The sequence below is a fragment of the Podarcis vaucheri genome, assembly GCF_965113315.1.
Source record: "Podarcis vaucheri genome assembly, chromosome: 9".
In the NCBI taxonomy this organism is placed as follows: domain Eukaryota; kingdom Metazoa; phylum Chordata; class Lepidosauria; order Squamata; family Lacertidae; genus Podarcis; species Podarcis vaucheri.
In genome coordinates this window covers 29,410,042-29,481,675 of record NC_138767.1, presented here as the reverse complement: position 1 = coordinate 29,481,675, position 71,634 = coordinate 29,410,042, and the positions used below count along the sequence as shown (strand labels likewise).

Genomic DNA, 71,634 nt, shown 5'->3' with positions numbered 1-71,634 from the left:
GGATCTCTAACACTCTCACTCTCTCTGATACACTGACTGACTGACTCTCTCTCACACACAGATATGTTGCTGGGCAGAATAAGTAAATAGGCAGGACACGCCTCCTCTTCTCTGTGGAGAGTCAGCAGAAATCATCAGGAGATGGTCAGGAGATTCTTGGGTATGGGAGGGGTGAAATCTCCTCAATTTTAAGCTGTCAGATTCAAGAGCAGATGCAGCCCAGTCTCTGAGTTGTGGCTTGGCCTAGCAGCACTGAAAGATGCTCCACATTGCAGTGGTGTAGGTAGGGGGGGAAGCAGCCCAGGAGCATGGGGCAATGGCCCACCGCCCATGACTCCCAAGCCTCCCCTGAGCTGTGAAAACATCAGGAAAAGCTTTCTAGCAGGCAGAGCTGTTCGACAGTGGAAAGAACTCCCTCAGGAGGTGGTGGCTTCTCCTTCATTGGAGGTCTTAAACAGAGGCTGGATGGCCATTGGTCAGGGATGGTCTAGTTGAGATTCCTGCATTGCCCCAGAGGGTTGGCTAGATGACACTCAGGGGTCCCTTCTAACTCTACAATTCTCTGGTGCAGGTTTGTGCAGATTTTTAGGTGAAAGTTGGTTACAAGGGGTGCATAGGATTGCAGCCAGTCTTATGTACCATCAACTCAGGAATAAGTCCAACTCATCATTATGAGACTCTCGGGCAAGCAGATTGCTGCTATGCAGTCCTGCTTTTTAAATAAATGTTTTCTTTTTCAGATAATACAGAGCATGGTGAAATCACAATAAATAAAACCTTCCCTTCAGTAGTTTCAAACACTATTACAGGTTTCACATAATGTCTGTACTGCATTGTTTAGTGTGGCAGCACCTGCACTTGGGAACTCCCCGCCTAGTGCAGCAAAGCACATGCCTTTGCTATACTCTTTTCAGACACCTGCTAAAAGCATTGTTTACGCAAGCATATCCAGATGCTTAGGAAGTTGAAGTAATATTAATCTGTTTTAATATTTTAGCTTTTGTACAAAGTAGAGTTGTTAATTTTTCTTGATTTTTCTGCTATGGTGTTCCTTTGTTTTTGTAAACCACTTTGCAGGTTGGTTTTTTTAAAAATAAATTTTATTAAATAAATAAACAATCAATATAAATAAAATAACAAGCCAAAACACAATCCATCCTGTAGATTTAAGTATGTGTCCAGTCGCCCACTTGTTATCAGAGGCCCAGAATCCACGTTCCTTTGTAAGAGAATATGAAATAAAGTCAAACCATTTTTGCAGGCAAATAAAATAAAATTTCAATGGGAGGTGTGACAAGGAATTTTCTGCACCCGGTACCACCTGACCTTGCTACACCACTGGCTGAAACGCTGAGCCAGGGAGGCAGATAGAGCCATGTTGAGTTGGCTCAGTGGCGTCACCCAGGCCTTGTCTCATTTCCCAAGAGATCTTCAATATGGGGTTTTTTAAAAAGAGGGTTCCCAGTAATGAAGGGCAGCTCCTTGGTTAGGGAACTGCAGTAGTATGAACAGGTCCAAGTTGCAATCTACAATTCCCCTACCTCTTGAGCTGCTCCTTCTCTTTTGAATAGGGTTACTCGTGAGAAAGCAGCTCCTGTCTCTGGAGTGCAAGAGGGCATGCTCAGGGCTTTAGAATTGGGTCCTTAGCTGTTTGCCTTTGGGAGTAAATTCAACCCAAAAGGAATGGGCTGCGCGGTTCCCAGTCTCTGCGTTAACTTCACACTTCTTTCCTAAGCTCATTTAGGGAGAAGTTATTTGAGTGAAATTCTTAGTAAATTTTAGAAGGGTGGAGTGGGGCAGAACCAGGGTGACAGTCTGCTATCTAAACCTAAAGACTATTTTTTGTTGCGGATTTTTAATAATGCTGCAGTATATATATGAGCGCTGACCATTCATATTTTTTTCAAACTATAGTCCGGCCCCCAACAGTGTCTGAGGGACAGTGAACCGGCCCCCTGTTTAAAAAGTTTGAGGACCCCTGGTTTAGGCATTTCATATTATTTATTTTGTTTACTTTCTCTCCTATTCTTGCTTATCTGTTCAAAATATTATATTGCATTGGATCGTTTGCTGGGTTTGATTATGGAAAAATGCAGCAGCTTGGAGCCCATAAATGGTAAGTAGGAAAAAAAGCAATCTCTGGTTATAAAGGTGCTGCTTTGGCCTGCCTTGACAAGGTTCTTTCTGGTGGCGGATTGCTAGAAATCAAGTCACACTTGCAAAACTGAGCAGAGTTCAAGGGGGGTTAGTGGTAGAGATGCACCCACAAGGGAAACTGTAATGGGTATGAGTTACTCGTGCGTAAACTGCCGCCTCTCTAGGCTTAATTGCCTTGGTTAAACCGTTCTGACTGCACAGCCCATCTCCATCTGGCTGTCTCAGTCGCTGGCAGAATCTGTCTGTGGGCGTTTCTTAAACCTTTTCCAGCATAAAAGCTGTCTGACTCCCAGTCGCCACCTTCTCTCACTGCACGGGAGTCTTCTGCGCAGGGAGGGCGTGGGTAGTGGAGGGCCTGTGCTCTCCTCACTAATCTTCAGAGAAGAATCCCGGAGCTCTCCCTCCGCTTCCCCCATTTGCCCCCCTTTATCCCTGGTGTTGCGCTGATTTCCTTCCTCCTCTACCGAGCTGCTTCTCCCCCTGCTGCTGGGTCCTTCGCCCGCAGAATCTGGGAGCCTCCCCTTCGCCTCCCGCTCTGATGTCAGTTCCCTGACAGAAACTAATCAGGTATGGGGTACTGGAGGTGTGGATGTGACCAAGTCACCCTCATCAGCAGAAGCTGTGGTGCCACCCCTTCATTCAGTAACATTCACCAGCTATGGGGAGACAGGAAGGGGAGCAGGCGAGTCCACATTATCAGTGCTGCCCCACACTGATCCATTGGGTGCAATTTAGAGGGATGCCATCCCATTTTCAGAGCCATCAGCCCCACTGGGTTTTCATCTCCCAGCTACGAAGGAGAGGATTTGGAAAGGAGAATATGCTTATGTGTTTTCAACGAGAAAATCCTTCAGAGGACCAAAACGTGGCAAATATCTGGAACTCAAAGCTAAGGTTCTTTCCTACGTGCAAGATACGAGAAAAGTCGGGATGTCTATTTCATGAGATGTAATCCATCTGAAGGCCTTGGAAATTGCAAGGACTGTAAACATACAGCAGAGGGTATTCCAGGTAAGTATTAGTTGGTGCTGTCGGTTTATGCGGAGAAATGGTCTCGCTCTTTGACAAAGCACTGCATTAGCACAGAGACTGCCAGCACATTTTGAGGAGATACGGACTAATTTCCAGCGGTACGTCATCAAAATGCGGCAGCATCACTCATACCCATTACACCAATCAGTAATGCTGAAAAGATGCCCGTATTTTTCGACATGCCAAGCAATACAACAGTAGGCTTTGGTTACCAGACATCCCCGTTTCCTGGGGACAGTCCCCGGATTTGCAAATCTGTCCCCGGACAAATTCAATCCCTGGAATGTCCCCGTATTTCATTAAATGCCCCGGGAAACATGGGAGCAGCAGCGGCAGTCTCAGCAGCCCAGAGCCAGCCTGGTAGTGCACTTGACTCTGGAGTCTGGCTGGCTTCAGGAGCTGCTTGCGGCGCCCACCATTTTTCCTCGCCGGAAGTCCCCACATCATGTGTCTTGTGCACAACACATCATATGGGGACTTCCAGCGAGGAAAAATGGTGGGCGCCGCAAGCGGCTCCTGAAGCCAGCCAGACTCCAGAGCCAAGTGCACTACCAGGCTGGCTACGGGCTGCTGAGATTGCCGCTGCTGCTGCCACGTTTCCCAGGCACATTTAATGAAATCCAGGGACATTCTGGGGATGGAATTTGTCCGAGGACAGATTTGCAAATTCGGGGGCTGTCCCCGGGAAACAGGGACGTCTGGTATCCCTATTTCTAATCTAAAATGTATATAGATTAAAGCACATCAAAACTTTGAGGAGAGAAGAGATGAATTGTAAATGAACTTCTAGATTAAGGATAAGAAACCTCCAGTTTGATTACTCTCAGTTGAGATGCTCCCCTTCTTAAATCTGCACACTTACGGGATATTCCCCACATCACTTTTGCACATGTCAGCTTTGGGGGGCTTGGCCCCCCCTGCACCTATTTACCAGGTTAGACAGTTGCCTTACTCTCTTCCTGTGGCATTGGCAACCTTTCTGTATGTTATTTTAGTTTGGAATTAAGACGGTGCTTGAAACGGAAGAGGGGACCCTGCTTTTGACAAGAGCAGTTGACCCAAGTCCCATCCATGATGATTGATGCTATCACGCTACTGTTTGCCCTCTGTATTCTGCCACAGCCTGTGGATATGTAAGTGACTACAGGTGATTTATCTTTTGGTTTAGTTGTATTTCATAGGTGGGCAGTCTAGCACTTGGGATGCTTTTAAAAATACATTAAAATACATTAAAAACATCTAAATTGCAAGCTTTAATGTGCATGTAATCTGCACAATGGCCTGAAGCCTAAGAAGCACAAGCTGAACAAAGCTTGTGTAAGGTTTGGGGTCATCCCTGCTTTGAAGCACCACATCTTACTCCATATTGCTTAGGAGGGTTTTTGGTCCCCTGGATCCAAGGCAACATTGGTTCTTAACAGTTTTTAGAAATTTTAATAGATGTACAATTGATCAAACTCTTACATAGTTTCCTGTTGCGAGCGTATGAAAGTCAGACTGCCATCTTTAAGGCACCTGGGAGTGCATCTCATTGAACTCATTGGGACTAGCAAGTAGACATGGCTAGCACTGCACTGTCAGATAATCTGTTACTGATTTGTTTTCCTTACTCTCACATAGGCATGAGCAGGTTCTGGCAGCATTGACACAACTAGCAGAAATGGATGAAATGGAATGATTCAAACCCATCTTGGATGGCCTGAAGAGTGACACTCAGTGCCATTAAAGGTAACAAGTAGGGCCTGCAGCAAAAAAAGGTTTTTCTGTACTTCTGCAGACCTCAAGGTTCTGCTGATACCACTTTATTATTTCTCAGTCCGCATTTTGTCCATATAGCCACCGGTACTTATGTCTTGAATTTGCTACTTATTATACCAGCTTCTTGAACTTTTTTGTACAGCTTTGGTATGAGTTAAGGAGTGAGTGTGTTTGTTTGTTTGTGTAAACACACACACACACACACCGCAGACAGTCTTAATTGGCAAACTTCTTTGTCAGGTTTACTGCAAGGGCTTAGCCTGGTATTTCTGAGAATGCTTGGCTAGATCTGACATGGAATCTCTCGTCAGTATTTCTTAGGTTGCCCACCTACAGTTGATCAATGCCCTAATCATTCCATGAGATGAACTTGACTTCAGAGTTCGCATCCGCAGTGAACTCATGCATTCTGGACTCCAGCAGATCCTCAAGGTGGGGCACATCTTTCTTTTCTGCTGCCAGGTGTTGCTGTTTTTAGGGACATCTGATGTCTCAGTGCTTTGTTTGAAGTGTGAAAGAAGTGAGAGCAGCTGTGGGTTGTCTTGAATATGCTGAAGATGTGCACAGGACCAGCAGTTTTCCCAAATGGCCAGGATTTGCAAGAATTTTTAACACCACCTTGTTTACAGTCCCCCAATTGAGTTTGCTTCAGCAGTTGCAGAGCCTTTTATTTCTTAAGGGATAATGGACCCCTTAATAGTAAACTGGTACGGCGTGGGTGGCAGATTAGCTCCACATGGGGACTGACTTCCAGCAAGCAGCCACGGCTTCCTATTAGGAATAGGAAGCCAATAGGAAGCTGCAAACGCCGCCTCCCCACCCATGGCTCTGAAAGCCAGCATATAGAGCGGTGTGTGTGCGCGCATACTCCTGCCTGCTGGCAGAAAAGTTGTCGATCCCTGCTTTATAGGCTTGGTCTCAGGATGACTTAAGCAAACCTGCACTCTTGCACATCAGCACTAACACTCTTTTCAGTTTCCTTTCTCCTGCCTTATGCCTCAGTATTTTAAACTGATTGATGAATGTATTTCTCAGATAGTCCTGCACAAGAATGGTGCTGTCAGGGAACTGACATCAGAGGGAAAGGAGGTGATAGGGCTCCCAGAGACTGGGAGAGACTCAACAGCCAAAGCAGGGACCAGCAGGGGGAGCGCGGGGTCTCTGGAGGAGGATCTCAGGGATACTGAGAGAGATGCAGCAGCGCAGGCAGGAAGCAGGGGGGAGAAAGGGGTGAGAGACACGTCCAGTGAAAATAGTGGGGAGGTGTCAGAAGCAATTGCAGGGAGACCCATGCTTCGTCGGAAGCTGTCACGTCGTGAGTCCAGGAGACGTGTTTCCGTTAAGGAACTTCTTTGTTGGAGGCGTTTCCGCAAACAGCCACTGTCGGACTCTAACAGTGACTAGAGCAGACATGTCTGAGGAGCTCTGTCACACACAGAGGTTTGTGGGGCCGCACAAACTCTGAAGGGGCACCATTTTAAGCACAAGCAGCTAATCATCCCCTGAAAGCAGTCCGACAGTCTCTGTACGTTGCCTGTGCAGGAGAAAGCATCATGAGCGACCCAGCCGGAGCCGGAGGAGCAGGGGGAGGAGCTGATCCAAGCTTGGAAGAAAGATGCCGAGCATTGGAGGTCCAACTGGCGCTGCAGACGGCGAGGCTCGAGGAGAGGAGGGCTCAAGATGCAGACAAGAAGGGGAGAACCACTCAGTTCCCCAGAAAGGTACCAGGATTGGTGCAGAAGTTTGGGGGGGACCCCAAGGATTACCATGCCTTTAGGACTGAAATGCAATATGCCCTGAATGTCCAGTTTGATGAGTTCCCTGATGAGGAATCTCGAGTTGCTTTTGTAATTGGGCATCTTGAGAAGGGCGCGCGAGACTGGGTTCGACCCCTGATGGCAACGCACAACGATATCCTAAAGGACACTATGAAATTTTTTCGTGCAATGGATATCATGTTTTCCAGCGACATTGAGGAAGGGTTGGTGCGCAGACAGTTAATGGCTTGCAAGCAGGGAAGCAGATCTGTCCGTGAGTACTGGACTGAATTTACCATGCTGATTCACAGATTGGGGTGGGATTTATCGGCAGCACCCATTCAGATGCTATTTGAAGAAGGTCTTTCTTCAGCTGTGAAAGACGAGCTGGCCAGGAGCCCCAGGGCGGTGTCTATGGATCAGCTGACCAAATCTGCGCTGACCATTGGAGCGCGCCAGGAGGCAAGAGCCTTGGAGAGGCGGGAAGGGAGAGGGGAACGTTGGAAGGAGTTACGCATTCCAGACATTCCTGAGCCAGCTTTCCCGCCGGCAGAGCCGATGGAAATCGGAACAGCCCGCGCGCGCGCAGTTTCAAAGCCCAGTGAGGGGGCGAAGAAGGAGGGAAAGGGAGTCCGGAAATGCTATCTCTGCCAACAGCCAGGCCACTTTGCCAGAGTCTGCCCCCAGAGGAAGGAATGGCAAGGAATGGTGGGGGCTGTTGAGGGGGAAGAGCAGGGAGAAACGGAGCAGGTAAAAGCCAACGCCTGGTTGCCATCAGGGCACTGCAGCCAGGCCAAAGAGCAGTGAAAGTGCCCCTTCCCCAAGTGCCAGTGCCAGAAGCTCCTCGACCGGCTCTAGTGATTGAAGTGTCGCTAGAGCTGCAAAATGGACACCCCCTAAAAATAAAGGCACTGTTGGACTCAGGCAGCTCCTGCAATTTTATGAGCAAGGAGTTTGCTGCTGAACACCAGATACAGACTATCCCTTTAAGCAACCCCCTGCAGGTGACCACGATCGATGGCAGGGAACTGTTGGGAGGAGGAGTCAGCTTGCAGACCATCCCAATGATAATGAGGGTGGCAAGGCACACAGAACTGATAGTGTTTAATGTGGCCACCTTGGGAGGTGCTCCCATTATTTTGGGAATGAGCTGGCTAGCCCTACATGATCCGCTGGTGGGCTGGCATCAAAGAGTGGTTTCCTTCGGTTCCGCACATTGCTTAGAACACTGCAGGGGGGAAAAGGGGTCAGCAGGGGCCCAAGCCACCCTGGCAGGGACTGAAGTAGTGGAGAAGGGGAAGGTGCCACCACAGTATGCTGATCTCAGCGACGTGTTCAGCGAGAAGGAAGCTGACCAACTACCTCCGCATAGACCCTTTGATTGCCAGATCAATTTACTCCCTGGAGCACAGCTTCCTGTAGGCAAGTTGTATGCCATGTCAGACAGGGAAATGCAGGAGTTGCGAGCGTTCATTGACAAGAACCTGAAGAGGGGCTTCATCAGAGAGTCCAAGGCAGCGGGGGGTAGCCCAGTGTTTTTTGTGGACAAAAAAAACACGGACAAGCCGAGGCTGGTATGTGACTTTCGGGCCCTAAATGCAGTGACAGAGCCGGCGGCTTTTCCTATGCCCAGGATTGATGATATTTTGACCAGGGTGCGGAAGGGAAAGATTTTTACAAAGCTGGACCTAAGGGGGGCGTACAACCTGATACGTATAAGGAAAGGGGATGAATGGAAGACCACCATGTTCACCCCTTTGGGGGCATTTGAATACTTAGTTATGCCTTTTGGATTACAAACAGGCTCCGCGTGTTTTCAAGCTTTCATGAACCACGTACTGGGGCCTTTGCTCTACAAGAATTGCGTGGCCTTCTTAGATGACGTGTTGGTGTATTCGGAGAATGAGGAGCAACATGTAAGAGACGTCAGAGAAGTGTTGAGCAGGCTGCAAGCCAACAGACTGTGGGTGAAACTGGAGAAGTGTCAGTTTCATACCAAGGAGGTGGAATTCCTGGGGTACCGCTTGTCAGATAAGGGGTTGGCCATGGACCCCGGCAAGGTTCAAGCGGTGCTGGAATGGAAAACACCCAAGACCAAGAAGGATGTGCAGAGGTTCCTAGGGTTTGGAAACTTTTATCGTAAGTTCATCCGCAACTTCGCCCACCTGACGGCGCCCATCACGGACTGTCTCAGCAGCAAAAAGAAGTTTGTTTGGACGGGGGAGGCGGAGCGAGCGTTTGAGGAACTGAAAAGGGCCTTCGCCTCTGACGAACAACTTCTACATGTGGATTTACAAAAAAAGCTGAGGGTCGAAACAGACGCGTCGGACAGAGCCATAGGGGCGGTGCTTCTTCTGCAGCCGGGGAAGGAGGGGTCTGAGTGGCGACCGTGTGCCTTCTTTTCGCGGAAGTTGAACAAGTCTGAGAGGAACTACACGGTGTACGACCGGGAACTTCTTGCAATTTATGAGGCCTTCCGGAGATGGAGGCACCTACTAATTGGTGCACAACAGAAGGTGCAAGTGTGCACGGACCATAAGAATCTAGAGTATTGGAGAACTGCGCGAGTGCTCAACCAACGGCAGTTGAGATGGGCCCAGGAGTTCTCCAAATTTAACTTTGAGATTTGTTACGTACCAGGCCCGGAGAACGTTAGGGCGGACGCTCTCTCACGCAAACCTGAATATTTGGAGGGAGAGGGTGTACCCGAAGAGACCCATGTCATTCCCGAGGACCGCTGGGTGTGTGGGGCGGCATTGGTGGGGCAAAGGGAACTGGTAGAGGGAACGGGGCAGGATGAATACGCCCAGGACAAACTCAGGAGTCTTAGGAGGGAGGGAGACAAACCCGGGGGTTTTGAGGAGAGAAATGGGGCGTTGTACTACAAGGGAGCGTTATACATACCTGAAGGGGAATTGAGGGAAAAGGTACTCAAGCAACTGCACGATAACCCCACAGCAGGGCATTTTGGGCAACACAAAACCATGTGGCTGGTTACCAGGGAATTCTGGTGGCCCAAGGTCAGGGAAGATGTGCGTGAATATGTGAGAGGGTGTGACCGATGCCAACGAGCCAAGGGGGAGAGGCGGGCACCGGCAGGTTTATTAGAACCACTACCCACGCCGGAAAGACCGTGGGAGGCAGTGGCAATAGATTTTATGACTGATCTGCCCAGGTCCAAAGGGAAAACAGCCATTATGGTGGTGGTAGATCTGTTAACCAAGATGGCCCACTTTATAGCCTGCTCACATGCGGTCACAGCAGAAGAAACCGCCAAATTGTTTGTGGAAAATGTGTTTAGGTTGCATGGCGCCCCCTTGAGGGTGGTTTCGGACCGAGGGAAACAATTTACTTCCAGGTTCTGGAGGAAGCTCATGAGCTTACTGCATGTAGAGGTTAATTTCTCTACTGCCCGTCATCCAGAAACCAACGGGCAGGCGGAAAGAGCTAATGGTGTCCTCCAGCAATATTTGAGGTGTTATGTTAATGACAGAGAGAATGATTGGGTGGAGAAGCTGGCGTTGGCAGAATTTGCTTACAACAATGCAGAGAACGTGTCCACGGGGATGAGCCCTTTTTTGGCCAATCACGGGTGTCATCCCCGAGCCTTCCCAGGGGGGGAGGGGGAGAACTGGAGCGTTCCAGCAGCAGAACAGTTCGTTGAAGAAATGGAAGCGATCCATCGCCAACTCCAACTTAATTTAAACCGGGCGAAGGAGGAATATAAGAGGCAGGCAGACAAAACCAGAAGGGAAGGGGAAAGCATTAGGGTGGGAGACCAGGTGTGGCTGTCCACCCAAGGGTTACCATTTAAAGGAGGTTGTAAGAAGTTAAGACCCAAAAGACTGGGCCCATTTGAAGTCACGCAACAGGTCAACCCAGTGGCTTTCAGACTCCGGTTACCGAACCACATGAAGTTGCACCCAGTGTTCCACAGATCGTTGCTGTCACCGTATATAGGGGACAGAGAGGGGAGGGTCAATAGGGGACCAGCGATGGAGGAAAAAGAACACAGCTACCATGCAGCGGAGATCCTAGATTCCAGGTGGAAAGGAGAGCAAGTAGAGTATTTGGTAATGTGGGAAGGGGAACCGGAGTCGGAAAACACCTGGGTCAGGGCAGAGGATGTAGATGACGAGGTTCTAATTGAAACTTTTCATCAGAGATTCCCTCGAAAACCCCAGCCAGTGGCGAGGTTCCGGAGGGAATACTTCGCCACCACAGACGAAGAAGAGGAGTTGGAGGGGTTCTCTGATTCCGAGGTGGAGGAGGATTCAGCGAGTCGGAACAAAGACCGATGGAGGGAGATGTTCGAGACGTCGGAAGATGAAGAGGATTCGTTTCGGGGTTTCAGCTCCTCACCGCCCAGAGGAGAGGGAGGGGGCGGGGGGGAAGGGGGCCCTGGAGGGGAGGTGGATGTCAGGGAACTGACATCAGAGGGAAAGGAGGTGATAGGGCTCCCAGAGACTGGGAGAGACTCAACAGCCAAAGCAGGGACCAGCAGGGGGAGCGCGGGGTCTCTGGAGGAGGATCTCAGGGATACTGAGAGAGATGCAGCAGCGCAGGCAGGAAGCAGGGGGGAGAAAGGGGTGAGAGACACGTCCAGTGAAAATAGTGGGGAGGTGTCAGAAGCAATTGCAGGGAGACCCATGCTTCGTCGGAAGCTGTCACGTCGTGAGTCCAGGAGACGTGTTTCCGTTAAGGAACTTCTTTGTTGGAGGCGTTTCCGCAAACAGCCACTGTCGGACTCTAACAGTGACTAGAGCAGACATGTCTGAGGAGCTCTGTCACACACAGAGGTTTGTGGGGCCGCACAAACTCTGAAGGGGCACCATTTTAAGCACAAGCAGCTAATCATCCCCTGAAAGGTGCTGATCCAGATTTCAAGTGCAAGCACCTTGACCTTAATATTGAAGGTCTGGTAGGTGGACCAGGGGCCAGCAAACTTTTTCAGCAGGGGGCCAGTCCACTGTCCCTCAGACCTTGTGGGGGGGCAGACTATATATTGGGGGGGGGGACGAATGCCTATGCCACACAAATAACCCAGAGATGCATTTTAAATAAAAAGACACATTCTACTCATGTAAAAAACACACTGATTCCCAGACCGTCCGCAGGCTGGATTTAGAAGGCGATTGGGCAAACTAAGGCCCGGGAGCCAGATCTGGTCCAATCACCTTCTAAATCTGCCCTGCAGACAGTCCGGGAATCAGCGTGTTTTTACATGAGTAGAATGTGGGGCAGATGGCATTGTACAAAGTAACACTGCATGTAAGTTAAATCTTCTTAAATTAGGCAGACCAGTCCCAGACCAGACACACATCGGAATTATGGGAATGGAAGGAGCCTTCAAACCCAAACCCCAGTGCTTTGGGATAAATCACACATTCACATACATAAACGTGATCTCTCATCACTTGGTAATTCACAGCTATCCGTGCAAACTGGATGCATTTGAAAGTATTGCATTTGAGTTAATGTCAGGTGATATGAAAGTCTGTATTGTAATGTTTGATCTGGGATGGTTATCTTAAACTTACAGGTCATTACTTGATGATGCATTGCAGTCATCAAATGATGAATGTGCATGCATGAAAATGTCTACACACAGGATTTAAAATATCCTTCACAGATCTCTTAAAGACCCTCTTGTGATGTATTTTTAAACTATCTCATCCTGGCAAATCCTTCTGCCAACAACGTCTGGAATTCAACTCTCTCTAGGAAAGCTAGGAAAGTTTATTAGAGGTGTCTTTGCAACAGTTATATTTGAAACATTTTCTGTTTCATGTAAAGAACGCAATCTCCTTTTTCAGAGAGAGACTTTCAAGATACAGCAGCCTGTCTGTGGCAAATCACTCCTCAAATGCCTGGAGAGTGTATTTGATAACTCAGAGTCCCAACTGTCTATAGAAATGGAGAAAAATGAAAGGCAACTAACAACTAGGGAAGACCTGATGATTTGAGAAGTCTGCTAAATATCAAATTAAGTTTAGGAAGATATTCCAGCATTGTTGTGACTGAGAACTTTTGCATGTATATCCTTTGCATCTTTTGTAGACAGGATAAAGGAAACAAACTAATCCTGATGTAAATAGTTAAAACTTCATGTGTTGTGGTGAAATCATTCAATTCATTGAGGTTTGAAATAACATTTTTTGGAGTTAATAGATTTGAGAAATTTTAAAATGCTGCTCCCTGTTCTAAGTTTCTAATATGAGGCACTAACTAGAGCAAAGCTTTCTAAACTGTGGGTCATGACACTTTAGTGTGTTAGTTACAGTGTGTAGGTGTGTCGCGCAAATGCTCCCGGGGCAGGGAAAGGGTTAGTTTAACTTCTGGTTTGCTAGTAAAACTGAATTACCATGTCATGAAATGATGCATGTCTATAAACTGTGTCACTAATACGAAAAGTTTGGAAAGCTCTGCACTAGAGCTTATGTACTGTGTATGCAAGCTTTCCCTCATCTGCCTATGTGGAAGCTAGCTGTGGCTGCTCAAGGAAAAGGGAAAGACACATGACAGATGTTCTATGTGCAGAGGACAGTCACTTCAACTGAACACCAACCAGGCAACTATTTTTCTATTTGCTACCACTTGCTTATGTGTCACTTATGAGCATTGGCGTAGCGTGGGGGGTGCAGGGGGGCCCGGCCGCAACATCGGGGGGGGGGGGCACTCGCACTCTCAGCTCTCTGCCTGTTATGTACTGAGTTGAATAGGATCCAAACTGAAGCAGTCTGATTGGTCCTAGAACAATAGGATCCAAATTGCAGCAGTCTGATTAGTCCTAGAACAATAGGATTCAGAATGCAGCAGTCTGATTGGTCCTAGAACAATGCAGCAGTATGATTGGTTGGCAGGAACCACCCAATCCTGCTCCAGATAGAAGTGAATCCACAACCTGATTGGCTTACAGTAGAATTCCGGAATTAGCCAATCATGTGCAGCCCATTGTGTAAATAATGTATATAAAGCAGATACTGTGAGGGGACTTCCATTCATCCCTCCTCACCACTATGAGCTGAATAAAGAGCATGAAATCACTTTGCGACTCTGAGTATATTTCACTGGCGACGAAGGTGGGATCCCGCTGAGCTGACTGCCACACACAGCACCGCAGCACCGCCACCTGCCGCACCGCTGCCTCGCACCGTGTATCCAGGCTTCAGCTCCGGGACACAAGGAACTCAGAATGGCAACCGACAGCAGCTTCTCACCGTTCAACCCAGCATCTGGAGACTGGGAAGCGTACGCCTCCCGTTTCACCTTCCTCCTAGAAGCCAAAGGGGTCACCGATGAAGAAGACGCCAAGAAGAGGGCGATATTCTACAGCGTCTGCGGAGAGGAGACGTTTGAAATTGCCCGGGCTCTACTTGCGCCTGAAGACGTCGCTACTGTTCCATACAAAACAATAATGGAACAGCTGAAGGGGCACTTTTCGCCACAGCCCTCAGTGGTGGCTCGTCGAAATGCCTTCTACACAAAGCGACAAGCCCCTGGAGAAACCATAACTGGGTTTGTGACCTCTCTCCGCCAAGCCGCCCGGTTCTGCAACTTCTCAGAGCTGGAGAACATGCTTCGTGACCGCCTCGTCGGTGGCCTGAAGGATGAGAAGCTGCAACGACGCCTCTACGCTAAGAAGGACCCAACGTTCCAGGTCGCTCTGGAGGAGGCCCTGGCAACGGAAGCTGCCGAGAGGTCGACGCAAGAGGCATGGCCGAGCCTGCCATCCCAACCGAGGGTCCACCACGAAGACCTCACCGACGACTCAGGATCCGACAGGGAGGAGGTGCACCGAGTAGAGCAGCGCACTCAAGCAGCGCACAGACCACAGCTGCCTCGACGAGAAGGAGGAAACTGCGCAAGCTGCGGGGAGAGTCACGAGAGGAGGACCTGCCATTTCCGCAACGCAGAGTGCAGGCAGTGCAGAAAATCGGGACACATCGCCCGGGTGTGTCGGGCTCGGCTCACCCGACACCAGGCATCAGATGACCAACCCAAGAGCCCCAGGTCCCGGGGCCCAACGCACCAAGGCAACTCGACGGAGCTCACGGACTGCCAGGTATACCAGTTGCCCCACCCCAACGTAGAGAAAATTTATGTAGAGGTACAGATAGAGGGGGCCCCATGCCGCATGGAGCTTGACACGGGTTCAACTCTATCCATAATCTCGGCAAGGACCTTAAGGAAACTGTGTCCTACTGGGGGTCCCAAACTCAGGCCGGCCCCATTCACCCTACGGGACTTCCAGAAACATAAGGTCCCCACAATGGGGGTGGGGACCTTCAGGGTGCAATACCGAGGGCGGACACGGCAACTGGACTTGCTTGTGGTCAAGGGCCCCTACATTAGCTTACTGGGATTGGCATTGTTTGGACCACTGGGGCTAGCTGTCACCGGGGTGAACCACACTAGCTTACAAGTGGACGTGGACGCCATATGCAAGGAATTTCCAGGGGTTTTCGACGGGAAATTGGGACAGTATACGGGCCCCCCCATTGCGCTACAGCTTGACCCCGCAGTACGACCGGTCAGGCTCAAGGCCCGCCGGGTCCCGTTCGCCTTGAAACCCCGTATAGACGAGGAATTGGACCGACTCGTGGAGCAAGGAGTGCTGGAGCCGGTGCCTAATGCCCCCTGGGAAACCCCAATCGTCACTCCCGTCAAGCCTAATGGTTCGGTCCGTATCTGCGCAGACTACAAATGTACCATAAACAAGGCCCTCACGGCCCACGCATACCCAGTGCCAGTGGTCAGCCATGTCCTTGCCACCCTGGCTGGGTCAAAAAATTTTGGCAAGCTGGACTTGGCCCAAGCATATCAACAGCTGCCAGTAGATGAGGCCACAGCAGAGGCACAGACGATTGTGACGCACAGAGGAGCGTTCAGGGTAAAGCGGCTGCAATTCGGGGTCAGCGTGGCACCAGGCATATTCCAGAATCTAATGGACTCTCTCCTTAAAGGGATTCCTGGCGTCACCCCCTTCTTCGATGATGTGTTGATTGCCGGGCCCACACCAGAGGAGTTTGAGGACCGCCTCCGCACCGTTTCCAGACGGCGGGTCTCAAGGTGAAGCGGGAAAAATGTCTACTAGGAGTGCCTCAGGTGGACTTTCTGGGATTTATGGTGGACGCAGAAGGGGTCCACCCGACTGGGGACAAGGTATGGGCCATTTGTGATGCCCCAGCGCCCAAGAGCAAGACTGAACTTCAGGCCTTCTTGGGACTATTGAACTTTTACCATTCCTTCCTTCCCCATAAGGCGGCGGTAGCGGAGCCCCTACACAGACTCCTGGACAAGCGGGCCCCTTGGGTGTGGGGCCAGCGCCAGGAGGCCGCATTCCAGGCAGTCAAGGACTTGCTTGTCTCAAACTCTGTCTTGGCACACTTCGACGAGAGGCTGCCGGTGGTGCTAGCATGCGACGCCTCACCCTATGGCATTGGCGCTGTCCTGGGGCACCAACTCCCGGATGGAAGAGAGGTACCGGTGGCGTACTTTTCCCAGACACTCAACGCAACTGAGCGGAACTACTCGCAAATCGACGAGGGTCTGGCAATCGTGAAGGGAGTAAAAAAATTCCATGATTTCTTGTACGGGCGGCCCTTCACCGTGGTGACTGACCACAAGCCGTTGCTTGGCTTGTTTGCTCCCGAAAAGCAGACCCCCCAAGTGCTGTCTCCTCGCGTCCTCAGGTGGTCAATTTTCCTTGCCAGCTACCAGTATGCACTGATTCACCGACCTGGGAAGGCGATGGGCCATGCGGACGCCCTCAGCAGGCTACCACTACCGGAAACAGGCCCCGACCCAGCACCTGCACAAGAGGTTATGAGCCTGGAGCTGCTTCCCGACCGCCCCATTCAGGCACAAGAAGTTGCACACCATTCCAAGAAAGATAGGGTCATCTCCCGGGTCCTGGACTGGGTGTGGAGGGGATGGCCCAGCAACAGCCCCGGGCCAGAATTCGCCGGCTACACAACCCGCAAACATGAACTGTCGGCCCACAAGGGGTGCCTGTTATGGGGAAGCAGAGTCGTTGTTCCCCAGCCCCTCCGCAAAAGGGTCCTCACAGCCCTACACGAGACACATCCAGGGGTAGTAAGAATGAAGGCCCTTGCCAGGAGTTATGTGTGGTGGCCGGGGATCGATGGAGAGATAGAGGCCTGGGTCAAACACTGCCAGGCCTGCCAAGAATCCCGCCCAGATCCCCCAAGGGCCCCAGTCCAGTCCTGGGAGTCCGCCCGAGCACCATGGTCACGCCTGCATGTGGATTTCGCTGGCCCCTTTCAGGGGAAAACATTCTTCATAGTGGTGGACTCCTACACCAAATGGCTGGAAGTCGCACTGGTACCGTCCACTTCCACGTCCGCAGCCATCCGGGTACTACGCAGGCTGTTTGCAACCCATGGGCTCCCTGACACTCTCGTCTCAGACAACGGGACTGCATTTACGTCAAGAGAATTCCAAACCTTCACAGCGCAGAACGCCATCCGCCACATCCGTTTGGCGCCGTTCCACCCTGCCACCAATGGCCAAGCAGAACGCATGGTGCGGACCACCAAGGACACCCTCCGCCGCATGACGCAAGGGGACTGGGAGTACCGCCTTGCCACATTCCTTCTAGCACAGCACAGCACCCCCAGCTCAACGACTGGCAGGAGCCCCGCTGAACTACTAATGGGTCGGCGCCTTGCAATCAGATTGGACCGCCTTCACCCCGATAGAGCTCAGGATGAGGTAGTGGTGGGGGAAGGCAGGAACCCCCGGACCTTCGAGGCCCAGGACCCAGTGTACGCAAAGAATTTTGGGGCAGGCCCAGCATGGGTACCCGCCACAGTCACCAGGGTCACTGGCCCAGTGTCGTACGAGGTGCTAACGGATGGAGGGCAATGCTGGCGTCGCCACTGCGACCAGATACGGCGACGATTCCCGGGAGAAACCCAGGAGGAGGACAGGTCAGAGGAGTCCCAAGGGAACAGCGGGGCAGTGAGGCCCATAGAGCAGGAGGGGCCAGCAGGAGAGGCAGAATCAGTAAATACAGAGAGGACCCGTGAGGCCGAAAGGACACCAGAACCAGAACCACGCCGGAGCGAGCCGGTTGCACCAGACCAAACAGCCCCATCACAGCCAGCATCCTTGGAACATGAGCCAGAACCTAGAGCCCGGACCAGGGAACACGCACACGTAGGCCGCCGGCATACCTTGAGGACTATGAATGCGACCTCCCGGGCAGGACTGGAACTTAGAGGGGAGGGGTGTTATGTACTGAGTTGAATAGGATCCAAACTGAAGCAGTCTGATTGGTCCTAGAACAATAGGATCCAAATTGCAGCAGTCTGATTAGTCCTAGAACAATAGGATTCAGAATGCAGCAGTCTGATTGGTCCTAGAACAATGCAGCAGTATGATTGGTTGGCAGGAACCACCCAATCCTGCTCCAGATAGAAGTGAATCCACAACCTGATTGGCTTACAGTAGAATTCCGGAATTAGCCAATCATGTGCAGCCCATTGTGTAAATAATGTATATAAAGCAGATACTGTGAGGGGACTTCCATTCATCCCTCCTCACCACTATGAGCTGAATAAAGAGCATGAAATCACTTTGCGACTCTGAGTATATTTCACTGCCCCTACCTGGCTCACTCACTCTCTCTCAGCGCTGTCACAGATTTCGCAAAAATTTCGCTATTGTCACACGGATCCTCCTCCTAGCCAATCAGGAAGTGGGATCCACTTCCTCATTGGCCGAAAGGCGAATGCATGCAACTGGCTGAGCTGCCGAGCAGGAGGCGGGAGGACTCGAGGAGACGCGGGGAACTGAGTAGCAGCCGCCGCTGCAGGTAAGTCTCTCTGCATTGAAAGGGGGCACACTGGTCTCTCTGCATTGAAAGGGGGCACACTGGTCATTCTGCATGTTGAGCTGACCAGATGGATTGAAGTTTGGTTGGTTCAACAGTGACGAGACAGATTTCGATCCATATGTAGCTGCTCCAGCTCAACATAAGTTGATGTAAGCCAGTGGGTCTAGCAACCTTTAATTTATTTTTATTTTTTTGCTGAAAGAGTAAGGCAATAGGCATGAAGGTGAATAAACATTATGTTAAGAGCAAAGAAATGGTTATACAATGAAGGGGTGCTAAAACTGCAGCAACGCAAGAAAGTGATTTTCTTTTTTTTTTCAAAGTAGATGGATGGTGCGAACAGTTGCGATGCTGGCTTGACCTTAATACAGGAAACAGGCAGAGAACAACTGGAAGCAATTGATCAGCTTCAGGCAGAAATTAAAAAACGTACTACGCAGATGAATACGCTTCACCAGCGATTTGCTTTTTTGCAAATCCAAACATTGTTGGATACTGGAAAAGATGATTTTATTAAGAAACAAATTCAGCACACGTGTACTCAGTACACAGAATTGAATGCTGCATCTATGCTCACCGAAATAACTCGACTTCGGCACCACATTATCTTGTATAAGGAGGTCAATCCTGATGAGCAGGTTGCAAACTGGTCAGCGTTAGATTTGCTTCGCTGGGTGTATAAGTGGAAGCTGCAAGAAAGTTTAACTAACTTTGTTGTCACATTAAGAATCTTTCTTACTATCACTGTTTTTACAGCGAGTTGTGAAAGAAGTTTCTCAAAACTTAAACTAATTAAAACATATCAGAGATCTACAAAGAGCCAAGAAGCCTGAGTAATCTAGCAATACTGTCCATTGAGACTTTAATGTAATTTCAATTCCGTTGTTGAAAAATTTGCGCTAATTAAAAGCAGGCGAATTTAAATTAATCTGTATATACAGATTGATATTTTGCACTTCTATTAAAGAATTACAATTAGAGGTACAGGATTGAGGAAGTTGGCTCCATCTAGCCCAGTCTTGGATCATCTCCAGGGTATGGTTCCATTTTGATGTTTAGTTTTTGTTCTTGATATTTTTTGTCGTTTACGATGGTTGTGAGATGACATATAATAGCATGGCCCATGCTAGGTTACTACATTTGTAGATTTGTATTCATAGACCTGCTGAAAATGTGGAGAATATGTCATGCATGTTCGCACTCAATAAAGTGTTTGAAAATAAACTTGTATTTAGATGCATTTTACTTTAATTACATCAGTATTTTCATAACAAACAATACATGTGCTTAGGGGGTAAGGGTTTCTTTAACTAATCTAGTGGAAGAGACTCGAGTGCTAAAATCCACGGGTTAGGTGGCGCAAATTACTTGCCTTGCCCCGGGTGCTGACAACCCACGCTACGCCACTGCTTATGAGCATGGCCGCTGTTATGTACTGAGCTGAATCCTAGAATAGGATCCAGAATGCAGCAGTCTGATTGGTCCGCAGGAGCCACCCAATCCAGCTCCAGGTAGAAGTGAATCAGTGACCTGATTGGCCTGCAGGAGCAGCCAATCAGGCTTCTGGAGGAGGTGAATCTGCAACCTGACTGGCCTACAGGAGCAGCCTGGAATCAGCCAATCACGCGGGGCTCATTGTGTAAATAATGTGTATATATATAGCTAGACGTTTTGGGGAAAATTTCATTCATTGCTACTATGAGCTGAATAAAGAGCATGAAATTCACACTCGACTCTGAGTATATTTCCACTGCCTACTTGGCTACTTCAGCCTGTCTCCCCTCCAGATGTCTCAGGCACATTTAAATCCAGTAACACAGGCCAAATGGTTCAGAGCAACCATACATGCATGTGTGTTCAACCACCCCTTGAGTGTGCCCAGAAACCAGTACAGCCCAGAAATCCAATTAAGCAGTTTATTCAAAAGGTTTATAGAAAACAGAGTAAGGGGCAGAGGTCAAAATGAAAATAAAACACTACCAGAATGTTGGAGAAGCAACACATGGTTTTTAGAATGCCCTTGTGTTGTTAATTTATCCATTATTTGCCAGTTTGTAGCTGAGAATCAATAGTACTTTCTTTACTTTCCAATCTCTGTAAACAATAGCCTGTTGGTTTCCATCATCCTTTCCCACTCACTCAGGTCATTTTTTCTGGGATGTCTCAAAATTAGACATTCAAGTCATATTGTCCTGGTTTATACCAAATGAGGATGAGGCCTTGAGTTTTCACCTGGCCATCAGAAGAAAATGGGATTCCTTTTTGAGGAGAGTGGGGCTGTGCTACTAACACTTTTAATGCTGTTCTCAAGGGATCAGTGAATTGGAAACGTGCTCTTAATGAAAAGTTTCTCAGCCACTGATTCAATACATTTCAGACACACTTATTATCTGAACCAATGCACACAGGAGCACCTAATGTAGTTCCTTTCATGGGAAATAGAAATTTTGATGTGTCTTTCATGTTGCACAATTCCATCAAAGTCATATATTTTGAAGCCATTATACTCCTGAAAATAATTGAACTTATCATTACTATAGAGAGATGTTGAACCAGTTCATAAAATCTCAGGAAGATAAGCAGCAGTTTACATGCCCTGTCTACTATATATGTTGGAAAATGGTTTGCCCTGTGTTTTTCGGAGGCCTCTTGAACTGTTGTTACCAAACTTGTCATGAGGGTTCCCAAGGTAGGCACAGTGGTTTTCGCCAATGCTAGGATACCAGCTGCCATTCTGAATCAAGATGGCAGTTCAATATATGGCCTGGAGTGACTTTGCCCGAATTTCGACATGGCATGATAGGTCCAAACTGCACCAATTGCAAACTTGGCATGAGATGGAGGCAGGGTTTTTTTTTTTGTCAATATTGGGCTGCTGGGTGCCATTTTAAATTAAGATGGTGGACGAAAACATACTTTGGCAAGACTTTGCCCGCCTTTTGGCATGACAGGTCCACATTGCATTGATTTGGTTACCTCTGAAGATACTGTCACATCTGAAGGGACACTGCCAAATTTTGTGTGACAGGCCCAACCTGTGCCAATTTTGATACCCCTTAAGATATTGTCACTCAACTCAACATGAGGTTTCCTGTGTGGGAGGTGGTGATCTTCATCTACGTTTGGATGCAGAGCACCCATTCTGAAACAAGGTGTTTGACTGAAATATGACTTTGCTCAATTTTTGGTGTGATGGGTCCTAACTGTGGTGTGGGTGCCCCTTATGTAGATATAATCCCCTTAATAACCCCAGTTTTTATCCTGCCTCTTGTGGTGCAGTCCATCTCATGACCAAGCCTAATAAACCCCTTTACAATGAGGTTTTGAAGCCTTCCGAGGGAACCGGCGGCAGCAAAGAACTTAAAGAAACAAGACACAGCTACTTCAGACAAGTCAAGCTGAGGGACCAGGTCCCTGACACTGTGGTAGAGGCAGGATTTCTCCATTAAGATTTTACATTCTTATAAAAGACCCTTTTGGGTTAATGTCCTTTCAGCCACAATAACAAAAAGCTATTTTTTTCATGGCAATTTAAAGTTATGTTGTTTTATGCATACCTCTAAAACCTGTGTGTATTTTCTGAAGTGTAATAAATGGATAACCTTTTTTTAAAATAAAACCACTAGCTATGGTACTCTTTCTCAGTTATCTATATTGAATTTATCTCATTGTAATACATTTTAATTTATTGCTTTGCTTCCTACTCATCTGTAATTTTTTTCAACTGGTTCTCCACTTCTTGCACAAATGCTGGGAAGCTCTGATCCAAGAGACACAATCGAATGAAACTGCCTAGATCTTCAGCATTCCACTGGGAGTGTTGATATGCAAGAGGAAGCTCTATGTTTGATGTCAACACATACTGCAGAAGCAAGAAGATATGGTCAACTGCTTACAAATAAAATAGCAATGCTTTCTACCAATTTTGCTCTGTCTAATTAAGTCTTTCTCTTGATGAAATCCAAAGGAATTGGAACAACTTATGTACTCTTTCAGAATTATCCTTTCCCTATTTACTCAGAATGGCCGTTTACCATCCTCCCGGTGAAGCACTAGTTGTGGCACCTCCTTTTTTGCCTGAATGTGACACAACATCTTAGTTGGTCTTCCCCCTTGGCCCTTCTTGTGCTTAAGGGCTGCAATACATAGCCTGCTGCAGCTAATTCTTATATAGATTATAGACATGTATATACAGTGTGCGTAAAGGGTTTGCATCACTTGAACATTAAGGCACTTGCTGCAGTTATAGAGATGTTGGGCTGCCTTAATATGCAGGAACATTAAATCAGATAGGTCAGTGGTTGGAGCTTGAGACTCTTAATCTCAGGGTCATGGGTATATATCTATATCTTTATCTATATCTGTTATCACTGTGTTCTGCAGTGTTTACTTCCCAATAAGCATGCACAGGATTGAAGATTTTGTCTTCTAAATATGCCATTAAAAATAATAAACTGCTTAAAATGCAGAAAACAAGAACAGAGAAACTCTGCATTATGGTCTTATTATATTGTTTGCTTGTTTGTAATTGTATTTTTTATATTGTCTTCTTCTTGGGTGTTTTTTTGAGGGGGTTTAGTTGGTCTAGCCCTTTTGTCTCTAGGGGAATTAATAAGAACATGTAGCTCTCTTTTTTGCCTTTTACTAGGGTGTCTGGTTCCTCTGAGTTGGCAGTTTTGTCTCCCCCCCTCCCACTGCTCCATTTACAGAGAGCACCAGGTTAACTTAACATAAGATAGGGCAGGGCAATGGCCATCCATAGCCAATCATAATAAAATCTGTGAGCATGTCTAATGTTGTCTTTCTCTTTTCAGTGCACCATGTTCTCAAAGCGAGGCAGACAGGTATCTTGCTCGCAGTCAGGAGGGGGTTCTGGAGATGGAGGGGTGATTCTTGCCCTTTTGGCTGCCGCCAGTGTTTTGATTTTCCCCTTACTTATTAGGGGGTATGTTGTTATTATATGTGTCCTTAGATGAATGTCTGTGTTGTTATCATCAGTTTCATTATTCTGCTCTGTCAGAGACATTATATGTCCTGTGCTCAACTATTTACCTGTGCTAGCTCTGCTACAGATGCTCTTTCTTGTGCTGGAGGTTGATTTACAATCTAAAAAGTATTGAAGATAAATTCAATGAAATGTATATTGCCAAAGAACGAAAATAACAGAAAAATGGAATGAGCATTTTTTCCAGTTTGTGTGATCCAAAATATTTAGAATTTGTGTGCTCTAAAAATTACTAAAATCAGAAGAGCCTTCTAAAGCATCACTCCAGTAGCATGTTTGTATTTCACAGCAAACAGCTGGTGTCAATGTGACCTGAAAATGATCAGAATCCCATGACATTTGATACCTAAGGGCAATAAAAGTATAAAAAGGTAATCAAAAGAATAGGCAAACATGCATTCCTGGCTGAAGCCCATGGGACAACAGTTGGCTATTCCTGCAGGGCCAGCCCTTACATTAGGCACGCTGAGACAACCCCATGAGGCAATCTATTTTGCTAACCCTGTATTCCTATTTTATAGAAGAAATGTAAACAATACACAAAAGTGACAGCAGTACTTTTCCGTTCCTTCTGTCAATCCACCCCCTACATACACCCCATCACCTTACAATGTGATCCATTGGTGAATTTTGCTCAGCATCTTTCATCTGACGCTCATTATCTAGCAGCAGGCTGTGAACTGGTTGCAATTCCTGTCTTACTGCATCCATTACTTGAACGGGAACATAATCAGCAAGCTTCTGCACACAGTTATTGCAGTTCTCCTCTGCCTGTGTTTTGGAGTCTCCAATAAACTGAACACGAAACATACGGTGTTTGCTCTACAAAGAGAAAATGAAACTAACTTTCCAGCTCCTTAATTTAATTCATGCTGCCTGCCTGTTCTAGGTGTTTAAAGATGTAGTGCTAAAACCATCAACCTAGGTATATACATACGTCTACAGTTGTGATATATTACTATCATTTTCTAATGAAAACTAAGGAGTAGCTAGCAATAGCTTGCACATCTAATACTAGCTTTTTCTGACCAATAGCTAATTTTTTTTATGAAAAGCTTTTCTTTTAGATCTTACTGAATTGGTGCACAAGTGACAACACAACTCACAATGGCCACTTACTTTAAGACCCCTGGGAGTAGTGGTTTGTTGTCTAGCACAACTGTGGCTCAGCTAGGCGCCCTCTTCCCATCCTGTGCAGTTGTTGGGGGACAAAATCCTCCTGTGGCTGCACAAGTGGATGGGAGCCTCCCTGTTTGAAGAGGCCAATGACGGGAAGGCTAGTGGGTATGGCTGCATCATTCATAAGGGAGAGCTCCCAGTGCATTCGGTGGTGGGCAAGGCATTGGGTTGGATCCTGGGGGGGGGGGCAGTGTTGGGAATCCCATCCCTGCCACTAAAAATATTTAGTACCCCAATAAAGGGGTCCAGGAGGCAGTGCCTGTCCTGATACCCAGACGGGAGCTAACTAGCCATGGCACGCCTCCTGAGTGGAAGTTCTGGATGGAATGCTCTGATCTGATGTATGTCATAAGGTGACCCTTAATCCAAGGTTGACCCAGCAAAAACAATCAATCACCAGTTGGGCTACCAAAACCTAGTTACAATGAAGTTGTGGCCTATTCAAACCCAAGACCTTGTTCTGTGTCCATTCATCTTTCACTCTTCCGGTGGTAGTTGGGTACTGGCAGCATGCACCCAGTGCCTGAGCCTACAATCCCCAACTCCCCCAAGAGCCTTTCACAAACCATTCAAATTTAACGAGGTATTGTAATTGTGTATCTCATGTGAGCCTGTGTTATTTATTAACAGGTAATGCTGCTTTTTCTTGTCTACCTTACAGCTGCATAGGCATTATCTGCTTAAATCCCAGCTAGGTCATCCTTTTTTCAATTTGGATCAAAGCTGGTTTGAGGAAAAACACATCAAAACACAGTATTTCATAAGAAACAACAGACTCTCGGGTGTGGAGAGACCTTTTGTCTCACATTCTGATGGGTGGGATAGTGATAAAACTTATTGCATTTATTTGAATAGAACTTAAATGTAACTTGCTTTTTCCAACCTCAGAGCTTCTTTTTCAGGTATTTATTATTTAAAAATCAGTGTTGTATTTAATGTGACTATATTAAGACCTTTATTGAAAACACTGTAGGCTGCTTCATCTGGTCATTTTTGCCATACAAATAATTACCAGTCACACAACTTTATGAAGCAAAGTATTTTGTGAATGGTGATTGTTGCAACAGTATTCACAGCTGGCACAATTCTTTAGCAAGGTCTTCAGATATATAAAAAAGAGGACTTGAATATATAAATAAATATGACACCTGAATAAGTACATCAAAATATGACATCTAAGTAAATTATTTCTTCTTGAGTGTACCAGATTGCACATAGGAACTCCAAATTGTATTTTTAATAAAATAAAATGAAACCACTTCTAATAGTTGTGATGAACTATTATAAACCTTTTCCAAAGCATGTAATCCTATTATTTCCATGTTTCTTTGGCATAAAGTTGTCAGGAAGGTAGATTTATAATCAGGCAGCAGAAAACCAAAGAGCACAGAAATTATGGAGGGTTTTTTCCCCCCATATAGCATCTGATAGCATTCTTCAGCAAGAAATGCAGTAGTTCCAGATCTGTGCAAGCTGTCAAATTTTCTGTGGTACTGTGGATGGTAAGGAAGGAGGGGGCTACCAGGCAACATACAGCACAAAACAGAAGGGTTTTCTTTAAATTGGATTTTGTGTGCACATAATCTTAAAATGCCAACAAAATAGATGTGTAAGAAGCACACACATACCTGGAACTATTCAAGGTTTATTAAGTGAAAATAATTAAAGTATAGAATAACGAGGGGAAAGTAATCTAGACAACTGTGTCAGAGAACACCAAAGAGAGATATATATAAGAACATGCTAAGAAAAGAATTTTGAAGCCTGAAACAGCATACCTTTGTTTTTGAACCAAACAAAATGCAATCTGCATTTCTAACTATCTTCAGCCATTGAGAAGCATCAATTAATGAAAAACCTTCCTGGGGGGAAGAAACATGGCTCAATTTATCTACAGAAAAGCTCTGAAGCAGGAATACGTCTTACAGTCTATTTCAAGGGCTATCTGATCCAAGTCCAGTCTAAAGATAAAGAACCATAAGAAGGAAGAGCAGGGGCCTTGAAGTTGCTCATAAACAATTAACAGTTTGACAGGTGTATTAGCATATATACAGTAATGATTAGGAATATTCTGCAGGGATGTTGGGTTTTTTAAAAAGTGTATTAGAGGGGAGTTAGCAGAAAACACCCTCCTCAAAAGAAAGGGGGGAAAACCAAATAGCAGAAACAAACTCCATTGTTCCATTTTGGAATTATTGTTCAATCACAGTGGTGTTGTTGTCTTTCTCAGTGGAGAAAACAGGAGCTTGCAAGGTGAGCCAGTGAGCCACTTTGCACACGTAGAAGACATCTAAATGTTAAATATTTTTATTTCATTGGCAAACTACTGAGATCAAAGCCATCAATGAAGGATTCATTTTTAAAGGGAAAGGGAAATATTTCAAACAAGGAGTTTCCTGCACAATGTGGGGAAAGTAGGCTGCAAGTTATGTTTGACTTAAATAATTTCATATTCCTCCCCAGTTTATTCACACCTTTATATTACATTTTGGATGGTAAGCTCTTTAGGGCAGGGACCTGTTATCTTATACTTGATAATGCACAGTGCACACTGATGGTACAATAATACTACTGACAAGCACAGCAATCACTATCATTAGCATGGGTCTGGAGATCAAAGTGTATTCAGAGCAGTCAGAGCCCTTAAATTGTTACAGCATCCTGGGGTGGGTGGCTAGGGCATTATTCTGTTTTATTTTGTATTCCAGCTAACATTTAGTCCATCCAGATCAGGACCATGGCATTGGGGAGACTTTCTGTAAATTCTATTTTACAGCTGGATCTAAATTACAAACTCAATGGCTAAAATATCCAGCCAACTTTGTTTTTTCTCCTGCACCCCCAAACTGCTGAGCACCCTTTCTGAGTGCTTGAAAGCTTTCTCACTGTTTTGTGATACTGGGTTTGTCCTAATAAATTATTGCCCAACTGTGAACTTTTAACTGGACCATATGACTTTCTTTGCATTTTGTGCAAATTTGAAAGCATCTAGCAAAGTTCTTACACTTGCAAACCGTTTAAGCAGTGCTTAGTAAAACCAATATAACATTCCTACCATGGACACTGTGAAACTGAAGGGACACAATTACTTATGAAAATGAATACTCACCATTACTTCCTTTCCTCTGGAAATGAAGAAATGGCCGGAAATAACTATGGTAAGAACAAGGAAGCCGGATTCCTTGTTTGATTCCAAAACCTTATTTATAACGACAATGAAAAAGACAATGTGTATGAGGAATTTATCTTTTGCTTCAAAGCAGCTATTTTTACAACATATACAAATTACTTAAATCTATTGGTGCCTATTGTAAAAAACCATAGTAGTTTTATTCCTTTTGTGTGTAGAAGCAAGAAATAAATAAATAAATAAATAAATAAATAAATGGAAAGCTTCTCTTATTTAGGTCTGACAGCCTTTCATAAATCATGAGAGGTACTTAGAGATGAAAGTCTGGTCCAAAATCATGCTGGAAGCCTGCACTTCAATGCTAGAGATTTCACTGAATGGTGTAAGGATCAAAACTCTGAAACTAAAAACAAGTTTAAATCTAAGTTAAGAACATAAAACTTGCTGTATCAGGACCAAGGTCCACTTTCTGCATCCCAATTTCTGTGACCAATCATATGTCTCTGGGTTAGGTCACAAATAGCATTTGATGGTAAACCTATCAAGCCCTAAGCAGTAGCACATCTAGGACCTTCAACCAATGCTATTTTCCTAGAAAAAGAGTTACCGGAACTCACCATGAACACCTCCCTCTTTCTCTTACAATGGCAATGGCGCTCACCTGAGAGGTGCTGGAACTGAGTTCCTATGAGTTCCCCATGAAAAAAGCCCTGCCTACAATAAAAGTAGATTATAGACACTGGCAGTAGCCCAGTAGGGTACAACATCGATTTCCGTCAAAGCGATGATCTCACTTCCCATCAAAGCATACATACGTAAACCCAAATCAATGCATGGAAAGGCCTTCAGCCAGTGACACTCTCACTACTCACCTAAGAATCCATTGACAAGGTTGAAGTTTTATAGGTGCAGAATTTTATTGAACTTTCTAGATTTCTCAAAAACACATACTGCAGCTATTGTTTACTTATGTTAAGTCTCTCAAACTCAAGATCAATGCTCATGGGCAGACAGTTTATTGTTACAAAAGTCTGGTACCTGCCCAGTGCCCCTCTCTCGGCCGAGCAGTGGCAAAAGCCCATGGAGTTCCAATCACACAGTCTCTGTGTCCTTTTGGAGAATGAAATACATGGAGACTACCATGCATGGATGGCATATTTTATTGACATACAGGGTCCTCCATATAGGCTCAGCTAAATTAAGCTTACCTTCCAAGAGCCTGAGGAACTGCCTGATGTTCCAGGTATGAATGTGCCATAACGTCTCAGCATCCATTCTGCAGCATTAAGGCAGGAAGCAGCATCCCGTGACTGTTCTGTTTCGGGAATTTGGCCTGCCAGTGGTTGCTCTACTTCAGAGCATGAAGCTGTATCACAACTGACCCACCCAATTTTGGGGAAACAATACGCAGGGTGAACAATATGGAAATAAAACAAAACGGGAGTGTGGGGGAAGTCGAGGGGAGGAGGGTGAAAATATGAAAAATTGTTAAAGATATATTGTTAGAAAAATCAATTAAAAATATTTTTAAAAAACAAACAACTGACCCACCCATGACTGTTACTGCTGCCTGTCGCCATCTTCTAGGCTACAGTCACTTGAGAGGAAACCACAAAATGGGGGAACCTAGCAAAATCAACACGATCGTAAGATTTAGGCAAAGGTCCGATGAAGCCTGTCCATCCTAATACTGGAGGGGCCACAGAAGTGGCTTTAGTCCACATTGCTAAAAAACTTTGAGACTAGTAGACCCAGTTTGAGTTGCACAACTCAAACTGATTAATTTTTTTTGCATATATTTCAACAATCCCAAAGTTTGAGACATACGTTGTAATTTGCCTGTAAGGTTTCGATACCTATCCCCTTTGGATTAAAGAAATAAAATGATTACAGAACTGAGGAAAGCTGGAAGTTTGTGGAGCTAAAACTGAAGTTTGGAACACTGGAAAATATTGATGAGAACAGGATGGAATAATATCAGGAAAAAGCAGATTTATCCATATAGTGGTGAACTTTTAAAATTCAGTGACTGGATACATTGGTTTGAGTATGCCTGTTTTAAGGGGACAGCAACTAAGATTCATTTGTCAATGTTCTCAAGGAAATATGTTCTGCCTTTCTATGACATAATGGGATGTTTGCTATGAAGACAGCTGTGGGGAAATACCTTAAGCCAGATGATCAGCCTTGAAATTCCTGTTTTAAAATGTTCAAATTCGGAGATACATGGATTGAAAATTAAAGAGGATTTTGAATGGGAGAATTTTGGAAATAGTGGACTGTGCTGTTAAGAAGTAAAAGGAAAACATCTGGTGAAAGAGAACTATTAGGTTCTACTGTACATTAGATGTCAAATCCACCTATTTTTAATCTAAGAATGAGCAAGCTAATAACTAACTGTAGGTCACCTGGCACATGACAAAATTTATGTATAATATTTTGACAGCATGAATAAAACAGAAAACTATACTTGATTGATTTGCATTAAATTATGCCTCAGTGCTCACTTGCCGTACTCTCCTTTTGATGCTACTTTCTATAAGAAAATGAAATGAAAGTATCATTTTGAAATGCGTATTAAGTCAACAAGCTACTATTACAGAACTTTATTTTGGTGTTCTCTAACACAAACAATTTACGTAACCACAGCCATCTTTTAAATTCTCTTAAAACCTTCTCAAATGTTTCTCTTGTTAAGGGTCACGTCATTTTTGTTTAGCCAACTTGTTATAATTTTGAGAGACTTCAAGTACAAACAAGGAGGTAATAAAAGTTATTGTTGTCCATGTAAGCCCCGAAAGTCACTTCTCTCTCCTCTTCCCACCCTATTTTGTTCAAAAGTCTGTCATGGCAGAAATTCTGTGCAAGGTACTACCAAACTCTGTGAATACCCTTTGCGATGTTCAAATTGTAGGATCAAGGCCCAAATTCAGTTTGAAGAAAAGAGCACAACGGCAGCGTGCCCAAATACGTACAGCAGGTCTTCAGTGCAACTGTTTGTTTGAACAATTATTTCACAAGTGCAACTGCATTGCCTCATGGGGGGTGTTTCAATTTTTGACTATTATTTACAAACACACACCACAATTCTATTGTCAGAACAAAGTTGTACGCTGCCTTCTTAGTCCAAAAATAGGCTTCTCAGTGGGTTTAGAAAACAATAATGGCAAAACTGATTAACAACAGAAATCATAATTATAGACGAGCTGCCTCATAGAAAGGAAAAAAGCAGTCAGGAACTGAGGCACTTGGTTAGGCATTGGGGGGGGGGGACTCTTTAGAAAATATGCCTCCTCCAAATTAAAAATCCCAGTGATTTGGATGCCTACCCCAGCCGTTTCCCATATTTTGTCTCACAGGCCTGAACTAACATCCATTTACAGAACCTGTGCAATTTCCTCAGCTGAGGAGGCCTAAGAGATGAGGGCCTGCATCCAGTCAAAAAGCCTGCTGAAAATATGAACAGTGGCTTGACAAGACAGGCTCTTGAAGGAGCAAATAGAAGTCACCTCAAAAAGCAACCCCTCTATTCTGTCTGAGGGTTAGATACTGTTGAGAACTCAGAAGGGATGGTGTTAAGATATTGATTTTTAAGATTTTCCACAACAACCGTTTGAAAAAGCAGTCTGGAATCCTTTCTATTTCCTCGCTTCTTATAGTGCTTAGCTTCCCCAACACATCCCAACTGTTTCATTCTTGTCCTTAACACAGATTATTTACGTTCTATTTCTATGCCTTTCGCCTTTCAAATATTTCTTCAGTCATGCAAATTTTTGGTTTGTCTGTAGTAAATGTAGGGGTGTAGCATCATGGGGAGTGTTATGGTGTTTCCAGATAGGGCCTTAATATTGCATAAAACGTCGATGAGGCATCACAAATACAAAATCTGGAAGTATGGAATCGTTAACCATTTTTAAAGAAGGGTAATTTGGCCTTTGTTATAAAGAACTAATTTCTTGTAAAAGCAGCACTCCTGCTAGTGGCATGAGTTGGAAAGGATTGGAAACAGCAGGTAGAAAAACTGGGATGGACTGTCCTGAGTGGTAAGGAGGGAGGAAATATGATGTGTTTAGGATATGGGGATATGGGTTTATGATTTGGTGTCACCCAGTCGTGTAGCTGGGGATGTGTGCATCGGGTGGCATTTACGTTGGGGGCAACATGCCGGAGCCCAAAGTGACGCCCAAGTCCAGGACGCCCCAGAGCACAGTGTGCCACTCCCCAAAGCAGTGCAGCCTGGGGCTGTGCTTGCAGGGCACTCAACTGCTGAGGGCGGCTAAGAAGGACGCAACTGGGAGGTGCTGGCCCTGTAGCACATCTGAGCCATGGTGTCTCCCCTGGGAGTGATGCACTAGCTTGGACACCTGCAAGTACTGTATGGCCAGAAAAAGCAGCATGGGGCTGGCCCTGCTGCTCAAGCTGCTGTGCTATGCTCAGGCACTTTGATTTCAGTAGCGCGCCCTGCCCCACAGGTGGCTTGCCTTGCTCCCTAGCAGCTAGCTATGCCGCTGGTGTCCCCAGAAATTACTGGGTTTTGCTTCTTTTGTCATCTTTCCTTCCCCCTCCTCCCACAACTTCACTGCTTTTGAAGCTTCCCTATCTGTGCCCAATCCTATGCATGTTTACTCAGAAGTGTATCCCATTGCAATTAATAATAATATTCAGTGAGGTTATGTATAGAGGATTTGCCACCTCAGTTGGGGGTAAGGGCTCGCCTACTAATTTTCTGCTATGTACTCATTTGTGTTAGCCTTTAGCATTCCTCCCAAGGAGTTCAGGGTTCTCCCCCTCTTCAACTTACCCTCACAACAATCAGGTATATAAGTTGAGAGCCAGCTAGCAAGGGGATTCTGCAAGCTGGTGGGAGCCCAAAGTCTGAAGATATCATGGGAGCACCCGGACAAATTCAAATATATCACCATAATTAGAGTAGGTGTATTACACAAAATATGCACTTTTTTTGGCCTCCACTAGTGCATGGTTTCAGGACCAGGATTGCATGGTTTATGCATTGAATAGACAAAATTGCAGATGTTTCAGTAGCAGGAGCAATGTAATGGATGGTCACAAGAATAACCATGCAGTGAGACTGACATGCATGCAGAAGACATTGTATGTTTGGATGACACAATGAACAGCATAAGCAACCTGTCAACATATATGCACTTTTGTAACCTGAGAAAATCTTTAATAAAAACTTATTTTTTTAAAATAGCAATCCTTTTGAAGAATAAAAAAGCTCTTTGACGAGTACCATTAAAGCAAGGAAAGGGGGGCCACCCTTATGCTATTCATATAATCAGTTATCAGTAATCAATATATTCACATATGCTCACACATAATCAGGGCTTACAGTATTTTTATAATCCATTTTGAATCAAGAAAGCTTTTTGCCTTAGCTAACTGCAAACTGCTTGGAACCGCAAGTCTAGAACCAACCTTTCACCTAGTAACATCCTGTACCCTATAGGAAAGGGGAAGCCATGAATCACAAGGCGCTGGTACAAATATCCCCCTCAACTACAGGCTAAAATGGTCCACAAAACAGGAAGGGCCTAACCACAAAAATCCCTACAGAGCAGATGCGTAAGGGGGAGGTAGCACCAGGAGATTCCCTCCCTGTCAGAAGTAGGGAAAAGGTCAGACTGTACATCATTGTGCATCATTGTACACACAATGGAAAGCAGAAGTTAGGAGTAAAACTCTGCGTAAGATCAGGAGCATGGCAAGAAGCACGCTAATTGGCTATTTTTCGCTGGCGTTCGTGACTGTCTCATGATCTGTGATTTGCTCAGGTATATAACCTCAGGGCCTGTATCTCTCTGGGTCCCAGTCCTTTTGGAAAAGATTCCAACTGGGTCCTTATTGCTCAGCAATAAAACCTCACCTTCTTTTTCTCCAAAAGCTGTGTCTGTCTGATCCTTGTTTCACTCTAAGTGGGTACCACTCTACTTTCACGTGCTTCATTATAACTACCCAAGATGTTAGACATGGTGGAAATTATCATGAGAAAGTGATTGGTTGTTTCACCTGACATGCTGCATCCAAGGAATGACAGACTAGTATTGTCAAGGACTGGACAGAGGAGGAATGGTGGAGACCACCTCCCCAGCTTGAACCTTCCAGAGAAGAGGAAGACAGGTTTTAGTCTGTCTAACCAGTTTTTCTTTGTGCCTCCTGGTCTTGCTAAGCTTGTTGTATTTGGAGCCAGGAAGGTATTTGCTTGTAGACAAATTGGCCAGTCTAGAGGTTTTGCCTTCCCTATAGCAAAATATCACAACTTTTGGCCGTTAAGACACTGGGTGGAATCCTAGTCTTCAAGCTTTGGGTGAAAAGGGTTTATCTGCTTAAAATAATTTTAAGTCGCAGGTTTCTGTGGCAAAAAAGCAATTAACAAATTCAATAAATAAAGTAATAGCCCTATTCAATTATGTATTCTGGGAAATTGACAGGGAAAGGCATTGTAGCAACGTGCTCAGTGAAGCCATTTTGAGAGTTAAAATGTTAAGCAAGGAAGCCATTTTGTTGATCTAGGCCAGGCCCCCATATCCAGTAAATACACTCAGACACCCACTACCCAGAGACACACAGAGATAGGCTGATAAGGATTACCAAACAAAGACATGGAACGGTAATGTCCTACTCCTCATGCCCTGTCTCTAGGCAGAACCTATTGTATCTATCAGAGTATATGTAATTTGATTGGATAAAGACCTGATTCAAGAATGTATAAAGGGAAGCCTCCCCTGTTGGGGCGGGCCGGACTTCGGAACTTATTCCTCCGTGCCATTCCTTGCTGCTGGCAAACAATTAAAACTTTGCTTTATTTTTCTGTTGCTGTGTGGTCATTTGACTAGCCTGACCGTTTGCTACATGCTATCCTTTGATATGCCATTTAATAGGACTGTTGATCTGAAAGGTGCCAAAACTATCAACATGAAAATCTCCGGACATGAGAAAACCCATTACACAGCTGTGTTGTCTTGCTGTGCAGACGGCACCAAATTGCCACCCATGTTAATTTTCATAAGGAAAACATTTCCAAAAGAAGTGATTCCAAGAGGAATCGTTGTACATGTTCAGTGAAAGCATGGATGGATGAAAATGGAATGAGAGTATGGCTTCGAAAAGTGTGGTCAAAACGTCCTGGAGGGCCTCTGAAAAAACCTGCCTTATTAGTACTTGACCACTTTAGAGCACATATTAGCGAAACTACAAAAAAAGTGCTTTAAAGAAGTGAAGACTCACCTAGCTGTAATTCCTGGAGGTCTTACCAACCAGTTTCAACCTCTCAACATTTCCATCAACAAGCCATTTAAGTTCTTTATGCGAGAAGAATGGAACAAATGGATGGCTGATGGTAATCATTATCTGACACCTACTGGACAAATGAAGAGGCCCACTATCACTCAAGTTTGTGAATGGGTGAAAACATCAGATGTCCTCCAGATATACCAGGAGAGTTCACCCACCTGGGGTTAAAATCAAACAGTGTTCTCGATTATGTATTGGTTTCCCGGGATCTTTTTTTGAATGTCATCTCTTTTAAAATTGATAATGCCCAGTTTAGTGATCATCTTCCCCTGACAACCAAGTTATGTGTTGACTGGCAGTTGCTCGAGCGCACCCACCCAATCCCGGTGATTGTAGAGTCGTCCACTAAAATAAAGGGGACTAGATGGTCCCCTGCCCTCGCCCATAAATATATGGATTTTATCCGAGAAAAGTTTTCTGGCGAGCTGCCGGACGTAGGAATAGTCCGCGTGATCCTATTACTTGTATGAATTTTTTTTCTTGCCTGATAGAAATTTTAACCTGCTTTTTTACTTCTCCAACCTATGGAGTTAAAAACGATTCTTGGTTTAACTCTGCTTGTAAACTAGCCAGACTCCATCTACATACAATATATAATGATTACAAACTTTCCGGCGCTCCGGCCTTACCTCCATCTTATTCCCTGGCTAGAAAAGCATACAAACAGGCCCAGAAATCGGCCAAACGGGAATGGCATTTAAATCGCTGGCAGACTATAATTTCTGCCTCAAAATCTCATAACTCCCGGAAATTTTGGTCCTTAATAAAGGGAAGAAACACGAAATATCCCTTAACGGTGATCCCGGCCTCTACATGGGAGCAGTTCCTGAGAAAATATTTCTCAGTGGCAGAAGCTCCGGACACTCACTGGAGACCTTCTAATCCCCTTCCCATCTGGCCCAATACTGACCCTGCTGAAATCCTAGAATTGATAGCTGAGCTGAAAACTGGTAAGGCCCCTGGGCCAGATTTGGTCCCTGTTGAGGCTATAAAGCTACATTCTGCATGGTGGGCAGGGATTTTAGCTAAAACATTTGATGCAATAAATGCCACGGGCTTAATACCAGGAACGTGGAAGGAGGCCATTATAATTCCTATCTACAAAAAAGGTCCTCCCGGTGACACAGGGAATTACCGGAATATCAGTCTGCTATCGTCCATTAGGAAAATATATGCCCATTTTTTGCTGGCAAGGTTGATGAAGCGGTCAGTTGAGGCTGACCTGATTGGGCATGAGCAAGCTGGATTTAGATTAAACCGATCCACAACAGACCAGGCAATTATTCTTTTTCACTTAGCCCGGAAATACTCGACACCTCGACGGGGCCAACTTTGCGCAGCTTTCATAGATTTGAAAGCTGTGTTTGATAGTATTCCGAGGAAATTACTATGGGATAAACTTGCCTGCTGGGGAATAGATAGAAGGCTCCTGTGGCTTTATCTCCCAACTTCATGCCAGGTCCATGGCCAGGGTGAGATTATCCCCTGCTGGAGACCTAACTAACCCAGTGCCAGTAAATAAGGGTGTTCGCCAGGGTTGTATTTTAGCGCCACTTCTTTTTAACCTATTTATTAGTGATATGAGGAACCCATTAGTCGACTCACAAAAATTTATCCACACCCCTCGTATAGCAGATTATCGTTGTCCTTTACTTCTCTACGCAGATGATGCGGTACTACTCTCTTACTCCAGAGTGGGTTTAAGGAGGGCACTAAAGATTTTTTGCGACATATTGCCATTCTAATCATCTGTCTATCAACCACACCAAGTCTAAAGTATTGATATTCTCAAGGAGTCGAAAACTTTATTCATGGAAATTGGAGGGCACGAAAATCGAACAAGTACATAAATTTAAATATTTAGGTATTTACTTTCAATATAATTTAGGGTGGAAAGCGCACGTTGAATACCTTCAAAACAAGGCAAAAGCCCTAACACACTCTCTCCTCCGTTTTTTCTACTCTGAGGGGGCCTTATTCATCCCTGCGGCCTTGAAGGTGTATAGCATCAAAGTGATGGCCACAATGGCCTATGCTGCACCTTTATGGGCTGCCTTTGCAAACCTCTCACCTTTAGAGTCGCTTCAAAGCCAATTCTTACGCCGAATTCTAAAATTACCAACATGCGTAAGTAATGCGGCTATTCGTTTAGAAATGAAGATCCCTTCAGTGGAGTTAGTTCTATGGAGGAGAGTTTTGATTTATTGGATATCCCTATGGCACAAACTCCTGAACCACTATCTCATTCAATGCATGTGGCAGGATGATTTCACAAATTTGTGGTCAGGAAAAATCCATGCCAAATTGCTGTCCTATGAGATCTCGTCCCACTGAATTGCTCAAACTGGATCTAAATGTGGCAAAAAGGTGTATAAATCAAAGGCTGGATGATGCGGAGCTATACCAAAATTTCCTAGCTGGTGGTGGAGTCTGCTCGCCGTTAAATTTCGGCATAATCCCTATCTACCGTGCTCCGTCCTACTTAACATCGCTTATGACCGCGTCTCACCGATATGCCTTCATTAGAGCTAGGTTCAATGTTTTTCCAACAAATGTCCTGAGACATAGATTCACTAAGGGCCAAGTCCCTTCAAAGTGTGCTTGTGATATGAAAACATCTGAATCTCTACAGCATGTCATGTTTATCTGCCCTATGTACAGTTCAGTTTGTGCTGGTATACTAAACTCTATAATTCAGCCTATGGCTGACAAACCAGCTTGCCTGGGTTCTTCAAGATGTGGATCCTTATATTACCTACAGGTTGCTAAATTCCTAACAGCCGTCCTCTCGTATAAGAGACGGAATGGAATGTTAGCCGATTATTGATAGTTATAAGAATTTTCTATAATGACATCAGATATTGATTTTAGTGTAGTGTCGAAATCTTAATCTTAAATTTTTCTTTTGATTTGCTAATATCTGTCCTTGTGAGCTGTGAATTGTGTTATATTATTGGTGGCCTGTACGAGTCCAGTGTTTTATTTGTTTTGCTTTGTTTTGTTGTGTTGTGCTTCATGATGGGCGTAAAGCCAAATAAACATTTTCGTTTGTTCGTTCCTGAAGCAAAGTTCTTAACCTGAAGCAGTATTTCTGGGTTAGCGGAGTCTGTAACCTGAAGAGTATGTAACCTGAAGCGTATGTAATCCGAGGTACCACTGTATCCACATTGGCTGAAAGCGTCCTGAAGAAGTTTACTCAAGCCTGAGAACTGGGGAAAGGATCTGGAGTGGAAGCATTTTTGGTTCCCCCATTCCCTGTAGTGAGATGGGCCTCTTGATAAATTCTAGATTGCACGTGTAAAAGTCAGTATAAGATACAGAGACCACTAACTTTAAGACTGCCTCATAAAATAAGGGGCTCCAATGCCTCTCTCTATTCCACAAGGCCTTCCTCATCATGTGTGTTTGCTCTTATTGTGTACATACTTCCTGATAAAGTTCAGTAGAAAAGCCATTTCTTTCCTGCAGTTGCACCTTGTTAGGTCATGTTTGTCACATCTAGTTTCCAATTGCTTTTTATCTGGAATACTAACTTTCATTGGCATAGGTATCTGAGTTGGTTTTGTCATGATGCTTGTACTCTTCTCATGCGTTTATGTTCATTCCCCCACCCCTTGCTAATAAGATGCTGACCTTTGCCAGACATTCCTCTTTGATTTATAGAGCTTCAATCTTCCCAGTCCCAAGAGCAATTTTTCTGCTTTTTACTAAATTATTTAATATTATTTAAATGATCTTACTAGATTTTGGCTGAAGAATCCTATTTTCCCTAATGGAGGGAAGTGAGCTTGAGAGCATTGTGTTTCTTTCCCTTGTTATAAACCTTGTCCAGATTGAGAACTTCTCATCACGAGGGTATTTAGAATGATTGGGGGGAAGTGGGACTGCTCAGTGATTGGCACAACCCTATTTTGTTTCAATACATCTGGCTCATCTCAATCTTATTATTATTCAGAATAAAATCTCTGTATTTTTCTCATCAACTTTGTTTCTGCAATAATGAAGTTTGAAAGGAAGTGAAAGTCCCAAGCCCATCGTCTTTAAGATAGGAAGCTGCCTTGCAACAAGCCAGAACAAGGAGCAGTGTGGTGGACAGTACAACATCTGGCCTGTGTGCATGGGGATGTAGTCTGGGCATGGATATAAGAAGCATCTACTGGATCAGGCCAATGGGCCATCTAACCCAACACCCATCCTGTTCTCAGACACTTGTAGAAAACGTGCAGGCAGGACCAAGCAGAAGAGTGATCTTCCCTCCTGAGGTTTCCCGCAACTGGTAAAAAAATCTCCATCCACTTTCTTCATGCCTTGCTTAATTTAATACATCTTGTTGGCTCTTTCTTGCCTTTTTTATACGTACACTCCAGGAAAAAATGTTTAAGACCAGGTAAGACATACATTAATGAGAAAGCAGCAAAACAGTTTGTGCATTTCATTCTTTGTGTGCCTCCTTCCACAACAGGTCCGGAGGGTGGCAGCATGAAACAGGCCATTCCTGCAGTGGCTCCCCGTTTGTGGAATGCTCACCCCCAGGGAGGTTTGACTGAAGCCTTCATTATACACTTTTAGGAGCCAGGCAAAAATGTTCCTCTTTAACAAATAATAATAATAATAATAATAATAATAATATTGCATAAAGTCTGTGTCTAAGTCAAGGACAAACTGAGTAAAGCAAATTTCTTTGAGTGAATATGAAAGAGGATTCTCTCAGGTAAATCTTATACTAACTTTCGTCGTCTCTGCTTATAAGGACAATTTATTCATGGATGTTCATCAGGATGGTAGGACCCTCCCTTACTCAGTTCAACCCTACCCAATATGTGGAATCATGGTCGCTACATGAACGACATTCTGCAGTTGATACAAAAAGCAGGAAGCTATCTAAAGACGAAGTACATTGCAGGATATGTTTAAAATGTGACACTTACTACAAGAACTTCATGGTAATACCTTTTTTTCTTACAAAAAAAGCACTATTAGGGTGGTTACCCTCAGAGGTGGATGGATCCAATGGGTTTCCAAACAGTTCTGGGGGATTTTCTGGCTGATATAACTGGTGCTCCTGTCTAAGATGTGGCTGACCTCTGGGACATCCAAATGGCTCAGGTTGTTGAGCACCATCTCCCACTTTATGGAGCCCGTTAGGCTCCTTGGTATACTCCTGACCTTTAGGCAAAGAAACAAGCTGGGAGATAGCTTGAACACAAGCAGATGAAAATCCATTCAAATACAATCAAACACGGGTGAGGGCTCATCACTTAATCTATCTTGTAGCAGTGCAGTGAAGTCAGTAAAGACTGTGTTGACTTGCTTCAAGAATTCAAGTCTAATAAGCAACACTACTAGTTTTATTTCTCTATGAAATGCTATTTGGATATAATAATGTAGGAACAATATGTAACTAGAAACAGCTCAGAAATTACAGAAAAGCATCTCATAATATTGAGGGAACATGGTAGACAAGAACTTCTAGGTAAGCACTGCCATCTTGTGGGTAATTCAAAGGGGAAGCTACCAAAAAATCATACTAATTCAAATGGCAAATATTTTTGGATAAATCGCTTTGTGACTGTGTTTGAGTAATGACTTAACTGTAATAATATTAATGACTTAACTGTAATACTAATTCAGCTAATTCTGCAGTTACTATTCTTTCTATTCACTATGTAGAGGAAAAAATCCTTCAGGAAAAATAAAGAATTTCCCCTGCTTCACAGTATGTTCTCAATCTTCCACCAGGACCATTGAGATAAAGCAGAAAACAAACAGACTCCTTGTGATTTCTATATCAATTAAAGGTAAAGGGTAAAGGGACCCTGACCATTAGGTCCAGTCGTGACCGACTCTGGGGTTGCGGCGCTCATCTCGCTTTATTGGCCAAGGGAGCCAGCGTACAGCTTCCGGGTCATGTGGCCAGCATGACTAAGCCGCTTCTGGCAAACCAGAGCAGCGCACAAAACACCGTTTACCTTCCCACCGTAGCGGTACCTATTTATCTACTTGCACTTTGACATGCTTTCGAACTGCTAGGTTGGCAGGAGCAGGGACCGAGCAACGGGAGCTCACCCCGTCACGGGGATTCGAACCGCCGACCTTCTGATCAGCAGTGGTTTAACCCACAGCGCCACCCGCATCCCATCTATATTGATTAGTGTGGTCTAAATGCCCATGACCATTAAAAGTTTATTTTCTTCAATATATTTCAAGACCACTGCCCAAACTGTCAATGGGCAGCCATGTTAGATACCCTTGCAGCAAACAATGAGCCTCATAGTACCTTACAGACTCAATTCCTTTTATCAAAGGTGGACTTTTTGTTGATTAAAGCCCACATCATCATATCCTGTTATTAGAGATACACTTAAGTCCCGAAGAAAATAAACTGTGGCACCAAACATCCTTGATATAAAAGGCTATTACCATTTGTTTACTGGGGTGTGAAAAGGATAGATCACAATTCTTGCACTGAATACTAAGCAATGCATTATTGTTGTTAAATGGCAAGAACTCTCTTCCCAGAGTATTAGTTATGCCTTCCAAATGCACCCAATATGCACTCTTACTTGAAGAATGTAAAACCCCTTGGTGGACTACAAATACTCTAATATTTTTATCTAGAAATCTATTAAACACAACTCTGGAACCCATTGAAGAGCTTAAAAAAAATATTTTAAATAAACATTCTGCTACTCCACATGAGGCTCTCAAGCCTAGTTTCCTTTTTATTCTGTTACTGCATTTTGAACATATAGAGAAGTATCGCCTGTTTTCATTTTATATTTTTAATCAATCCACTAAGTATTCCTGGGGCATTTTTAATTCCTGAGATTTTAGGGGTTGTGGCTGAATACCTGCCTTACTATGGCAACCCAGTCAGATGGGTGTGGTACAAATTTGTTGTTGTTGTTGCTAATGCAGTGTTTCCCAAACTTAAAATAACCATATACTCCTTTTGAAAGTTTAGACTTAATGGTGTACCTCTTCTTGGAAGGTTAATTTGAAGATTATCCAGCCTAAATTCTGCCATATATCTTTTTGGAACCCTTTCGTGTACCCCTGTAGGTACAGCATTTTCCCCCAAAAGACATCATGAAGCCCCAAAATACTTCAGCAGCCTTACAACCTCTAAATAAAAAGTGGAAAATAATATAATTGTTGTTAATAATAATAAAATGCTGACCCTTATGCTTATTAGTTACCCACCCTTAACGATAAGGTCCCAGGTGGGATCCAACGACAAAAGAAGACCCCATGTTGCAAATGATTTAACACAGAAAAATAAAGCGGGCTCCTAAAATACACATCTCCGGTAGCAAAAGCAAGGATAAAGAGGTGCGCTGAAGATGCAGGATTGAGACCCACCTCGCTCCTAGAACAATGCCTAGTTCAAAAAGTAGGCTTTTTAAAAATCGTAAAATATATTAAGGGAATTTAATTGAAATCTAAAAAGGGGAAGTGGCAATCACACTGCACAGAAGTTTACATTAATTTTATTTGCTAATAAGCTTCAGCGTACAGTATTTTCTTTTTTTGCCACGTGCTCCAGCGCTCTAACTTTTAAAGCTGAAACGCCTGCATGTTTCAAGTAAGGTTTTAGTTTGCACCAACCCCTTCCCTAGAGAAAAAAAATACACCCCAAACAATAAAAACCTCTCCTTATGAGAAACAAGAATGGATCCCCGCTTCTCCCCGTTATTAACAAAAACCCACGGAGCTCCCTAATCAACCACCATGAAGGGACGTGGGGGCGGAATAGCTCAAAGATTTCACGCATGCGCGTTTCTATAGGCTAGAGGCACCAGAACGCTTTACGGCACACGGGCGTCGGGGATAACGACGCTTGCATTGCTGTTGGCCCCACCCCCCTTTTCCTGCTGCGCACGCGCAACGGGGGTGCGCCCTCTGTTGCCTTGTACTCTCGCGCGACGCGAAGCAGGCGGAACTGGATTTTGAATCAGGTGGCGGGAAGATCGCCCGGAGTCCGAGCTCAACCCCCGTCGCCGCCTCGTCCTCTTCGAATGGCGAAGCAGCAGAGCCGGGAGCAGGGCATCACCTTGCGGGGCAGCGCCGAGATCGTCGCCGAGTTTTTCTGTGAGTTAGCCGGGAAAGGAGAGAGGAGGGACTCGGTTGAGCGGGCTGCTCCTAGGGGAGCCGCTTACTCTGGAGTAAGCCCCGCTGAATCCAAGGGGCTTTACTTCCGAGTAGGGACGCCCGCTTAGGATCGGGAGGAGGGGATGCTGCTGCGAGGGAATGAGGGCGCCCGAGCTGGAGGGGAAGGAGCGGGACGCAGCATAGGGCAGCCATCCTTTCTTCTCTTTTCCTTTACTTTCCCCCACGTTGATTTATTTGCTTTACACAAACATCCTGTTGCTGAGGGTATAGCGCCCCACAGCGTGCCAGCAAAAGTTTGCATCGCAATATAAAAGAGAGAGAAAAACCTTAATGGCTATGCGTGGAGTAGCTTTCCAAGGTAAGGAGCTCCACTCGTTTGCCCGGGAGTAAGCGCCCTTGAAAAGAACGTGCTTCTGAGCAGGCACCTGTAGTATTGCGCCGTCAACCTCCTTGGTTGTGTACTTCACAGAAGCTTATAGCTGTAATAAATATAAGGTACCACAAGACTTGGTTGTTTTAGATGTTGATAGTCACACACGTCTGTAGCACCGCGCTGGTGAGTTTTCCCAGCTTTGTGGACAAAAGCACTGGATTGCACTGCCTGTTCTCCTTAGAGTCCTTATCTGCTTTCATTTTAAACTTTATATCGGAAAAAGGGTAACTCTTTAAAATAAGCATGCTTATTCCAATTTGTCCACTCTTGGGCCAGTTATGAGCATTTGTGGTTTGGCTTAAGCTTCCCTTCAAGTTAGTATCCCTCAGCCATAAGCCCTTGTAGACATTGATTTACAAACGCTTGCCATATTACTTCATCTAATTGAAGTATTGTGAGAGAGCAGCATTACCTGTTTCACATTTTGCATAAGTCCACCTGATATCATTTAATCAAGTATTCTATGAGCTGTGCAATTTCAGTTCTAGGTGTAAGGAAAAATTATGATACAGATAGCAAACATAAAGTTGGAGGTGTACAAATAACCTTCGACACAAACTTAGGTCTAAAGATGATTGCTTTCATTAAAAAATAAACAATGTGAAGTTACGTTTTAAAGGTAACAATGTAAGATTTTTGGCAAGTGTAGCTTTAACCTACTCACTGTAGTATTAAATTAGAAGTTGCCCTGACCAAAATGACCACATGTGCAATTATTAGAGTCCTTATCTGCTTTCATTTTAAACTTTTAAACTGTATGTTGAAAAAAGGGTGACTCTTTAAAATAACCATGCTATGTGTGCTACTGGTTTGTAGCCAGAATAAAATAATAGACTGCTAATTCCAATTTTGTCGGCCAATAGCTTTGGCACCTGGCATGAACTCTGCCCCTTGAGCCATTATCTCTGCCCCGCAGAGAAGATTGCCACTTATAAAAACAGGCACATGCTATGCTTTCTGCTGGAAGCAACTGAAGGAATTTAAAAGTAAGGTGATGGTCCTTGTATTGTTAACACTTGAATATTTTTTTCCCTTCTAGCATATGGTATCAACAGTATCTTATACCAGCGTGGGATCTATCCTGCTGAAACATTTACACGTGTTCAGAAATATGGACTTACTATGCTTGTAACTGCAGACTCTGAACTTAAAAATTATCTGAACAATGTGGTGGGACAGCTAAAAGGTATTTTTTATTATTTCCTGACAGTTTTCTTATTACTGCATAGAGATTAAGAAAACAACACAGTCCCTGTCCTCAGACTTACAATAATTTAAAATGACCCTAGTAGCTCAACAAATTGGCCAAAACGTAGTTTTAAAACTTTCAGCAGTTTCCCTTAAAGAAAATATTGTTGTCAAAATTGCACAAAGTAGATGAATACAAGATCTTTCTTTGGATGACAGTGCCTATGTGCTCTCAGCAAAATCTTATGCCACCTCTTGTTTCTTTTCTATTCAATCACTTAAAGGGCAGACATCAGAAAAGCAGGATTACTAACCTTTAAAATCATAACAGAAGAAAAATGTATTGTCTGCCTGCCTAAAAACCATCAAATATAGGTTCAGTTAGACTTACGTAGGAGAGGGTTCCACAACTGGGGTCCTGCCAGCACCTTGAATTAGACCTAGAAACAAACTGGAAGCAGTGCTGATGGAATAAGACTGGTAACATGATCTGAATAGTGAGCACCAGAAAGTATTCTGGCCACCAAATTTTGCACTGATTGTAGTTTCTAAATGCTCTTATAAGGGCAGCTCCTTTCAGTAATCTAACCTGGATGCAGCAATTGGCCAGATTTGTGTTCTTTAGGAAGGGACATAGTTGGAGAATCAGTTGAAGCTGAGCAGACACTTCCTTTTTAAAGAAATGGAAAGGTAGATAAACTCATCTTTATTGGGCTTTTGCATCAGTGAAGTGCTGTTTCTGCAGTCTCCAGAAGATAGTACAAAGGTAAACACTCCTTTATTCTTAGAGTCCTTTTTCACGATGGGAGCAGTTAGCAGCAACCTCAATAATGGGTGTTGGTAATACATTTGTATTACCTTTGTAATTTGTATATACCTTGCATATATGTTCCAGAACTCTGAAATCACTACTGCTAGATGGGAGCAACTGGTAAAGCCTGAAGCCATATAAGGAGATAAGTTTGTGTGGCAAAACATACTGTGGACTCCCAAGCAATTTAGAAAAACAGGTCCACTACCAAGAATACAGAAGTTGGCCATTCCTCGTGTATAAAATTAAGTCACCTCATTTATGTTCAGTCAAACCTCAGTTGTTGAACGTAATCTGTTCCGGAAGACCTTTCGACTTCCAAAACATTTGACAACCAAGGATCAAAGGGCAAAGTCAATGGAGAAAACCGGAGCAGTTACTTCCGGGTTTTTGGCATTTGGGAGCCAAGGATTGACTATATAGGAATACTGTTTGAAATTTTTATTTAGTTGAAGTTCTGGCATAATTCTTGCACATCAGGCTTCCTACATCAAGTGTACCATGTGTATCCTATAAACTGCAGGTTGCCTGTATGGTTAATAGTTTGCAGAAAGACAGTAGTAGTGTTTATTTCAGGTGGTTTAAAATGTTTTAAGGGTGTGTAACACTGGGACTTCTGGGAAGCTATTTTTCGTCTTGGTTTTTTTCCCAGAATGGCTCTATGAATGCCTAGTTCAGCGGCTAGTAGTGGTGATCTCCAGTAAAGAAACCAGTGAAGTTCTGGAAAGGTGGCAGTTTGACATTGAATGTGACAAAGCTGCAAAGGATGAAAGGTAAGTGCATTCAAACACCATTGTTTCAAACAACGCAAAATGTAGGCATTTATTCAGCTTTGTATTCAAAATGTGCTCTTCCCTCACCCCAGGCCCAAAAAAGCATATGGTAAATTGTGGTGACAACTTAATTGTCTTGTAGAGATGGATGATATGGATATGCTTGTGGATATAGAGATATGTAGCTGCCTCCTTCAAAATGGGGACTTCCTAAGGGGGAGACGTGGCTTGCAAATGAGTAAAGCAAGGGTTGTCGTTGCAAAGTGGTCAGCTACTGCATTCTAAGGCCTGGGGTGTCAGTAGCAAATGCACACAAGTAAAATGCTATAGATGTAGGCTAGGAGTGGGGGAAAAGATTTGACCGGCAGACCAGCTCCTGACCTCCGCCACCCTACCCCACCCTCGTGGACCATTCTGACAGATGGGTATGTCCTGTCAATTGCATGACATCAAGTGACCGAAAGTAAGCTTTTCCCTTTCATCACTGCTCTGAATTCACCAAGCCACAATTTATAGTCAGGTATTGACTGCACTTGGAGTAAAAAGTCCAAAATTCTATAGCCTAGCACATACCTGCCTGAAGTGGGCTTGCCAGAAGTGTAACTGTAAGGCTGCTAATTGTTCCTGTCCCACCTCTGGTGTTGCATAGGACATCAGATGTGGAGTAGGTTTAGGGTCTGCCAGGCCTAACTTGGCCTGTAAGCCAATGGTTCTGCCTCCCTGGCATAGGCAATGGAAACCTGCAAAGCAACCACACCAAACATGGCATATAATTTGGACCAGTGGATATTTACTATGTAAAAAACTAATAGCTTTGTTAATTTATGATGTCAGACTTGTTTAATGACAGCTTTTGATTGCTATTTTAGTGCACCGAGAGAGAAATCTCAGAAAGCTATACAGGATGAAATAAAATCTGTTATCAGACAGATAACAGCCACAGTAACTTTCCTTCCTTTACTAGAAACAACATGTAAGTATCTTGTCACTTGATGCTCTTGACAGAATGCAGCAAATCTATTTGGGGGCTTATTCATAGTATAGGCTACAGAGCAAGGAAATGAGTACTGCAACTTGATACATTTTCACATACAACCGAATTTCTGTAAAGAAGTGCATTGCCAAACATTTAAGGGATGTAAACAATTTATCTGGCATAAGGTGAACAATGAGTTAATTTTCAGATGATGCCATATTATTTTATAAAATCTGAGTGGGCTGAACAGCTGCAAAATAGTCTCTTCAAACTGGATGGTGCTGTATCCTTTCCCTGCCCATGCTCTCCCCAGCCTTTTCTCAGTGGTGCTCTGAGATCAGGTGTAACACCTGTTGGAAAGAAAATAGGGTGGGATAGCAGGAACAGTTATAGGGTGGAAGGGAAGAGGCTTATCACCCTCATCCCGCCCGCTTACTCACACTTCACAGCAATTCAAACAAGCAGACTGCTGCTGTTTGCAGAAAATGCTGTCAAAAGTTCAATGAAAGTGATTCACATTAATAATAATAATTTTATTATTTATACCCCGCCCATCTGGCTGAGTTTCCCCAGCCACTCTGGGCGGCTTCCAATCAAGTGTTAAAAACAATACAGCATTAAATATTAAAAACTTCCCTAAACAGGGCTGCCTTCAGATGTCTTTTAAAAAGAAGATAGCTGATTATTTCCTTCACATCTGAAGGGAGGGCGTTCCACAGGGCGGGCGCCACTACCGAGAAGGCCCTCTGTCTGGTTCCTTGTAACCTCACTTTAAGTTGACATAACATAGATGGGGTCTTTCATGGGAAGGAAGGCTGTAAGTGTAGTGGGCTGCATCAGTAAAATTGTTTGGAGGCATTAAAACTAGACAATGACCCTAAATCTGGTTAACACTCGTTCAGTAAACTGCAGTTCTGATAATCCAATTTCAACATATTGTAGTTAGCCATCAAGTGATGGATATGAATGAATGATCCAGTCCTAATTTGGTTCAATTAATGTATTATTGCAGCATTAATACAGAAAAAGTATGAATGTGCTTGAATTTTAAATACAAGCATACAATTTTATTCTACCCTTAAAAATGAATTTAGAATATAGGCATGCAATATAAATCTAGTAACACTGGGTTTTTCCTTGCAGGTGCATTTGACCTGCTGATTTTCACAGACAAAGACTTAGCTGTTCCAGAAAAATGGGAAGAGTCTGGTCCACAGTTCATTGCTAACTCTGAAGAAGTTCGTCTTCGTTCCTTCACAACTACAATACACAAAGTCAACAGTATGGTGGCCTACAAAAAGGACAGCTTCCCCTGACTCTGCAAATAAGACTGTACATAAGCTTCCTCTTAACTTCTTTAGCAAATAGTAATTACATTCTGCATAGATCCTTTGTGTTCCAGTAAAACTAACAGGGAAAACATACTTTGTACATAGCTTAAATATACTGTGGATATATTTCTAAGAATGAATGCTGAAATTCTGTTATTTGATATGCGACTGAATTTCCTCACTCTGGTTATTACAGGAGTGTGGACTGAATGTTTTTAATTGTATTTTGTAGGATAAAAAAATAAAGTAGAACTTCAACTGATCTTTGTATCATAAGTGTCCTGTATAGCTGCCTATATTTACTTAGGTGAGTCTACTGCCAATAAACTACTTAATTTTGTCTGTGTTGTGGCGAAGGTTAGCAAGAATATTACAACCTTAGGGACTGGAAATATCAGCTTGATCTGGCTCACAGCCCTGCACATACTGTAGCTGTTAGGCTTAAGACACCTAGGATTGGCACCAATGAGTTTTTCCTACTGATTTTAATTGCTGTGGAGCGTTTTCACTAAAATATTGGCATCTATATATACACAGCCATACCTTGGTTCTTGAACTGAATCTGTTCGACTTTCGAAAACGAAGGCGTGGCTTCCGATTGGCTGCAAGAGCTTCCTGCACTCAATGGGAAGCAGCATCAGACATTCGCATTCCAAAGAATGTTTGCAAACCGGAACACTCACTTCCAGGTTTGCAGCATTCGGAAGCCAAAACGTTCGCCTCACAAGGCATTTGACAACCCAGGTATGACTGTACTGCCATCCTGACAAATTGTCTCTAGCTTAATGTTTCCCTCTGCAGCTCTACTAATGGCTAATGAAAAAACTAGGTTTTTCCCCAAGTTTATTTATGCCAGGAGGGTGGACAAGGGGAGATAGTTGATGGTATATAAGCAAGCACCACAAAGCAAAAATTTAATAAATCTTTTTATTCGAGACTTTACATACAAAAGAAGTTTGAAAACTACGTTCAAAGTGGCTATTTTAGACATGGGCTGACCAAAGGGTTTGACAGGAGAATTTAAGGCATCAACTACTTGCCAGCCAATTCAAGCAATCTGGGAAGAGGATCCTGACATGTTCAGGATATTCCTGCAGAATATGATCACCAGGTTTAGATCATATTAGGTTTCCTACTCCCAAGCGTGCATCTTAAAAATGCCAAGTTTTCCCACTTTTGTATTCAAAATGCATAATGAAACTCCATGCAAAAAGCATTGCTGGGTTTCAAAACATCCCCACTGTCTTTGTAAGCCAGTGTTTCCCAACCGGTGTTCCGCGGCACACTAGTGTGCCGTGAGACACCGGCTGGTGTGCCGTGGGAGGGAGGCGGGCGAGAGGCGGCGGCGGCGAGGATCCGCGTCGAGCCGGGGGCGGCTCCGCGGTGGTGGTGCCGAGCGGCGGGGCAGCGCACGCAAAAGGGAGGAGCGCGAGACAGCGGAGGAGGAGGAGGCCGGCATGTCCGGGCAGCAGCAGCAACAGCAGCAACTCCCGGCGACGGCTCCTCCTCCGCCCGCTATCGCCGCCACCACCACAACAGCCGCCTCAGCCGCCGCTCAGTCCCTCGCTCTGCTGCCTCCTCCCACCCCGGCAAGGGGAAGGGAAAAAACGTTCACTTTTGTGCGTCCCTCCCGGCGTGACGCTGCGCGCTGACGTCACGGGGCGGGGCTTTAATGGTGGTGTGCCGCGAGATTTTTTTCCGGTAAACAGGTGTGCCGTTGCCCAAAAACGTTTGGGAAACACTGTTGTAAGCAATATATTAATTTCAGAGGGCTGTGCAAGTGGAATTTTAGGAGTTCTTCCATTCTTTTTCCATTCTATGTGCAGGATAACATTTAAATCACATCTTGGATCTCTTTCAACTCAACTATGGAAATGTAGTTTCACCATCACACAGTGAGACAGAGAAAGGAACAGAAGTATTGTCATGTTGCAGTCTCAGGCGTCTCTGAAGAGCCAATGTACATCATGGAGTACAAATAAATATCTTCCAGAACATCCTTAATAACGTTCATAACCTGTTAGAAAAAGTAAAAAGAAATCACTATAATTATGTTTAGTGCCTACTGAAGAAAGCTGTTGGAAAAATATTAAAAGCAAATGTTACTTTTATGACTGAGCTGGAAAAAAAGTATACAAGGAAGTTGCTGTTGAGAGTTAAACTCATTACTGTCTAGCACACAAACATGCAGTGTAACTGGAGATGGAATCCTGAACAGTTTAAAAAACCCACCTCAAAACACTGAGAACTTAAGATGCTGCTTGGATTTAACTGCTCTTTAAATGAATTGGGGTTATGAATTGCCAGTTAGTTATGCTTTCATAGTATGTAAGAACCTAAACTACTATTACTACTGACGGGAATTTTCTCCACCTTTCTCTGAAGCATATGACATAATATACACAAACCATGTGGATTTTTATAAAGTATGATCCACTGCAGAGTAAACTTTTAGTCCTGCTCTGTTTTTTGAATACAACTTACTGGAATCTACCAGAAGCTGCCAAACATGAGGACAACTGAATATGAAGTCACACGAACTTGTCTCATTCTGGCCCAGACCATCAGTTCATCAGTCTCTGTACTCTACAGGAGGTCCAACTCTGCTACCCAATCCTGCAAATTTAAGATGCTGAGGAGTCAAACTTCAGATCACTCCCATCTTCTGGTTTTATACCCCGAGATTGAAACTTGATGGTTTTGGCTTCCTTATCTTCCTATAAATTTCACAATCCAACAGCACAATGAATAATTTGAGATGTGGTCCACTTTTCTGAACTATGGCCATTCTTCGTAAGGAACTCCAAGACCATTTTTAACATATAACTAAGCAGTAATTGAAATCCATAAAAGCCGGTGTTAGAGCACCCACCTGAGCCTAGTTCAAATGACGGATGAGTTTGTTGATTCCACTACCTCGAAATCCAGTATCACCAATCTCTTTGTGGAACCCTGCTTTATTGCGGGCGGCGTGGCGAGCTACTGACAGGTGGAACGGCCACAAGAAGTTGTTGACTTCATGAAAATGTTTCCCAGCTGAGTAAATTTCATGAATAAGATCTTCCAAACAAATAATACCGGAGTTTCCTAAGAGGGAGAAATGATTTTAGAAACACAGTAACATCCAATTTCTTTGGTCATTTCACTACCCTTTTCTTAGATCACAATAACGCACATGCTGCCCCAAAGCTTAGTGTCCTCCCCTACATAAAATCTCTTACCCAAATGCTCCTCTATCAGAATGTTGTCTGTCAAAGCAAGCTTTTTCTTATTGACCTTTGCATGGCCTCGTTTCAGGATCAACTCTCGAATAGATTTCAGGTTCGGATAACTGTAAACAAAATTAGTGGTGATGTTGCTGGAGAATTTTTCAAAAACTACAAGATCCTTCCAAAATGGCAACTTACTTGGTAAGTAACTGCTATTTAGCTCCTATAGAATGGCCACAACACTAGTCATTTTAAAGCACAGTATGAAACAGTTTCCTACTTGTTTTTAATACTCCCGCCATCCTTAGAACATACCTCTTCTCAATGGGACTCAAGGTATAGAACTAGGCAAGATTTGTGCAAACTACTGCTCCAAGACAGAATGCATTGTGGCATGTATTTTTATAATCAAAGTTTTGATGTTGTATTAACAGCCTATTTTATAGTTCAGTTACGAAGTGGATTATTGCAGCATATTCATGCCTAAATTGTTTTCAGAAGACAAATGCACAAAATCTTCTTTGAAGCAGACTGCAAATGCCGCCTGATCTGAGCCCAACCTGTGTTGCATAATTAACCCCCTGCACAAATGTATATTATGCTGTTAACCCACCTTCATACAAAACATCTATTGATGTCAACAGATAAAAAGACCCACACTAAATATATCAAATGTATATATAGCTATATTTAAAGTCAGGCTAATAAGCCCTGGATGATTGTACCATTTCCAAAGGCAGCAGTAACACACACACAGAGAGAGAGAGAGAGGGAGAGGGAGAGAGAGAGAGAGAGAGAGAGATTCCATCCCCATCCTCAAAAAGGTCACAGAAAAATAGATTGAGAGCAGTTTTGTACTTGCCAGTTCATCTTTCCTGACATGCCAGTATTAGCATGCAAAAAAGAAATCTACTTAACTTTTTCGAAGTTATGGTGCCTTTTATATTCATTTCATTGCCTTTAACCATCCCTCCCACACACAAAAATAAAAGTTGTACTAACCCCCATGCCACATAAGGCTCCACAGTACGCAGCATTTTCAGAGATGTTGGTGACAATTTAACAAACGTGCCACTGTAAATCTTTCTCAACCGTAGCCTATGTATGACATGCCGCACGCGTAGGCTCACACCTTTAATTCTAAAGCAAAGTAGAAGAAATCAGCCAAATTCTCCCCTTGGACAGAAAGCTCCATAGTCAGCAGAAACAAATATAGATATGCATTAACAATCACCTTTTTACATTTTCTTGAAAGTTGTGTCCTAAAGCTACAGCCCGATGTTTCATTTCTCCATTCAGCAGGAAGCAACAAACTATGAGCCCTGGGCTTAGCGGAGGCATAGGGAACCTCCAGCCCACAGGTCATATTTGGCCCACAAGGCTGTTTTTCTCTAGCCAGAGCTACTCCTTTGCCATCAGTTGTGGAGTGGGTAAAATCATAACTGTAAAGGGACAATAAGGGGCCCGTTTCTCTGCAAACCGGATTTGACAGCAGTAAGTGCAGGCCCCAATTGTCGAAGCAAGAAGTGCTTTGTTGTCCAAAGGTCCATTGAAATCAAGCCCTTCTGTAAAGGAAAAAAGCTTAACCTGGTGTCATAATGACATCTGATGGGTGCCCCTGCCTACATTTTGAAGTGCACTATGGGTGTGGGAGGGGGGACATCAGGAACCTGTCACATCGTTGGATCAAATCCCCTACCCTTGGGCTTAGCAAAATGTCCAAACCAATGCTCATGGTTTGCTTCACTCAAACAAACCAAAAGCAGGAAGCCAAGGTTTGCTGTTATTGCTTTTATTCAGTGTTCAGTTCAAGAAGGTTTTTTGTTCTGTCATAATTCATCAATACCACCAATTCACTCTTCTGCAAACATGTCCATGGACGGTAACTTATTTTTTAAAAAAACAATCCACATAATCTGCACAAATCGGAAAACTAGAATGAGCAAAGCAGTGGAAACCAGCAGATTGCTGGAAAACTAAGTTACATATGACAAACAGATGCTTACTCTGCAATCCGTACTGCGAAAGCCAGTTTGTGTCCCTCAGGCATTAGCAGCAGCCGGGGCTTATGTTCCATGCGCCTCAAACGGACATCATCTCTGTGTTTCCGATGAGAATCCCGCAAAAATGTCTCAAGACGTTTGAATCTGATTTGTTTTCCTTTCTGATGCTACAATAAGGAAATTAAATTTTAGAAGATATGCCTTTATTTTAAGTCACTATCTGTATGCTACTCAGTTCAGTACATAATGGTAAACATGTTTTTTAAATACAAAATGTTCAGAACAATGACATGCCAGCTGTTGTACAGCAATGAAGAGTATCATAGTTTTGTATCTTTGGGGTTATGCCCTAAAATACAGGGAAACTGTTATAAACAAAATAAAGCAATAACAGGATATGAACTTCCAATACATCTATTCACAATGTGTTTTATCAGCAGCCGCAAAACACATAATATACCTAGCTAACATGTGGCCTACTGTTATAACTGGAAAAAACACTTACTCCCTTCCTGGATGACAGCATAAGAATATGGGAGCAAGCACACCTGAGTGACTGATAATATAAAGGTCAAATAATTTATTGGAAAACTGAGCATTTTCAATTGTATCAATACAATAAGTTACAGGGCGGTGTTTAACCCCAAATTTGTTGGAAGCGGTATAGCAACAGATTATCTTAATTTAACCTAACCTTATTTCTGCTATCTGAACTGAAATACCTATGTGGTTATTTCTTTTTCCTTTTAGAAAAAGGGCTGGTTTTCAATTTAAGGAGCTTAATCTACAATTGGGGCAGGCAAGTTACCATGGAAAAGTAGATGGGATGTGATAGAATTTGGAACTTTATATCAAAGTGAGCATTCTAGTTTGATTCAGTCACAAAATGGTTCAAGCAAGTCTTGGTTACAGAGTCATACAGAGGTACTTCAAGAAAAAGGTTTGATAAAGGATGGACAGAAAAAGTCATTCTAAGAATACGTTGTGAGGGAGTACCTATTCTTACAATACTGGAGAGGTGAAAAGGGTGATAATGTTTCCTACAAATCCAAGTAAGCAAGACTACATCCTTCTAAAGCAAAAAGATATACACCCTTGATTTCTACCACTTCTCTTTTCCCAAGGATTTTAACTGAAACCTGATTTTACATTACATGCATCATTTATCTAACATTTATTACAGCTGGCCTGATCAAGGGAATTCCTGCCTGAGCTGATCAGGGGAGCGTACAATGTCCTGACCTACAATATGCCTCCCCTACCTTTCTTTTGTCCAACAGCGCCTGCTTTGCTTGGGTGGCTTTGATTGCTTGATACGCCTTTCTTTTTTTCAGTAGATTTTCTGGCACCCGGGGAATCTTCTTTGGTGGTCTAAAACACAAGAGTTTGAACGCGTCAGACAGAACACAAAAACAGATCTAATGGAAAGCGATTTTCACACATTCATATACATAATGCATTGCACAAATGGGTCCTATGCAAGGACTTAATTCGTTCTAGTAAACATACACACAGAATACTAGAAGCAGTGGTTTTCCATATCGTACGATCTCCCTCCACCGATCCAGTACAAAGCACTGTGACCCGTATCTATTGTTCTTACAGGCTTCTGACTATGCCTCCATCCAACAAACAAAGCAGAAGCCCAAGCCCTCCCCGAGGATGGACACGGATTCTCCCCCGGTCTACTTCTTCCCCCTCGAAAACTCACTCAGGCTCCGCCATGTTTCCTCGCCACCTGTGTCCCGTTTCGATCCACTACGCATGCGTACCCCTTCCGGAAGGAAGCGTTTCGCATCTCACACACAGGCGCGTCGAGGCGCTGCCCTTAAATGGCATGGTTTAATCCGCTCTAGGATCTATCTCTATGGTTCTCGTCCTCAAGAGATATACGGCAACCCTAGCGTTATAGAGCTAAGAAAATTTAGTGACCCATCTCATCGTGCGAACTTCCGGGTTCATTTTTAAACATAGGTTCCATCCTGGGGAGAGCAGTGAGAGCTGTCCATAAAAGAAAATAAGCGGAGAATTCCAGGGTTTAGGGTAGCTGTCATAAAGCAGCAGCGCTCAGAAGAAGAAAAAACCCAGTACAAAATGCACTTCCCTCCCCTTCGTGTCTTATTTCGTGTTGAAAAAAATAATCTTCAGTTTTAAACCCCTTTTAAAATGTTCATGCTGATGCCTTGCGAGAGTGGGGCGAGGGGCGGTGAATGACACATGGGTTACAACAGCCTTGTAATGTAATGGATATGTTCCATTTATGCATGTTAAAAAATACCCCCCCCAAAAAAAAAAAAGTTCCGCACTTCTGTTTACACGAAAGAAGAGCTGAATTATAAGAATGAAGAAAATTCCTGAGTTTTGCTGCTGTCTTTGTGGCAGCGGAGAAGGGGGCTTGTAAAATGAGAGCGTTTTCCATGGATGTCCATTCGCAACTCTCCCAGTTGGATTATTAAAATGGGGAGCTGTCCTCGTCAGTGACATCCACCAGGCAACATCCCAGGGAGGGAGTTGAAAGAAGAGTTCAATCCTGTGGCGTCCAAATTGTGATTTGAAAATTGTGGTGTGGCTGCTGGTGTGCAGGGCAGCATTCTAGGAAATTAAGTTATTGAACTTGGAAGTGGAATATCTCATTTCATTGGAGAAAACAGGAGTGGTGATTATTCTAACACTTGAGGCCCAATTTATTTTTATCGATTGACGGTCGTTTTATATATGTGTGTGTGTTTGTGTGTGTGTGTGTGTAATGGGATCTTGAGAGGGACGCGGGTGGCGCTGTGGGTTAAACCACAGAGCCTAGGACTTGCCGATCAGAAGGTCAGCAGCACTTTACATACACAGTTTTTCAGGTATCAAGATTAATAGGAGGAGGATCTTGGTAGACCCTCTTAAGTGTCGGAAATCGTGGCTAAGGAGACGGTTTTCTCTGTGGCATCTCCTAAACCCCATTGCCAACTGGGGCAGGTGGAGCTATGCATCATTCTCACAGGGATACTAATCCAAATATAGTGTACATATTTAAGATCTAGTATGTGTTTTCTGTAGATTGATGGACTGCTGGATGGCCGGCCATGGTGAAGGCTAGGACAACATGCCAACTCCATCCAGTGGACCAGATTGGTGCTCTCACATATTCATACTAGCTAAAAGATATTTTTATCCTATTATGTTAGACCACATTATGTAATCGCATAATAACTCTTCTTATATCACAGCCAAATAAACAAATGTGATAATGATTCATTGCTGGTGCAGCTTTATGGGCAGAAAAGCTGTGATGCAGTGCAGCATCATTCCAAATAGGCAACTGAACTTTAAAACCACAAGATCCTTGATGCAATGCAACAGCAATCAGAATCCTGTACATGCTGTACATTACAATATTATGGAGAGCTTGAACTGTGTCAAACCTTTTTTAAAAAACAAGTAATTATAAACATGAACATATAATTGGGCAAACTTTGTCATAGCCAGTGGGTTTTCTATCGAAACCATCTGCAAGTCATCCCAGTGACTTAACAAATGACCAAAAAATAAAAAATAAATCCCCATCTCATTATGGTAACTGCTGGGAGCATTAAGCACTGATAATAGTTAGATCTCGGTTGCTTGTGCTATAAGCTTCTTCCTAGGAATATATTTTAATCATGGCCACACCTTTTAAATTAGCTTTAAGAAAGGTTGACTTGCAGGTGTTCCACCTTTATTTTCTTAACACTTAGAGATGTGTTTTCCAAGCATTGTTTCTACCCAAAATGTTAATGAAGTTCAATATCTCACTTTGCAGGTGCAAATTAAATCCAGTTGCTTTCTGCAATGTCTCCTCTCAGAGTATATGTAACTCAGGAAAATTTGGATCTCCATAAGTGTGACCATAGTAGCCTCATGCGATGAGATTAAATGCTTGCGCAGTAAGTCTCATAAAATATACTGTAATCAAATGGTAGAATTAAGTATGCTTAAGTCTTAGCTGTCAAATGTCCCTTATTTGAAGGGACAGTCCCTTATTCCAGCGCCATGTCCCGCTGCTGTCCCTTATTGATGGATGTCCCTTAAATGTCCCTTAAATGATGTCCCTTAAATTTCAAAGGAAGCAGCTCCTCTCCCTCCCTCCCTGCCGGCCAACTGTGTTGCTTGGCTGTGTTGCTCACTCAATAAGAAGTCTAAGAACGACTGGGGGGGTGGAGCTTGCATGCCTTGTGTGTGGCTAGTTAATGCAAGCTGAGGAGGTTTTTGAATGCTGGACGCCATTTTGTTGCACGTGCTGCTGCAAACTTTGCAGTGCAAAGCCAGCCCGGGGAGCCATCTTGAGGCTGCATAGGCCTTGTGGTGCATGTGATTCAGATTCTATTCAGTTGAACCTCTGGTTACAAAGTTGGTTGGACAGTGTTCTCGAAGCTACCAGCATGAGTTCGACCAGACTGCAGGAGGATAGGAAGACTGGAGTGCCTGGAACAAGTGAGGCTGCAGATCCCTTATTTTGGCTGCTGGTCCCTTATTTTCAAGGCTGCTGGTCCCTTATTTTTAAGGCTGGTCCCTTATTTTCAAATCTGTAAGTTGACAGCTATGGCTTAAGTCCATTAAAATCAATTGACTTAAATATGCTTAACTCTTGTGTTGGGAGTATGGCTTTAGTTATGTCTGCAGTATTCATCTTCAAAACTCCCATCTTGGATAATTTTGAAGCAGGGTGAGCAGTGATAGCAGTTAGCAAACTACTGTGGGGTTTTGTTGGGAGCTGAGAGAATTTCTCTCCTTAACAATTTTGCTTTAAGCAGGATTTGATTTGATTACATATTCCCGGTCTCTTTGATTAATTGATGTAAATTTGTATAAACATATCTGGTGTAAGAGCTCTGCCATAAAGTAACTTTATCCTTAGAGACATGTAATCGTAATATAAATATTATATTACAAATATTGGCGTTATAGTCAATGCAGGTATCAGGGTCACTTGCACAGCTGTGTATATATTTCTGCTCCTTCCAACAAATCTGTGATATTCATTGAGCAATTTTTTGGGGGGGCAACAATACATGTGCTATGTTATGAAAATTAATAGTTTCATTCTGTAGTGTTTCCTTCATCTTAAGTTATTCTTCCATGCTGTGCAAGTAATCTCATATCCTTTGTTTTGTGGGACAAGAGTTTAGATATTGATTCTCACAGGAGAGCTAAACAGGCAATAGTATCTGGCTAATGTTTGTGAACATATATAATTCACATTAAAATATGGTTTTGAATATAATATATTAATGCATTGGCAAGGCGTAATCACTGTAAAACAATTACAAAATCTCCCATTGGTTTGAAAGCCATCAGGATTTGGTGTAAATGCCAAAAAGAGACAGAAATGACAAATGCTAAATATTTAAAAATTAAAAGCAATAGCATCAGAGAATCTTGAGTCAGGGCATTTTTAAACTCATCCTAAGTAAACTTGAAGCAATACAATTCTTTTTGCTTTGCATATTTTAAAATCTAGGACAGCTGATCAAAAACTAATCATGGAAGACCCGCATTAAAACAAGTACATGGTTGCCTTCTCCATGAGCAGGTAAGGAGTTCTCTTGTGGGGGGGAGGGGGACCAGTCAAATATGTGCACCAACTGGACAGCAGATAGCCAAATATTTGAAGGCAAAGCTGGAACAGATGCATTGCATGTACAAGTTCTTCTATTCAATCCCTGTTTTTAATTCATTGTAACCCACTCTGGCTGGAACCTGCTGGTGAAAAACAGATCATCATAATACCCACCACCATCTCCAGTTTAGGAGGTTCTCTGATGGCAGAACCGAGAAAGATTTCTTCCTAAAACCTTCAATAGCTGATGCCAGAGAACATAAGCAGTGCAGTACTTGGCTAGATAGACTAAGGATCTGACCATGTACATTCACCTGTGTTACCTGCATCACATAGCTCTGTTGCCTGAGTACATAAGGTGTAGGTAATTTGTAGAGTTGATTGGTGCCTGTTTGTTGCTTACAGTGTGGGGTTGCTAGTGTGGGGGTTACTGGGCTTGTAGGGTTGAAGGGGAGCTTTGTAATACATATATGTGTAGATACGCATGGGGTTGCATTAGGATGTATCCATTAGGTGGCTCCCTCTACAAACATTAAAGTCCTGACAAATTTTCGCTTCATAATTTACAATGCATGCACACCGTATCGTTTTGCCAGCAATTGTTTCCAGAAGCTTTAAGGGGGCAGAAGAACTTTAAGAACTTTTGAGCTGTTGCTCAGAACTTCACTAACCCAGAAAACTTTTCACAGTCTGCCATCTCACCTCCCTGCTCACGTTTCTCTCACCTTCCACCCATGTGCACGAAGAGCTGCCAACTGAGGCAGGCTTTTCTTACATCTAATGTAGAGGATGTGAATATGTCCAAGCTGCCTTAAGGACACAGTCAGCTGGCTATATCCCAGCTTGTGTCTGCCACCACCTCTCCACTCACCTGAATTCCTGAGAAAAAGAAACCCATACTAAGAGCTCCCCAGTCATCACTAAGGATGGAAGGCCACATTCATTTCAGCTCTGTTTTTCATTTTGCCAGCCTCAAATTCAGTTCTCCATATTTCTGCAGCAACTTGTGAATAATTATTTTTTAATCCTCATACAAATTATTCAGCATTTTAGCGTGAATTTCTCTTAAACACATTTTTGCTTGCTGTTTTGACTAATATACACATTGTTGCTAGCAAACTATCCTAGGATACAAATACACTTTGTATGATAATTTCACTAATACATTCATTACTGCACTGCAAAATTTGGATTTATTTGGTTCTCATCTTGATAATGATAATGATAATGATAATGATAATGATAATGATAATAATATTTATACCCCATCCATCTGACTGGGTTTCCCCAGCCACTCTGGGCTGCTTCCAGCAAAATATAAAAAATAATAAAATGTCAGGCATTAAAAACTTTCCTGAACTGGGCTGCCTTCAGATGTTTTCTAATAGTTGTGTAATTCTTTATCTCCCTGACATCTCTTTGGAGGGGATTCTACAGGGAGGGCATCACTGCTGAGAAGGATGTTGAGAAGTTGGGATGTGTTCGGAGGGTGACCAAGATGATAAATGGGGTGGAAACCAAGCCTTATGATAAATGATTGAGGGAGCTGGGTATGTTTAGTCTGGAGAAGAGAATAATAATAGCCATCTTCAAATGGTTGAAGGGCTGTCACATGAACGATGGGGTGAGCTTGTTTCCTGCTGCTCCAGAGGGTAGGACCCAAGCCAATTGATTCAAATTGCAAGAAAGCAGATTCTGACTAAATACTAGGAAGAACATTCTGATGGTAAGTGCTTTTCAACAGTGGAACAGACTACCTACGTAGGTGTTATGTACTGAGTTGAATAGGATCCAAACTGCAGCAGTCTGATTGGTCCTAGAACAATAGGATTCAGAATGCAGCAGTCTGATTGGTCCTAGAACAATGCAGCACTATGATTGGTTGGCAGGAACCACCCAATTATGCTCCGGATAGAAGTGAATCCACAACCTGATTGGCTTACAGTAGAATTCCGGAATTAGCCAATCATGTGTAGCCCATTGTGTAAATAATGTATATAAAGCAGATACTTTGAGGGGAGATTCATTCATTCCTCCTCACCATTATGAGCTGAATAAAGAGCATGAAATCACTGAGTATATTTCAGTAGGAAGGTGGTAGGATCCACTTCATTGGACGTTTTAAAGCAGCGGTTGGATGGCCATCTGTCAGGAATTCTTTAGCTGTGATTACTGCATTGCAGGGGGTTGGGATAACCCTTGGGATCGCCTTCCAACTCCACAATTCTGTGATTCTATGATTTGGTGTATAGGATAATAATGTACACAGTTTTGGTTACCCCATCTCAAAGAATATATTTTTGATGGACAAAATACAGAACAGAGTGACTAGCAAATCAGATATGCTTGCTCCTAAGTAAGTCCCACTGAGTCAAATGGGCTATACTCGAAAGGGTGTTTAGGACTGCAGGCTGAAATTTATCATTGGGGTGGAGCTTCATATTTACACAGAAGTATGTTGTACTGTTAGTCTCCTCCCAGATCAGTATACCTAGGATTTGAGTCTCCTCCCAGATCAGTATACCTAGGATTGTAGACTTAGGTTCTTATCCATATCTTTCCTTCTGTTTCTCCAAAAATGGTCATACTTTCTAGTTTCTTTTCATTAATATACAGAACAATTCTTTGGCTACCTTTGAGGTTCGCCCCCTCTCTTGCCAGAAACTACTTTGAAGCTACAGACGGCTGAAGTGGTTACACTGCAGCTGCAGAGTTATATAAGCTCAACCCCATAAATTTGATGCTGCTTTAATAAGCAAGGATTTGGACCTGTCATTCAGCAGAGAATATCGAGGGTGGCTGCATTTCTTTGGGGGAGAAAAGAGAAGTTTGCTCTTTGCATGCAGTACATTAATCAGAAATTCTACTCTTTATATTAGATCTGTTCAAATCATGTAAATCCAAATTAGTAAATTTGTTAAAACAAACAGGTGAACAGACCAGGTTTCGCTTGGCACCCAAAATGACAGCACCAAGCAAATTTGCCATGGGAAGGAAGTTCACAAATTGGTGCCCCCACATAAAAAAACCCCTCTCTTTGGTAGCCTGCCATCTGAAGGTGGTAGGATCTCTTTTAAGGACTTACTGGAGGAGATTTTTAGAATATTATTGCTACTATTCATTACCACCATTGGTAGTACTTTGTCCTCTATTTAAGGCCTAAGATAACAAGAATAGTGAGTTTATGCTTTCTGGAGCAATATTTTTGTCTGCCTGTCTATATTTCATTCTATTTTAGCCATCATTAAACCAATTACCAATTTCAATGTGAGTTGGACTTGCATTCTGCTTTGTCTAGAGCTATTGCACTAATGGGCTACTCACAAGATTTTCTGAACCAGTAAACAAGTGCTTAGGATGAGATACACTGAATGCTTTTAAAGCTGAGGAAGTAGAAGGAAATCCACGGTGTTCATTTTTATTATTCTGAAATAGGAGGTTAAGGAAATATGATGTGCTCTTCAAAAGTGTGACTTTGGTACTGTGTGAAATAAATCATCATTAGCAGTTTGGTGCCAATTAACAAAGGAAATGAGTTGTGAGGACATGCTGGTACTTGGCACTTTAGGGGAGAATTAATTACAAGTGCTTAGAACACCTCTGACCCATACTAGCAAAAAGTTTGAAACTATGGTTAATATGTGCAGAGGCGGACAATCTTTTTGTTCTTGTTGAGGAACACTATCCCTCAGGAGTAATTTGACAGGGGCAAGTTACCTACAGTGAGCAGGGCTGGAGTCAAAATGAGCAGGGCTGCCAATGAAACTTGGGAGGGAGTTAAGAGCAATGGGCCCTTTTTATTCATTTCCTCTCTCCCTTTCTGCCATCTCCTTTTCCTCCTTTTCACCATGAAATTGTGCCAAGAGGACTTCATGGAATTCGGCTAACACCACAGGTTGGCTGCCTCAGCTTTCCAAGAACTTGATGAAATGTTAAAATGTTCTCTTTTACTCCAGTATATGAAAATGATGTCCTTCAAAGTTATTTTCCCATAATCGTCTAGTCTCACCCATTACCCATTACTAGGCTGCTACCTGACCTAAGATAGGTTGCAGTGGCACTACAACCACCAAAGCATAGTAAATTCCCCAAACAGCCTAGGTTGAAAACCACCAAAACTGAATTAGTCCCAATTCTAGGACAATGACTGTTGTTGTTATGGGTTCCTTTGCTTTAAGCTTTCTTCTACATATTGTTAGCAGCCTCGGGTCAGGAAAAAATAATTGTACCCTAGAGATACTGCCACGTTATGCTGGGTGTGGTGCTTGCCTCTGGTGAGTAATTTCTAATGTCCTTTGCAATTTAACAACTCAGCTGCTATGAGTGGAATTATGCATTATGAGGCAAACGTAAGTGCTTTGTAAAGTTAATGAAGAGCATTCAACAATATGCCTTGCCTACCATAATGGAGTGAATTCAGGAACACCAAGCCTTCCATGTCACGTGTGAAACACATGATGCACAAGGCTCGGGAAATGGTTGAAATCTGAATTATATGGATTTCTTCTGGCGTGATGGCAATTTGGTTGTGAAAGAGCATATTTGCAAAATCCAGAGGCTGGGGATTCAGATTGTTTAAGTTTTTCATTTTGTTTTGTTTTCTTCCACATCAAAGGACTGCCTTCCTTTATTTGTTGAGGACTTATGGCGATTACTGGGGAAAGCAAGCCTGTATTCAATTCTAATAATTTTGCAGGATAGAAGAAAGAGAAAATGCATGGATCCGTGGCATTTGCAGGGAGGTTTATATTAGAAGATACTTCATCTCCTGATGATTGTTTTCTTCTTGTAAACGGAGACATGGACCACCCAGTCTATCTCTCAATTAATCCACTGGCATGTTTTTGTGTATATAGCTGTCGGTAGGTCTCCTTCCAAATTATATAAACTCACCTCTCATAAATGACCAAAAGTGGTTATAATTGAAGTTCACAAGGTGTTTTTCTTCATAGAGTATTCCACATCAGAACATAGCAAAATAAATCAAGTTTAGTTCTTTGGGTGTCTGAATACAGGAAATTAACTACAAAATGGTTTCACTTGATGTTACTGGAACCTCGGTCGTAAGGTGATATACCCTTATGTTAAACACTTGTAATTATATTACAACGCTAAAGAAAGTGCACGGTTTTACATAGAACCCGAACCTGTTTAAAAGAAGCGCAGACCTTATGGCATACGTATTTGTGCAGTTACAAATCCTCAAAAAATGCATTCAGATATATAGATATATATTTACATATATGCACACATATAGTTGACATGGGGATGGCTATTTTTTATTCCTCTCCTTTTATTGATGTCAATGAAAGGGAAATCCTTTTCACCAGGAAGGGTTCACAAGTTGTGCTGTCAGCAGGACTGTGGACTGAAGGGCTATTGGGTACAACATGCATTTGCATCTCTCTTACGCTGCACACATCCCTTTGCCATGCCAGTCAAATGTGTGGCTAGAGGAGGATACATGCTATGGCACATACTGTCAGGTGGTAGGGCCAGTTCATGCACCCTCCAGCTCTCCTCCTACATTTCTTTCACCATGTTTACAGGTGGGAGGGTTGCCTGAACCCATGCGCTCTGTGGTGGTTCAAATCTACACAGTGAGTTCTCCTGGGTAACAGAGACTACAGGCTTTTGACATTATAGATCAGGCAATGTTTCCCTTGCATCCCTTGCCCAAGGTCTCCAGGCCCTCTGCCCAACTTTTAACATGTTACAGGACACAATGTATTTGTTGAAAGTGAGACTGAAATAATGGCACAGCCTTTTTACGAAACCAAATTCTTATATGTTGGAGGCTCCAATGTTTGCATCATGCACGGGCCTCAATCTTAGAAGACTGCTCCTAGCTAATCTAGTTAAAAGGGAAACCATTCCTGCCCCTGTAATTGACAAAGTTAGAAGTATATCCCTGCCTAACATAATTAGAAAGGGAAATGGCTTTATTTATAATTGACGAAGGCTGCGATTCATTACATAGTTATATGAGCATGAGGTTTAAGCATGCATAATTGTGCTCTGGCCTGCAGCCAAGCATATTATATTTCTGTTCCAGGCATATTCAAGTGTCTATGCAAGTGCTTTGTAAAGAGACTAGGATTAATTTTCAGTTCATTTCTTACAGGGGCATTAGTATTAGAAACATTCCCGTAGAATCAGCTTTGTTTAAATTGGAAATAAGAGTAGTGTTAAATGGTTGTCTCTGAAGTCCATAATTAAAATACATATTTATATTAAAAGTATGGGTTCTCTATTATGAGCTGTAACAACCAATGGTCTGGTTCACATGTAGTGCTCCGCCAAACCTTGGTTTATCATGAACAAGCAAATAAATGGGCTCCCAGAGAGGAGACTGCTGCTGTGCTATGTGGTTGTCCAAATCTGGCCTCATGGTTTAACACAGGTATAGGCAAACTCGGCCCTCCAGACGTTTTGGGACTACAACTCCCATCATCCCTAGCTAACAGGACCAGTGGTCAGGGATGATGGGAATTGTAGTCCCAAAACATCTGGAGGGCCGAGTTTGCCTATGCCTGGTTTAACTCTCTCAGACAAAACAAAGCTGTAAACCAGGGGTCAGCAAACTTTTTCAGCAGAGGGCCAGTCCACTGTCCCTCAGACCTTGTGGGGGGCTGGACTATATTTTTTTGGGGGGGGGGAATGAACGAATTCCTATGCCCCACAAATAACCCAGAGATGCATTTTAAATAAAAGCACACATTCTACTCATGTAAAAACACCAGACAGGCCCCACAAATAACCCAGAGATGCATTTTAAATAAAAGGACACATTCTACTCATGTAAAAACACACTGATTCCCAGACTGTGCGCGGGCCGGATTTAGAAGGCGATTTGGCCGGATCTGGCCCCCGGGCCTTGGTTTGCCTACCCATGCTGTAAACCTTGGTTAGCTCATGGATTGTCTGGAGATTGCTAAACCGTGGGTTAGCAAAGCACAGCAGCCACAGAGGAGCAGAATATGTTAAAAAATGCCTTACTGTATGTAACTAACTGTATTATAATGATGATTGGGCAAGTGATAGTTAGAGAAGAAAATGTGGTTTCTAGCTTATCTTCTAAAATCAAACATATCCATAAGGAATTACAATTAAAGTTAGCTGCTCTTCTTCTTAGTGCTATACATACAAACCACATGCCTCTTTCTGTACTATTGTATTTGGACAATTGCTTCAAGTGATGCTGTTTTGTACGAATTGCTGTACACTAGGGTCAAATAAAATACTTTAACAGCTCTTTACCAAATATACATAATCGTCAGGCCATATCAGTATATTGTCCTGTCCCAGAATAAACATCTGTTGGTGTGAATATTTGCAGTAGCTTTTGTAGTTGGAAATATCATCAAAGCATCTGTGCTTTTTATCTGCACAAATGTTTGAGAATATTTTCCATGGCCTTCGTCCAGCTCTAATTAATGTGTATGGATGAAACATACCAAAGTAAAATTGTGGGGAACTCAACAGTTAGAATCTTCCTGCTGTGTTGCTTCGATACTGTGCACTTGATGTTCCTGATAAAGGACCATATGGATTATAGCAGTAGGAAGCCCAGTTGTGTAGCGCTGATTCTCAATTTCTTTTTCTAATCACACAGCATTCCAGTCTGAACATGTTTTTAGCTTGTTTATTTTAATTAATGCTCTTTTTTCCAGAATTAATGTGCCATCCCTACAATGACGGTTGTTGCAATTCTCTGCTTTAATGCTGGTACAACTTTCTTTAAACAGGAGGCAACAGTTTGCCATGTAAGCTTCTTACTACAGAAATGGCCATTTATAAATTCTCTTCAAAGCAATGTCTCTAGACAGACAGATTTGCATTCCATGACTACAGCTCTCCTTCCACTCAAGAAGCAACAACACTGGATGCCTCCCCATGACTGGCTTGCCCTATGGTAGTCAAGCTCACTCGGATGGGCTAAGGAATGTAAGATAAACCTGGCTGGATCAAGCCAGAGTAAGGTTACCAGATTTTTTTCAATGAATCCGGGGACACTTTAAATAAACAAACAAATAAATAAATAATACACGTTTGGGACATTGATGCTGCAGCGATGGCGGTGGCTGAGGGGCAGCCGCTGCTTTGACCTCAACCGCCACATTTCCCCTTCCTCCGAGGCTTCTATCTGCTTTCTCTGTGAGCCTGGGCAGCCCCTGAGTTGTTAGTTCTTCGGTGGTGGTGGTGGTGGTGGTGGGGAAGCGGTGCGCAGTGGGTCAAGCATGGAAGGTGGAGAAGGAGGGCCGAGAGCAGCGACAGCGGCGAGGCTTGGGCAGCATAATGCCTCCCTTCCCATCAGAGCAGCCCCAATCCCATTCCTACTTGCATGCAAGCAGGAGGGGGAGGGATCCCTCAGCTGGGAAGCAAGGCTTCCCATTGCCTAACTGAGAGATCCCTGCTCCTTCCTGCTTGCACGCAAGCTCTGATAGGCAGCTTGAAGCCTCTCTTCACAGCTGAGAGATCCCCACCCCACTCCTGCTTGCACGCAAGTAGGAGTTGGGAGGCTGCTCCGATAGGCAGCACGAAGCCTCCCTTCACAGCTTAGTTGCTGGGGTCAAGGAAGGTGGAGGCAGCCCGGAAGCTGCATCTTAGAGCCCCTGCACCACCATCATAATGGGACTTCCAAGCAGCTCCTGAAGCCAGCCAGAGCCAACTGCTCCAGGCTGCTGAGACTGCCGCTGCTGTGTTTCCTGGGGACATTAGATGAAATCTGGGGACATTCCAGGGATGAAATTTGTCTGGGGACTTATTCGCAAATCCAGGGACTGTCTCCGGGAAACGGGGACGTCTGGTAACCCTAAATCAGAGGCCCATCTAGTCCACCATCTTGTTCTCTCCTTTTTAGTCGCATCTATCTGTCTTGAGAAACATTGGAGTGTGCCTCTGGGGGGTGAAGCCAAATCACTGCATTAGCATCACTGAAGTGACCTCTCTGGGACACAAGCCCTAGCAGTATATATAGTGGTCTTGGGCTGCCCAGATGACAAGACTCTCAGCCTCACTGATGTGCTCCAAAGGAAACAGTGCAATGCATTTGGCACCAGTTTGGCTGCAGAAGATCCATCAGCTACCCTCATCTGGTTTAGCCGGCCAGTCAAGGCCGTTTCCTGGGGTGTGGCTGCTGTTACATGTTGACAGCTTCTAGGAGCCACAGATGAGCTGAGTGCAGGGTAGAGACCAAAGGTGGGCAAACTACCCCAGAAGGAGCATGGCATGTCCCCCATCAGAGGTATTGCCCCTCCCCTAACACCCTATACACCCTAGCATAGTGGCAAAGTAGAAGCCTATGGGAAGTCTACAAGCAGGACTTCGGTGCAATAGCATTCTTTCCACTTGTGATACCCAGCAATAAGTATTCAGCGAGGTGTACTGCCAGACCTTATCAAAATCAGCTGGAAATTATTATTAAATTCTTTTATCCAGGAAGAGCCAAGTACTAATGATTTTCAAAGCTGGAGAATTCTCTAGCAAACTGTTGGACACCATCTGGTTTCTATTTTGGATTTGAAATTGTTTTCATATATTACATATATGTAATTAGCTGTCATTATATACATAATTGCTTTAACTATTTTTATACAAGAGATGGGCAGACTTTGAGTCTATAATTGATCTACTGGGTGGACAAGAGAAATAAACACTTTTTGACACTTTTTGTCACTAACAAATGAGAGGATAAAATTCTTAAGAAAGAATGATATCTCCTGCCATGGAAACAGGAATTCAGAATTCTAGGTTTGTTTGATGCTTTCACTCATTTAGGGTTTGTGTAATTTGATTCAGATTGTCATTGTACTTTGTTGCATTTTAATATTTGTTTGAAAAGGAGCCATTTTTCCTCTTTAACGGAGCATGCTGTGATTTGCCAGGCAAATCCAGCATTTCAAGCTTGTTTATGTTGTAGTTTATTTGGGTCTGAGTTAAACTTCTCTTTGTTACTTTGTGTTACTTTCATTCTGTTAAAGCTTTGTTTTATAATGGTCTGATGATTAAATGCAAATAAACAAATTTGAATCTGTTTGTATCTTCGAATCATAGAATTGTAAAGTTGGAAGGGACCATGAGGGTCATCTAGTCCAACTCTTTGCAATGAAAATTTAAAAATATATCCGGTAGTTTCCAAAACAATTTTGTGACATTTGCACTTTCTCAGCTCCTTTGCTGCTGTTATGTTCAATAGTGGCTTCCTGAAAGAAGACCACACAGGCTTAATTGCCCAGCCAGAAGCTCCCAAGATGGCAGGGTCTAGAGTGTGAACTTTAGCAACTTCAATTTGTTCCTAAGTCTCTGTGCTTCCTAGATACTCTTGCTGTTTACTTTGGACAGCTTTTGGGGGGAACAGTATTTGAGTCACCCTAAGTCTGTGATCCGAGTTACACAGGATTGCACTACTGCAAAGGGTGGCAGGGGTTGTATGCACTTAAATCTTTGATATAACAAAATTTATAGAGGGACAGTTGTTCCAAATTACATGAAGAAACCTTTCAATCGGGGGGCCGCTAGGGGTGCCTTGGAAGATGGCTGACAATACCATCTTTCCGGCTCGCACGAGGTAATTAGAGGCTGATTATGGGGAGTATATCAGCCTCCCTTCTTCTTCCCAGGGGGTGGGAAGATGCTGCCTTGCCCGCGGTTGCCCATAAATCACCCCCGAGTTCGAAAGAAGGAGGGGGTGGGGGCACTGGGCGGAAAGCCCTCGCGCGAGCTCCGGAGCTCCCGGACGCCGCTTTCAGGAGCGAAACTAGTTGCATGGCTTAATATAAAAAAAATTGGAGTAAGTAAATGCACATGTTTTGAGCGAAGTCAGGGGTGTATTATCTGCTAAATAAATCTACCACTGAGAAGATAAGCAAGAGTGATGGGACGGAATGAACAGAAGACTACATCAAGGAATCACAGCCATGTCGGTATGTTGAATGGAACGGAAAGGGGGGGGACTTTCTTTCTTTTTCACCATGATTTACCTAATAACCCCCCCCCCGAAGAACCGTCACAATGACTGATAGCAAGTGAGACTGAAAAATAAACTGTGTGGAAACAAAAAATACTAACAAAAGGTTTTACTTTGTGAAAGATCTGAAAAGAAAAGAGGCTTTCTTGTGGCGTAGTTACAAATGCGATCCGCCATTACGAGTCAGACTTTGTTGCAAGATCTACAGTCATCGGGGGGGGGGTGAGCCACTGTTCTGTTATCAGGATTGGATCGTAAATTTGAAAGGGCAATAACCCTTCTGGAAAGACTGATTTATGGTGCAACTGGTCTGGGAAAATTAAGGAGCGGACGCCTAGACTGTATTTCATCGGAACTGACTAAAATGGCGACGGCGGCTTGAACAGGACTTTTGGATTTTTGGATCTACGTGAGATTAATTACCGGAGAGCATTACAAAGTTCACACAGAAATATAAACAACGTTCCTTTCAACTCACTTGTGGAAACAACTCGGAGGTTATTAAGGAGAAAAATGATAACAACAAGGAGATGAGAAGATGGGATTTGTGAATTTCAAAGCAGCAGAAATATAAGATGATTGGACCCCTACCGAACTCGAAGCATGGGTACCCCCCACCAAAAATTCAAAATTCGGTTAAAATTTGGACTTTGTGATATGCATTGATATAATTTGGAATAATTAATATGATATGATTGGTTTGTTAAATGGAATTTTAATAAAAAATATTTGGCAAAAAAGAAGAAGAAACCTTTCAATCTTCTTGAAGTGTGTGAGTGAGTGTGTGTGTGTGTGTGTGTGTATCCAGAATTAATCAAATGCCCCATCCCTTAGAGAAACAGGTCAGCTTCTTCTTTTTCCCCTATGGCAGAAATCTTTTTTCACATGCATTTCCCCCCCTCCCTTCTTTCTTCTGCTTATACCTTAACAAAGCACTTTAGTTCCGCTTTGTAAGCTTCATGCCAATTAGTGAGGTGTAACACCTTTCCCTGGGAGATTTCCTGGACATCATGGCCAATGCATGAAAAAACTGAATGTGTAAATTTACCT

At 43.6% G+C, this 71,634-nt stretch overlaps 3 protein-coding genes across 27 annotated transcripts; 1 reads left to right on the top strand and 2 right to left on the bottom strand.

Moving 5' to 3' along the window:
* Nucleotides 1-20,469: 20,469 nt before the first annotated feature.
* Nucleotides 20,470-42,955, bottom strand: REC114 (REC114 meiotic recombination protein; the record flags this gene model as incomplete). Of its 25 annotated transcripts, none has more annotated exons than XM_082238372.1 (9): nt 20,470-22,429; nt 23,620-23,673; nt 24,182-24,394; nt 26,530-26,613; nt 27,861-27,950; nt 29,090-29,258; nt 29,433-29,507; nt 30,389-30,417; nt 31,211-31,379. In XM_082238372.1, 7 exons carry the CDS (start codon nt 29,459-29,461, stop codon nt 22,268-22,270), a joined length of 801 nt encoding a protein of 266 aa, XP_082094498.1. In that variant the 3' UTR covers nt 20,470-22,267. The 25 variants fall into 25 exon arrangements, with proteins under 25 accessions (XP_082094498.1, XP_082094475.1, XP_082094477.1 ...); XM_082238349.1 differs by having other exon boundaries at nt 31,268-31,368; XM_082238351.1 differs by lacking the exon at nt 31,211-31,379 and adding an exon at nt 30,857-30,916.
* Nucleotides 42,956-43,074: 119 nt separating this feature from the next.
* Nucleotides 43,075-49,159, top strand: MAD2L1 (mitotic arrest deficient 2 like 1). Its single transcript, XM_082238374.1, has 5 exons — nt 43,075-43,286; nt 44,780-44,926; nt 46,392-46,512; nt 47,382-47,485; nt 48,632-49,159. The coding sequence occupies exons 1-5, from the start codon at nt 43,214-43,216 to the stop codon at nt 48,802-48,804; spliced, it is 618 nt and encodes a 205-aa protein (XP_082094500.1). The 5' UTR covers nt 43,075-43,213; the 3' UTR covers nt 48,805-49,159.
* Nucleotides 49,160-49,732: 573 nt separating this feature from the next.
* Nucleotides 49,733-55,868, bottom strand: RPL7L1 (ribosomal protein L7 like 1). The gene is made up of 8 exons (XM_082238373.1): nt 55,743-55,868; nt 55,294-55,402; nt 54,035-54,198; nt 53,031-53,168; nt 52,041-52,150; nt 51,692-51,906; nt 50,562-50,836; nt 49,733-50,063 (listed from the first exon to the last, which is right to left on the bottom strand). The coding sequence occupies exons 1-6, from the start codon at nt 55,754-55,756 to the stop codon at nt 51,698-51,700; spliced, it is 744 nt and encodes a 247-aa protein (XP_082094499.1). The 5' UTR covers nt 55,757-55,868; the 3' UTR covers nt 49,733-50,063; nt 50,562-50,836; nt 51,692-51,697.
* Nucleotides 55,869-71,634: the final 15,766 nt, after the last annotated feature.

What these genes read in the sequence shown, in the direction of transcription:
- MAD2L1 (XM_082238374.1), top strand. Translation starts at nt 43,214, where the DNA reads ATGGCGAAGCAGCAGAGCCGGGAGCAGGGCATCACCTTGCGGGGCAGC. An exon ending in TGTGGTGGGACAGCTAAAAG is followed by an intron (nt 44,927 to 46,391) that starts GTATTTTTTATT and finishes TTTTTTTCCCAG; the next exon opens with AATGGCTCTATGAATGCCTA. An exon ending in AAAGCTGCAAAGGATGAAAG is followed by an intron (nt 46,513 to 47,381) that starts GTAAGTGCATTC and finishes TTGCTATTTTAG; the next exon opens with TGCACCGAGAGAGAAATCTC.
- RPL7L1 (XM_082238373.1), bottom strand. An exon ending in CGCTGTTGGACAAAAGAAAG is followed by an intron (nt 54,199 to 55,293) that starts GTAGGGGAGGCA and finishes TCCTTATTGTAG; the next exon opens with CATCAGAAAGGAAAACAAAT. An exon ending in TCTGATAGAGGAGCATTTGG is followed by an intron (nt 51,907 to 52,040) that starts GTAAGAGATTTT and finishes TCTCCCTCTTAG; the next exon opens with GAAACTCCGGTATTATTTGT.